The sequence below is a fragment of the Pelobates fuscus genome, chromosome 11, assembly GCF_036172605.1.
Source record: "Pelobates fuscus isolate aPelFus1 chromosome 11, aPelFus1.pri, whole genome shotgun sequence".
Taxonomy (NCBI): Eukaryota; Metazoa; Chordata; class Amphibia; order Anura; family Pelobatidae; genus Pelobates; species Pelobates fuscus.
This window is the reverse complement of record NC_086327.1, coordinates 16,551,020-16,623,108: the sequence shown is the minus strand read 5'-3', so window position 1 is coordinate 16,623,108 and position 72,089 is coordinate 16,551,020. Positions and strand designations below refer to the sequence as shown.

Here is a 72,089-nt window from a genome sequence, read left to right as displayed (position 1 = left end):
AACAAATCTTGACAAAAATACAAGTTTGAATTCCTTTTATTAACCAATGTACGTAGTATAACCCTCAGTATAGAGGATCTCTCAATGAAGAATGAAGAGACTCTAGTCTTTTAAACTTAACCAAATTAACTCATGAAGACCCTATAGCAAACTCTTCACAAGATATCTCTCAGCAATTACTAATTCACACAAAAATATATACCTTAAAATAAAAATATATTTTGAAGATAGTTCTGCTGCTCAGACAATTATAAAAGTAAGGGGTATTTCAGAATCAATTATTCTAAATCAACGTAACCAATATCTACGGACATTATTTTCTAAGTTTACACCGTTAAATTCTTTGGGTGAATATCCTTTTGAGAGATTACATAGATTATTTTGGCCAAAGAATTACTCTCCTGACCTTCCCAGAGATGTCATTGGATGTTTCTCAAACAACTATATTAAAAATTTATACGAATTAAGTAGGCAGAGTCTGACGTTCGAGCTGCTCAGAAGTGTGTGGCACGAGTTCCCATCAAAATCACCAATATTTGCAAAATTCTCTAGATCATTCAGCCACAATACCATCTCACATTCACTACCTGTTTATGAATAGATTCACAGATAATGGTTTGTATTTTCCCCGAACACATTTGTATAATGCTATCATATACCCTCTGAGGCGTTGTTTTTTTTAAATCCCTTTATAATCTAAAAGATAGTGGTGACAAAGTGTGAAATTTAATGTATAGTTTATTATTAAGATGCAGACACCCTGTTGAATTACCGTTCTTTCTTTCTGATAAACCTAGATATAAAGATATTCTCTAAGATATTGGCAACATGATTTAAAATAGTGATTCCAGAACTCACACACAGGGATCAGACAGGGTTTGTGTTAGTAAGATATATGGTTGATAACCCCCGTAAGATCTAAAATATGATAAACCATTTAAATGTGCAAAAAAAGTACAATCTGCTTTTATAACATTGGACGCAGATAAGGTATTCAACAGGGTGAACTAGGGATTCCTGGAATTGGTTTTGGAGAATTTTACCCTGGTGTTTTTTTTTTATTAAGAATGTGATATGGCACTATATTTGACACCGCATGCCAGAGTCATTGGTCCTGCTATGATATCTGATTTGTTTGTTATCAAGAATGGCACTAGACAGGGTTGCCCTTTGTCACCAATTGTGTATATTTTAACAATTGAACTATTGGCAACTGCAATCAGACAGAACACATCAATCTAATATTCTCATTGATGTTCATTACCCTAAATATTTTAAGAAAAAACTGGATATAAATGATCAGCAAATGCTTTAATTAAGATTTTACAAGATAAAATGGTGGATGCTAATATATATAAATGGTCTCAACATGGGATTGTTTGGATATCTGACCTTTTTGATACGAAACTATTTATGTTGTTTTAGTAACGGCAGATTAGGTATAATTTACCTTCAATGTAAGGTTTTTTTTATTATTATAATTATAATACATTCAAAGTTATTCCTTTTATTCATTTCTTAGATTCCTTTCTAAATAAGAGATATTTTAAAGGATTGCTCTGTAGATCTATTAGAGAAAAAATATCCTATAATTCATATATTTCCCATTCTAAAACCTTAATAAAATCTTTTTGCTTTCCTGCACTTGTGGTGTTTTACTTGAACTGCACTTGAAAATCTTCGATAGATGGTGTATGGTTCCCATCAGATTTCAGAAAATCTCGCCTGACAACTTTACCAGTTGTTGGAGATGTGGGCAGGGATTGGAACCATGTACCATATATTGTGGGAATGTTTGGAATTATGGGTATTAATTCATAAATCCTCGATTCCAAGAAATACTATCCATCTCTACTTACCTATTTTTATTAAATATTGTTTTTTTTTGCTCACTCATATATTTATTGCTGTTGAATAGCATGCTCATGAAAAAACAACTGTTTTATGGAAGGGAACAATAGAGCAAATTGACTAACAATATAGAATGGAACACAATTTCATCTCTCCTGAGGGTATCATAGTATCATATGCATCAATATAATTACCAATATGAATATCACACTCTGCTGGATCCCAGGGTGCTACCGGGCCTGAGGTTGGCCAATCCTCTTAATGTGAGTTGCAAAAAAGTAATGATGGTCCAGGCACTCAAGTCCCATCCAGTGGGCAGATTTATTGGAGCGAAGTAGAAACAACATTTTGGGCCACAACATGTATTTCATTCATTTTATAGTTTTACATAGTTGGTGCTAATTTGCAGCTATAAAATGGTCACAACGTAGGTTGTGGTTTCTCTGCCTTTCACAGTAGAATTTAGTTATTAGATTTATTAGAATAGAATTGACATTAAATTCACAAGTCACTGTTAAATGACATGGATTTTCAAAAGTTAAATTTTTTCATAGTTACCAAACAAATTGCAGTTACAAATGACTACATTCTGTTTCACTTAATTCATACTTATTGTCTTACTCAATATTCATGTTGAACCTTGTCTTATATCGTACACTTTATCTCTCTATATTGTATTTTTATTTTAAAGGAAAATCTGAAAAATCTGTGAACAATGATTCTGTAAGCGTGATGGAAGGAGATTCTGTGACCCTGGTGATTTCAATAGACAGTAACCCACCTGCTAACGTGACATTGACAAGGGGAGAAGAGAGTTTAGTTAGCACTGTAACTGGACAAGAGCTGATCCTGTACCTGCAGAACATAACACTCAGAGAGACCAGTACATACACCATCTCAGCATCAAACCAGCATGGTAGCAGCACCCACTATATGAATATTAGTGTACAGGGTAAATACTGTTTTTTTTTTTATAAAAACAAACAGAAAATGTGCATGGTCTTTTTAAGAAAAAAATAAATATTGATGCACCATTCCCCAACACCACCCTCATCCATTGCTAATAACAAATATTTGGATTTAACTCAAGCATTTAATTATGTGTTCTCTGTATTTTTGGATTCAGGTCATAGTTAAAATTTTTATATTTTTGTAGTTGCATTTTATATCCCTCAGTAAAAAACTATTCTAGCATCTTCCTTTTCTACCATCCCCTTACCTTTTGTGCCACTATACCCTAATCCCTCTTGAATGTAAGCTCATTTGAGCAGGGTCCCTCAACCTAATTTGTTCCTGTGTGTCCAACTTGTCTACAACTCGGTTTCAAAGCCCACCCATTGTACAGCGATGTGGAATTTTTGTGCACTTTATAAAAAATAATACCCAATGGTTACGAACACACATGTACATGTAAACATTCTACTTATATTTAAAACATCTTCCAAGAAGAGGACACTTTATCGATTGTTCTAAGTAAATATTTTATGTCACCCATACATTGTTGTAACTAATAAGTAATGGTTAATATTAATAAAAATGACTTTTCATTACAGAACACCAGAGAAGGCCTGAAGACGAAAGCTGTGAGTCTGTTAATAATATAATTTTATTTTCAATTTTATCATGTTTTCAAATACATTTCTTTGATATGCGTGCATTGGTTAAAAGGAGTAGTCTAAGCACTATAACAACTACAGTTAATTGCAGTTGTTATGGTGCTGTCAATCTACTGCCATCTCTTGATTTTCTGCCACTGTATTTTTTAAGAGTTTGAGAGAAACTAGGACTCCCCTCTGCTCCATGGCCCACTTTCTCTGCCCAGGGCTATATATGCATAGGGGTCGCTCATTTGCCTGCTTAGTAAATAGACTGTTTGGCTTATGTCTTATTATAACTTTTGTTTATTTATAAAGACCATCATCCACTGCTGTGTGATAAATAGAGTTTGGGCAAAATGCTAATTTGTTTTGCAGATTATATGAGTTGTTTCCTTATATCAAGATTCTAATTGTTCATATGTATCTTTATTTATTTTTAATATGTTTTAAATTGAATTATTTTGATGACTTTTTATTTTTTATACAAGGCAACCAATTTCTATTAATAATGGTCAGCTGCTTGTGTGGAATTATCCTAACATTGTGTGTAATTCTCATCGTACATTCCATTTTAAGGTAAGAAATAAAGTCTAATCTTGCAGAACCTTAAAGCGATATTATGAAAATAATGCCAATAATAATTTATAAAACTCAGGTGGCAAGTATGTGAATTAAGATACTCTTACCATATCATCTGGACGGCACATGCACACACATTACACTGCTGGTTACAATTCCAATGTGTGTACAATGCCCAAGCCAGAATGGAGACACTGGATTGCAGAAGTACAGCCAAAGTAAGAATGTTTTTAACTTACCTCTACTGCATCATTTACTCCTGAAAATGCTGAAATAGCATTTTCTAGGGTGAACAAAAGAGGAAATGACCATTCCTCGTTAACAGAAATTGTCACGGACATGACTGGTGTGGTCTTTCTTTTTTAACTATTTAGGTATAGTTGTATTAATGCGACTTTTTTTTTTTAGAAAAAGTTTACAAGTTATCTATAAATGTAATAGTTTAACTGAAGGCCAGAGGAAATAGTTTATAATATTTTTACTTTACTATATATATATATATATATATATTTATACTTTACTAAATGTTTTACTGTATATTGATAATGTGCTTATTTCTTAAATTAATTTACTTTCATTAGGAAAAGAGAAAATCCAAAGCCAGACACAATGCCATTAGCTGAAAATGATAATCTCAATGGGGTGAATGATCAGTCTCAGTAACAGGTAAACAAAAATGTCACTCGTCAACAGATGTAAAAAAATAAATTTAAAAAAAATAGGAAATTCAATAAAGTGGAAAAAGTTAGCTATGATTTATATTTGGCTACTGCAGCCTTAGATGTGAAAATCACTTTGAGTTCATATGGAATTCCCACTTTAGTAAATAAGCCTGTTAATGTTATAAATTGTTTAACTTTTTCTATACAGCAAATTATCCCAGATCTCTACACATCTCGCATCATGTACTATGTGAGGTTTTTAAATCAGATGTGGATTTAGATCCAAATTGCTAAACTTATTACATGTATATACAAAAAACACTGTTATTAATGATGTAAGTCACTTATAAAAGTGACCTAAGTAATTTAAAAAAAAACATATTTATTTAGTCTATTAGTTGTTTTAACATAAAACAAAATGATCACAAGCAGAAAGCTTCTAGCATTAGTTTCTACTTTGGTCCGTCATTGCTGGAACCCAAATTAAATACCGTATATACTCGAGTATAAGCCGACCCGAATATAAGCCGAGGCCCCTAATTTTACCCCCAAAAACTGGGAAAACTTATTGACTCGAGTATAAGACTAGGGTGGGAAATGCAGCAGCTGCTGGTAAATTTCTAAATAAAATTAGATCCTTAAAAAATTATATTAATTGAATATTTATTTACAGTGTGTGTATATAATGAATGCAGTGTGTGTATGAGAATGCAGTGTGTGTATGAGAATGCAGTGTGTGTTTATGAGAATGCAGTGTGTGTGTATGAGAATGCAGTGTGTGTATGAGTGCAGTGTGTATATGAATGCAGTGTGTGTATATGAATGCAGTGTGTGTGTATGAGAATGCTGTGTGTATGAGTGCAGTGTGTGTGTATGAGAATGCAGTGTGTGTGTATGAGAATGCAGTGTGTGTATGAGTGCAGTGTGTATATGAATGCAGTGTGTGTATATGAATGCAGTGTGTGTGTATGAGAATGCTGTGTGTATGAGTGCAGTGTGTGTGTATGAGAATGTTGTGTGTATGAGTGCAGGGTGTGTGTATGAGAATGCTGTGTGTATGAGTGCAGTGTGTGTGTATGAGAATGCTGTGTGTATGAGTGCAGTGTGTGTGTATGAGAATGCTGTGTATGAGTGCAGTGTGTGTATGAGTGCAGTGTGTGTATGAGTGCAGTGTGTGTGTATGAATGCAGTGTGTGTGTATGAATGCTGTGTGTGTGTATGAATGCTGTGTGTATGAGTGCAGTGTGTGTATGAGAATGCAGTGTGTGTATGAGTGCAGTGTGTATATGAGTGCAGTGTGTATATGAATGCAGTGTGTGTATATGAATGCAGTGTGTGTATGAGAATGCTGTGTGTATGAGTGCAGTGTGTGTGTATGAGAATGCTGTGTGTATGAGTGCAGTGTGTGTGTATGAGAATGCTGTGTGTATGAGTGCAGTGTGTGTGTATGAATGCAGTGTGTGTGTATGAATGCAGTGTGTGTGCATTAATGCAGTGTGTGTGCATTAATGCAGTGTGTGTGTATGAGTGCAGTGTGTGTGTGTATGCGTGCAGTGTGTGTGTGTATGAATGCAGTGTGTGTGTGTATGAATGCAGTGTGTGTGTATGAATGCAGTGTGTGTGCATTAATGCAGTGTGTGTGCATGAATGCAGTGTGTGTGTGTATGAGTGCAGTGTGTGTGTGTATGAGTGCAGTGTGTGTGTGTATGAATGCAGTGTGTGTATGTGTGTGTGTAATGCAGAGTGTGATGCAGAGCCTTGGTGGGGGGTGGGCATTTTTATTTTTTAATTATTATTTTAATATTTTTTTGTTTCATTACATTTTTGTATTATTATTATTTTTTTTATTTTATTATTATTTTTTATTTTATTATTATTTTTATTTTATTATTATTTTTTTATTATTATTATTAATATATATACACTGTGTAGGAGGGGGCTGTATATATTTTTTGTGCTGAAAAACCCCAACTCGGCTTATACTCGAGTCAATTGTCTGTATTATGGCAATTTGCATTGCCATAATACAGACTGGGGGCTGTGGGGGCTGCAGAGAGATGTTACTTACCTTTCCTGCAGCTCCTGTCAGCTCTCTCCTCCTCCGCCGGTCCGTTCAGCACCTCGGTCAGCTCCCAGTGTAAATCTTGCGAGAGCCGCGGCTCTCGCGAGATTTACACTGTGAGCTGACAGAAGAGCTGAACGGACCGGCGGAGGAGGAGAGAGCTGACAGGAGCTGCAGGAAAGGTAAGTAACATCTCTCTGCAGCCCCCACAGCCCCCAGTCTGTATTATGGCAATGCAAATTGCCATAATACAGACAATTGACTCGAGTATAAGCCGAGTTGGGGTTTTTCAGCACAAAAACTTTGCTGAAAAACTCGGCTTATACTCGAGTATATACGGTAGTTTGATAATGGAATATGTATACTTACTTCTGGCCACTCAATGTTTCTTAAATATTCCTGCCGTGTAAAAGTAGAGATGTCGTAATTTTTTTTAACTTTTTATAAAGTTTTACAAATTCCAACAGAAGAACTAGCGACTTGCCAGTAAATGATTTTGTAATAACTACTTTAGTGTAATACAATTGGACATTTTAAACATTACAGTTATTTTTGTTTAACTGCTACTGAATTGCACTTCCTGTTTTATATGATGAAACGTAGTTCCAGTGAATGTTCACCTAAATGTTAAAAATAACATGCCATGTCCAATTCAACTTAAGCTACAACAGTGGCTAAAGTTGATACATAATTTACCATAAACATAAAGTTATATATATATTATTTTCTTTAAGAGTTGTTATATACTTACATACCTCCTATTCAGCATACTCAGAGGTCCATTCGACTGATTTTTACACATTGTTTAATTTGAAAGTGCATGTTCTTCCAATAACGTTTGTCAGATTTCAGATAATTAATATGTAGGCCAGGGCTGTCCAACCTGCGGCCCCCCAGATGTTGCTGAACTACAACTCCCATGATTCTTTTAATGAAACAGATAGCCAGGGAATCATGGGAGTTTTAGTTCTGCAAAATCTGGGGGGCCGCAGCTTGGACAGCCCTGGTGTAGGCCAAATGTGATAAAGATATCCAACCACATTCTTTGAAACACGTCCTAAGTTTATCATCTCGCTGGAGATAAATGTTGATTTCACTTTATATTATTATTATAGCCTCGAGAGAAAAAAAGGGAGTCATTGTGTTCTGTACTTACCTTAATAATGTCACCTTTTATTTTTTTATGTTACAGTTTCCTCAGGTGAATTCTAACACAGTTGATGAAAATGCAAACAGAGGAACAAAGCCAACGAACCCACCTGAAGAACAATCTATACATTTATCCTCCATTAACTCCTCTGAAACCGTTTCAAACCCTAAAACAAATACATTAGATCCAGTGTACGCAGAGGTAAGATAGCAATATCAAGATATGACACAAATTACATTTGAAAGCTAAAGTTCTCTTATTTGGGCCGGAGTTATATTTTTATTTACTTGGTATTTGGCATAACTTGCGTGAGAAAACAAAAAGTCGTAATTGTGTTTAGTACTTACCTAAATAGACACCTTTCATTCGTTATTTTTCGGCTCCTCAGGTGAATCCTAACACCGCTGAGGAAAATGCAAATGAAGGAACAAATACAATGAACTCCCCTGATGAGCAAAACATAAATTATTCCTCCATCAACTTCTCTGAAATAGTCTCCATTCCCAAAGCAAATACATTAGAGCTCGTGTACGCGGAGGTAAATGAGTGATGTCAAGTTTTGACAAAGAATACATTTGAAAATGAAAGTTGTTTTATCCAGATTATCACTACCTCCGTGCATTGCAAAGGTTTTAAAATAAAGTAGAACAGTTTCCTTCGTACGTCTTTTCCAATCCTCATCGAAACAATGCTGCATTTTTTAGAATTTTTTTTTTTTCACCAGTACAATGAAGACTTTTGCAAACAAAAAACTGTTGCTGCAGGAACATTAATTACATGGTCTACAGGTCATGTTGACTCCATGCATTATAAACGGCTGGGAGAATTAAAAGAATTGAACCCTTGCTGGACCGGTGTTTAAGGAATGTAAGCAGACTCTATAGACTAGAATAAGTGGCTCCGGATTAATGATCTGCTTTCTGGCGAGGAAGGTGACTGCTAGCTAATTGCAATTGCTGTGCATGGGGTTAGAGCATTAGGCATTTTAAATGTAATTCATATTTGTATTTATTATTTATTTTTGCATTATTTCGGCACAGTGATGGAGTTGAAACCACAGATTTAAAAGATCACGGTGATGTCTGATGCATTCCTAGGGCAAGGACGTATAAACAATATGTTTAATAAACATATGAATGAAGAAATATAATAGAAAAAATTACTTTAATATGAAGATGTGGCTGCTGGTAATCATTTACCTCTTGTTTCAAAGAGATATGATGTAGATACTGCATTAATATAGCTGCATTTGGGAAGCCAATGATGCATAGGCCAAATGTCATTGAATTTTACACAATGTTTCTTTTTAAAGTATTTTTTTTATTTTTTTTATTTGTGTGGTAAACAGCCACTAGAGGTGGAGTTGACCCTGCAAGGTAATAATGGTACTTTATCAATAATTGCAAATATTACAATTGCAGGATTAAACTGATAGAAACACTGCACCCACTCCACTTCAATGAGCTGAATGGTCTGGGTGCCTAAAGTGTCCCCGTAACTTGGGAAACAATACATCCATTGTAACCACTACTTACCTATATACTATCATGTTTTTATTTTTTATTTTTTCCAGGTTCCCAAGGTGACTCCTACCACAGTGTGTGAAAACACAAATAGAGGAACAAATCCAGCTAACGTCTCCCAAACAACCCCCCATCCCAAAGGAAATAATTTCGAGCCTGTGTATGAAGAGATCAAAAAATGAAAATGATTGCTCTCTTATAGATGTTGTCAATTATTTAGTAAACACCGTCATTGAACATGGTCTTCTTTGAGTATATTTTCCAGAACACACACAGGGATTTTTAAGTCTTTTATCAACTAGAACAATTAAATATTTTGCAATAACGAGCATCAGGTTTACTGGCATCCCGATAACGTATTCCTCTGCACACATCGAGTCTGTTAACGTTATCAATTAAAGTGAGAATGCAAAGTGATTTCAAAATAAATTTCTAATTTCATGCCAAAATAGCTCGACTTAAATAATAACTTACTTGGAGAATTTTTTCAAGTTTGGCAATGTTCAACTTCATTATGAATTTCTGACATTTCTCACGTTAGTGAATAACCCTGCGTGTGTTATAAATGCCTTGGAGAATGAAAAAAAAAATTGATCAGGGGTCAGATTGTCAGATTGTTGGTAATACTCACATAGTTGCGTATGGATGCATTTTTCTAAGATTTCTGACAATACTAGGAGCAATGATATTGGGCAATAGTTAGAAACCAAAGTAGTGTCACCACTTTTATGGATAGGCACTACTCTCGCAGTCTAAAAAAAGATTGGGTATGTATCCAGACACCAAGGATGCGTTAATTAGGGTTGTGACAGGTTTAGCAATTGCCGGCGCACTGAGCTTCAACAGCATTGCTGGGATTTGATCAGGTCCAGACTCGTTTTTCATTTTTAAATTATTAAGGTGTTTCTTAATGACACTGATAGGTACAGGTCTAAAACTGAACTTGTCTATATTAGGTCTTTGCAAATTTAGTGGGGCCTGATCCACATTTGTAGTTTTAAGGATGAGTGTCATTTATTAGCTTGGCAATCAGGGTGGTGGAGCATCTTACAAAATAATTGTTAAAGGCATTTGCTGCATCTAAAGGAAGTTGCAGAGTTTGGTTGTCCACTTTGACAGTGGAGGACTGGGAGTGGATTCGGGGTGTTTGTAAGCTATTTATGACTTTCCAAAAGTTTCTTGGGTTTGAAATGTTATTGTTCGGATTTTCAAAATAATCTTTTAAGGAACGATGATGTAATAAATAGGATACTTCCTGAGAGACCCACCATTGCATATAGAGGGGTATCTAATTTAAGAAATAGCTTGGTACATAAAAACATTAAATTGAAAAAGCTTACAGTTTGTTAAAGAATCCAATGGCTTGTTTGGCTGCGGTGATTGTGGAGCCTGTAAGAATACCTGTAGCAAAAAAAAAATATTTTATTAGAAAAAAAAAATACTTTCTGTATTAAACAAGTAATTACCCGATATATTAAAAAGGTTATTTAAATAATAAAATGTTAAAGTGACTCCTGTATGTAGAATGTACCACATGCATGCTAAATGTGTGCATACAGGAACACATAAGAAATATCAGTAATGGCTACAAAAAACACAGTTTATCACTTCACTATATAATCAAACATAATAGGGATCTGTAACAGGGTGCCAAAAAGTGTCTGACAGGGTTGATAGAAACAACGATAATAACAGATTGAAATCAGCTCAGTCCTCAGAGTCACAGCCCCAGTACTGCACTGTGGAGCTTCATAACTTTTCAACTAGACACATCATAAGAGTCTCATGTCTCCCCTACATAGTGACTGAGCACTGGACCATGGGAATAATAAACAAATACAAATAAATGAGTTAGGAATAAAAACAATGGTGCTGCTATCACGTATGTGGGTCACTCCACCACACACATAAAATGCAAAACTGATATCGAAATAATAATGCGTGAGAGCACACAAATAATTCACAATATTTTCCATGTACTGAACAAGAATATAAACCTTCATCGCATATGCACATGGGGACAGGGCCGGACTGGGAACTAAAAGCAGCCCTGGAAAAAAGTCTATACCAGCCCAACAATGCGCCGCGCCAGCACAGGCGAAAATGCATCACCCCTAAACACACACAAACAAAATGCATCTTCTCTTGTGTTTATCTTAACCCCCTTTTGAATTTGTTGCTGTTTTCTTGTGTTTCTTATTCCCTCTTGATTTTTTTTAAACTCGTTTAGTGTATCTTGTCTCCAATTTTTCTCCTTTGTGTCTCTCACAACCCCCCTTATGTGTCTTTCAACTTGTGTATCTTTTACTTCATCCAAGCCCGTGTGTCTCTTTTTACCCTTCTCCAGCCCTCTCCAGCCCTCTGTATGTCTCTTCCCCCATCGCCTTGTGTGTGTGTCTATGTCCCCCCAGCAAACCTTCTGTGTGTCTCTTTGTCTCCCCCAGTACCTCTGTGTGCATCTTTTTCCCCCAGCCCAGCTTTCTCCCACACAAACCTTTTGTGTGTCACTTTGTCTCCCACAAACCTTTTGTATGTCTCTTTGTCCCCCAGCAAACCTTCTGTGTTTCTCTTTGCCTCCCCCAGTCCCTTTGTGTGCCTCTTTCTTCCCGCAGACCCTCTGTTTGTCTCTTTCTCCCCTCACTTCTTCTCTGTGTGTCTCTCTTCCCCCTCTGTCTCTTTCTCCCCCTCCACCTGTCTCTCTCTTCCTCCTCTGTCTCTTTCTCCCCCTCCACCTGTCTCTCTCTCTACTTCCTCTGTCTCTTTCTCCCCCTCCACCTGTCTCTCTCTCTTCCTCCTCTGTATTTTTCCCCCTATCCCCGTCTCTCTATCTTCCTCCTCTGTCCCTTTCTCTCCATTGCTCCTGTGTCTCTCTCTTCCCCCTCTTTCTCACCCACTACCCCTCTGTCTCACTCCCCCATGTCTCTTTCTCCCCCTCCCCCTGTGTCACTCTCTTACCCCTCTTTCTCCCCCACTACCCCTCTGTCTCACTCTCCCTCCTCTGTCTCTTTCTTCCCTCCTCTTTCTTTCTTTCTCCTCTCTCTTTCTCTCCCTTCCTTCTGTGTCTCTCTCTCTTCCCCTCCCCTGTGTCTCTCTCTTCCCCCTCTTTCTCTCTCTTCACCCTCTTTCTCCCCTACTAGCCCTCTGTCTCAATCTCCTCCCTGTGTCTCTCTTCTCCCTCTGTCTCTTTCTCCCCCTTACACAATTTCTCCCCCTCACCCACTGAGACTGACCTTGTCTGAAATTGGATCTGGAACGGCAGGGACAGCAATGTGCTGTTGTCTCTCTCTCTCTCTACCATGCTCCCATGCGGTTCCCACAATTCCCTGCATGGACACATCATAGAGTAATCACTACTCTATGATGTGGCTGTGCTTGGAATTGTGGGAACCACATGGGAGCATGGTAGTTAGCTCTGCCCCCATCCTCAGTCCTCCAATGCTTACTGACAACTGCACGGCTGTCAGTATCTGTGAGTGTGCCGCCAGACCGGCGCACTCACTACCCGGCCCGGCGGCACCATCATACACTAAAGGGCCGGCCGCAAGGTAACTATTGAATGCGGCCAGCCCCCTCAGAGTGTGCCACGGACGGGCACCCGGCAACACTTACATGCGGCCAGCGCCCGCTGCCGCTTTGATGCTCAAGCTGCCGTGGGTTTTTAACGATTTTTCAAGCGTGGGTTTTTAACGATTTTTTGAAGGAGTGGAGATTGGGTGAGCATCTAACAGAGGAGGGAAGGGAGTTTCACAGGAACGGTGCAGCACTCGAGAAATCTTGAAGGCGAGCATCAGAGGTGGGAGTACGGACAGAAGGTAGACATAAGTCTTCAGCAGAGCATAAGGGCCTAGACGGGACATACTTGTGTATTAGGGAGGATAGATAGGTAGATGCCTGCTCTGCATGACTCACTGATTACACTTCCTCTCTTATCCCCCTGTCAGGATGGCAAAAGGTGAAGAGATCTTCCAACTGCATATGTGTAACTCAGGCACTTTTCCAGCATTCCAAGGGATAGGACACTGATAGGTTAAATCAGTCTCCTCTGTGGAGTGGGTGTGGTAGCAGGTAAATATGAAAAATGCATGCAGAGTAACATAAGTAAAAAAGGAGAAATAGACGTTGCACAGAGTCTATAACAAAAACAGGCTGATGGCAAGTAATTTAAAGACTTGCATCTGATATAATTTTAAGTTCAGGAGCAATAAGACTGTTTGTCTTCCTCTTATATTCTGCTTTTACAGTATATAAAGGGGATGCATGTCACATTCAGCTATTCCCATCCCTACCATGTTGCGTTATATTATTTGTTGTTTATTATTTGTCTGCTTCCCTATATGGAACAGCACTGCAGAATAAGTTGGTACTATATAAATACCAAATAATAATAATAATAATAATAATAATAATAATAATTATTATTATTATCTAAGCTAATATTGTGTATAATTGACAAGAAATTTCAAACTGTAAAAAAAAAAAGACTTTGGTCTAAAACTGACAGTTCACTTGAAAATATTCACAATTCTTAATTTAGTGAAAAGCTATGTATTAAATGAATTAATTCTGTACTCCTGGTGGCTTTGTGAATTAAACAAAAGACACAACAGGTTTATTGGTCTTTCCGTTACTTTTTTCACCGGAAAATTGCCCTGTTTTACTTTTCTTTTTTCCTCCACACTAAATTTGGCGGTCTTTTCTGAAATTGATTTTTCTGCGAAAAATAGTGGAATTTAGGCATAGATAAGCTGACCCTTTCAGACTATTACAAAGTACAGGGTGCGCAATTAAAAACACCACCACCACACAATGTGATATACTTATATCAAGGAGGACCTTACAATTTGTCTCTGGTTATCTGTAAGATGTCAACTGTACATAGTGTAATACTGTATATATACAGATACACAGATATAGTGTATATATACAGATATTAAAGTACACAGAGGTAAGGGGTCACTCACTCTTTCCAGAGCCACGTATAGCAGGCTCTGGCTGTGATGGCTTATCAGCAGATAAAGTTGCTGGAATGAATACCGGAATGTTGTTACTCCTAAATATTCAGGAAACTCAAAGTTTTTTCTCCAATGGATTTACTTCAATAAAGTGCAGAAAACCGGATATAGCAGCAGACAAATAGTTAAAAATGTCCAAAGTAAAAGCACAACGCGTTTCAACCATATAGGTCTTCCTCAGGTGCATAGTTCCTCATTCTCCATGTTTGTTTAAATAGTAGTCTGGGGGTGTTGAATCTTGGCGCCATTTCAACACCCCCAGACTACTATTTAAACAAACATGGGGAATGCTATTCTAATGCTATTCTCTGTTTTCTGTGTGCTTTGGAGGCTCTTTTTTGCTTTGCCTCTTTCTACCTAATCTTATAGATCGGTTTATCGTCCTCACTCTGTTTTTTTTTTTTTATAATTACTAAGTGTTGACTTTTCGTTTTTTTTTACTATTTTGGCCACTTCTACGGAGTACCACAGTGGTTTCTTAATTTTTCTGCTCTTATTGACAAGAATAATAGAATTTTCTGTTGCCTTCAGCAGTCAAACTTTAAAATAACCACATTTCTCCTGAACTCCATTTAAATTGCTCCAGTCTCATTTACACATATCCTAATTTTAGAAAAGTGTGTTTTTCTGAAGTATAAAACTTTTGTTTTTGTATGAAGTCACGTTTCTTATATTAAACCACACTGACTGATGATCAGTAGATCCTAAACTGTCATAGCATTGAATGCCTATAAAATATATTTCTCTGCTCTGAGCGCTCATTCTGCGGTGAGCCCTCCATGAGATGTATTATTTTTTTCTTGCACTGTGTTTTTATTTTTTCTGGTATGTTTTTTTTGGAGGGATCTGACCTTTTTTTGTTTCAGCTAGTGACGTTGGATATCATGGATTTTTATTTCTCCTTTTTTGCACCTGAAGAGCTAAAAATTTAGAAGAAAGAAGACCTTACATGGTAAGTGTAATACTTTTTAAAAGGTTTTTTCCTTTTTTTGCCCCCCACCTCACTATTATTAGGATGGGGGGTATGAACTTATTTTAGAGGGATGGCCCGGATTTCTGGTGGCATTTTTTTCCAGCTGAAATCTAGACCAAATTTGTGCCGATTTGGGCCTGAATTAAACAATCTGGACAATGTCATATGGCCCCGTATGTAGTCGGATAGTTTGAGCATCATGTTAGAATTTGTTGTTTTTTTATTACTGGACTTTATATTGTTTAATTATTTGAATTTAAAGAAAGGCTTCAGGTATAAAAATGAGAAGGGAGCTTTTCAACTTACCGGTATGTAAAAAATATATATTTTTAAATAGTTTAATATTTTGATATTTCTTGATAGATTGATATTTTTTTATGTATGATATATTTGAATATTTTGCAAAAAGTATTTGAAAAACTTATTCAAAAATATTAAATTAAGTCCTTTTTTTTTTTAATAAAGTATTATTTTTATAAAGTATGTTCCTCAGCCGATTCATCAATAAAGTGCCCCATGCAGTTGAAAGGGCTGCCGTATTAAAATCAAATACTTTTCCAAAAATAAAAACAACTTATAGAGTGGCAAGCAAACAAGGGCACATTAGTAATAACATGAAATTTAACCTATTGGTTTGGATCCCCATCGGCTCATTTTGTATATATCAATGTATACTTTTCCAAGATCCTGTGATCTTGAAAAAGTATGTATTTACTTATAAAAAAAAATGCATATATGTTTTACAACTTTTAATATCTCCAGCAGTTGAGTGTATGTTTATGAATGGTGAACTTGCACCTTTTTTGAAGTATTTGCTGTGTTGATATCTGCAACAAAGCCTATTAGAAGATATAGTAGAATTGACTCCACAGCATCACTTGGTCCCGGCACAGCCCATCTGCATCAGAACAGAATATGTGTGCTCATATTGGATGCAATCTATGTTGCTGAATGAGTGAATGTGCATTTGTACATTAGATCATTTTTCCAGTTCAATTTTTCCAGACTAATTTAACTTAAATTTGAAATTCACTTTGAATTCACTTTAAATTCTCATTTTGGTGAATATGCATGTTAGTAATGTTAGTAGTTTCTAATGTATGGTAGAAAAGAAACTGACATCCATACAATGATACAAGAAAGATGATCAACATAACCAGAAAATAAACCTAAACATTTGTTTGAAAACATAAATAAAAAAAAAAAAACTATCGCAACTTATAAGTGACTATCATTTAGTATTATTTGTGCTGTAGTGGTTATCGTGCCTGGAGTGTCCCTTTAACAATAACATAGCAGTGTAGGATATAATATCCCATGATTGGGTATTGGGAAGTGGAGAATCTAATTGTATCTCTGCTGAATATGAGAAAACTGATATTTTACGCAATTTTTGTATGATTCACAGATTTCTTACTAGTTGAAGATTGCTTCAGTTTTGCCAGGTCGTGGGTGAGGACAAACTATGGTTCCAGACTTGCGATGATTGCAATCATGTTTTTGCTTTGCAAGGGTGAGTAACATTTACATGTTAAAAATGAAACAGTCATACTCATGAGCAGATACATAAAATTAAAGGACCACTATAGGCACCCAGACCACTTCAGCTTAATGAAGTGGTCTGGGTGCCAGGTCCAGCTAGGTTTAACCATTTTTGCTGTAAACATAGCAGTTTCAGAGAAACGGCTATGTTTATAATAGGGTTAATCCAGTTTCTAATGGCTGTCTCATTGACAGTTGCTAGAGGCGCTTTCGCGCTTCTCACTGTGATTTTTACAGTGAGAAGATGCCAGCGTCCATAGGAAAGCATTGAGAATACTTTCCTATGGAGTGGCTGAATGCGCGCGCGGCTCTTGCCGCGCATGCGCATTCAGCCGATGACAGGGAAAGCAGGGGTAGAGTTCCCCATGCCGAGGGAGCCCGGCGGGGGAAAAAGGTAAGGTATTAACCCCTTCCACCCCTAGAGCCCGGCGGGAGGGGGTCCCAGAGGGTGGGGGGGACCTACAGACCCTGTAGTGCCAGGAAAACGAGTATGTTTTCCTGGCACTATAGTGGTCCTTTAATATAAGCTTCTGAGACTCACTCATGCACTCCCAAACCATGGCCTTTGGTGTAGTACACCCTGGCACTACAAGACACGATTGGTGACAACTAGCTATGTTTAAGGTCATTTAAAATAATTAGCCACAAATGCAAATCTTCAGGTCCAGCTGACAATCCTTTTCTCCACTTTCATGCCAATTGTTAATGCCAGTAGAAAATTATTACAGTATAAGTCCCGCTTACCACAGATATGCTACAGATGTTTATGGGAAGCCCATTTTAGAAGGATATCCTGTCAAACTATTTTTAATGTACCGTACGTTGATTCTTGTATAGTCATTAGATTATATCTGTTAAACAGAAAACAGCCCAAAATATAGTCCACAGAATATGTGTTTTTAATGTTTCTGCTTTCTCATGTGGTGACTTTTCTCAGGGTTGGAGCTCTGTTACGATTGTGTGGCTTAGGGTTATAGGTTTCCCAGCATGCTGTTGAGGGTTGATAAAAAATCCTTTGAATGAGTGGGTTGGTGGTAAAAGACATTTTAACTCTACATATCAGAATGCTAGAATGTTGTACATCTCTTCACTATAGATGTACCTCTGAGTGTAGAAATGTTTTCTTAAAGTGAACTGGTACACATGGGCACAATCTGGTGGGTCTCTGAGAATGTGTCTGTGACACAAAACGTGTTAGCGTCCTCTGTCTGGTGTTTTTTTACACAACTCCTCTTCTCCTTGTGTGCACTTCTTATTTTTAACTTTGATTTGTGAAAATGTATTAATACATTTTGTATACTTCATATACTTCTGCTTCATTGGATTCCATACTTTGGAATCCAAAGTGAGTTGGTTGCCTTGGTTTTTATGGTGGGCATGGAGCTACTCTGGTAAGACGACTTGGCAAAAAATTGTGCCCACTTTGGTCATGGTAATGTTATATGCTTCCGGCGGGGTATTTTCTTCCCTTAACAGATTACACTGAACAGCTGCAATGGAACAGGCCCATTATCCAGCTCATTGGCCAGATTGATGGTTGCATTATGTCAGACAGATCTGGGGAATATATTGTTCTGTCACTTATTCTTGAAAGTTCAAAAGATTGTGTGAGTGAGGAGCTATCAAGTTTTGTAGCATGGTACCCTAGACACCACATAACATGTCTAGGGTACCATGAGCATATCGGTCATGACAAAAAAGCCTTAGGCTCTGAGGGACCTGGCCAAGACTGAGAAACTAAAAGCCAGTTGATGAGTTCAGAAAAGCACTAGGCATAATAAGATCATTGACTGAGATGAGGGGCATGTTTAGCGTCCCTTTAAGTTTAATGATACATGGCATAACTCTCAGCCAATGAACTGTCCCTACACTGTACACTGTAGAACTTAGCTCAGGAGAGCTAACAGAAGTTCAAGGCAAGAGCTTCTGACTCTCAGCAGTGGAAGGAGAGAGGCAGGAAGTGGAGCCCAGAGGACCTGAAGTAAGTAGTCAAACCATTACCAAATTCTTAAACTACTTTTACAATAATTTAGCAAATTACATAAATATCCCGTACAAACAATCCAAACTCAGGGAAATTAACTGGAGAGCAAGAAACATTGTCGCATTTCTCCTTTTCTCAGTATACTTTCTCTAGGCTGGATGCCAGCTGAAAAGGATGGCTTTTTGCAACACCAATTTACAGGATGCTAAAATGGATGTGTCCAGCTGCAAGATAAGGAGGTGTGAATTTCTATATTTTATTTTCACATCACACAAATTCACATTTGTTAAATATCAGTATAAGCAAACCCAATATTAAACATAACAGAAAACGACAATTTCCTTTTACAAGGTGAAACATTCTATAAATCTGGTTTTCCTTTAATAGGATCAGACTGTCTTCCCAACATATCTCGGCCTCAGCTGATTTTAAAACATATGAGACTTATATCGCACATTGTTTGTGGCAAAATTTACAACTTTGTTCATTTTTGCTCATGGACAGAAAAAAACCCCTTAGATACTGACTAGTTAAACTAACTACACCCTCTTTGAATTCTATGGTTTTACATATCAAGCTGCAAGATAAGGAGATGTAAATTTCCACATTTTATCTTCACCCCACACACATTCATATTGTTAAATATAAGTATAAGTAAACCCAATATTAAACGTAATATTAGAGGAATGTTGGCCACTCTTCTTTACAAAGTTGCTTCAGTTCATTGGGGTTTGCCGGCATTTGTTTATGCACAGCTCTCTTAAGGTCCCGCGATAGCATTTCAATCGGGTTGAGGTCTGACTTTTGACTGGGCCATTGCAACACTGTGATTCTTTTCTTCTTCAGCCATTCTGTTGTACATTTGCTGGTGTGCTTGGGATCATTGTCCAGTTGCATGGCCCAATTTCAGCCAAGCTTTAGTTGTGGGTACAGAGGATTTTGTTGTTAACTCAATTGCTGCAAAGCAAAGCCCTAATCATCACCCCTCCACCACCATGCTTGACAGTTGGTATGAGATGTTTCTGCTGATATGATGTGTTTGTCTTGCACCAAACGTGGCACAGTGCATTAAGGCCAAACATCTCCACTTTTGTCTCGTCTGTTCAAAGGACATTGTTCCAGAAGTCGTGTGCTTTGTTCAGATGCACGTTTGCAAACCTAAGCCGAGCTGACATGTTCTTTTTAGAGAGAAGATTCTTTCTCCTGGCAATCCTTCCAAGCAAATCATACGTGTTCAGTCTTTTTCCAATTGGACTGTCATGAACTTTAATATTTAACACGCTAACTGAGACCTGTAGAGTCTAAGATTTAACTCTTGTTTTTTTTTTTGCAATGTCTCTTAGCATTGCAAGGTCTAACAATGGGGGGGATTTGCTAGGATGTCAACTTCTGGGAAGATTGGCAACTGTCTTCAATGTATTTCACTTCTGAATAATAGTTCTCACTGTAGAATGATGGACTTTAAAATATATCTCAGTTGGATGGACAGAAACCATTGCTTCTCTAAGATCATTGCTGATGTTTTTCCTCCAAACTGCTTAAACCTAGGCTCCTATAGAGGTGGTCACACTTGCTGATGATCAATTAAGCAAGGACATTTGATTAGCAGCACTTGTCTGCTACTTAGCCTCTTAATTCGTTTGGAGGCAGTAATGGTGTACTTAGTTATTCACATATGGCGTCTCCATTTTGGCTTTAATTTTGTTAAATAAACCATGGCACATTGCAACATGTCATATGTTGTCCGGAATTCAAAAAGGGTGGACTTTCTTTTTTCCCATGACTGTTGGAAAAGTCCAGTCCAGTCCAAGGACTTGGACTGCCTAGAAGGTGGTTTCTTGTGGCAGTCGCTCGGTAATTGTGATTATTTTTCAGACAAAACCAGAACCAGTAACCTGATGAGTGAACGGAGGGCATGTCTACATTATATGTTTAGCTATTTATAAATAGAGAGATGAGAGCTATGAAGAATAAGAGAGAGAGGAGAAAGGAGAGAGAGAGAGAGAGAATGACAGATGAGACAGAGAGAACTACGTGAGTTAGCGAGAGGGGTTTTAACACAAAACACTAATGTGGTTTAACAAGTATGATGAAAAAGAAGAGGGAGAAGAAAAATATATAACATTAGGCAATCAGAAAAGCAATGCAGAACTATGAGAGCGATGTGTAAAAATATAGGAATGTTGTGAAATAAATGAAATAATAATAGACATCACATGATAAACAAAAAGGAGGAACTGTCAAAGGAAAGAGGAGTTTAAACCCAAAGTCAGAGTGATGACAAGACACTGAAACAGAGATACTGCCATCGGAAATGTAATGTAAGTACAGGTCTAGCAGTCAGTCTGTCTGCCTATTATATGAGTGCACTTCCATTTGTCTGTCTGTCTATCTTCATATACTTTTAAAGTATATAATAGTGAGGGGTATGGCAGCATATTCAGATATGATCAACCCTAACACTCTAAACTCGGAATTGTAGATTGCTCTCCCTTCTATCTATCTATCTGCAGGGCTGTATTTACCACAAGGCAAACAAGGCATTTGCCTAGGGCGGCACTTTCAGGGGGGCGCTAAAAAACGCCACCCCAAACGTCCAAATAAATGCCTTGTTTGCCTCGTGTCCTGGGGCTGTCCTTCTTAGGGCCCCCCCATGGTGTTAAACTACAAATATTCTAGCCAGGCAGCAAGGAAGCACTGTCCTCTGCTCTTCTTGCTCTCTCACGCTCTGTGAGTCTGTGGGTGAGTGTAGCTTTCAGTGCGTGTCTGTGAGTGAGTAAAAGTGTCTATCAGACTGTGTCAAATCAGTGAGGATGGGTATGTATTTGAGTGTGTGTCTGTCATTTTATGTGTATCTGAGAGTGTGTGTCTGTCAGTGAGTGGGTGTGTCAGTGTGTGCCTGTCGGTGAAAGTGTGTGTTGGTTAAACAGTGTGTGTGCCAATGACTGTATGTGTGTGCCAATGACTGTGTATCTGCAATTGAGTGCATGTCAGTGCATTTATCAATGAGGGCACGTGTCTGTCAGTCAAAAAAGTGGCCTTGACACAAATTGGGGCGGGGCAAATTTAGATTTGGGGGGTGCACAAATCCAAAATACACCACTGTCTATCTATCTATCTATCTAATCTCTGCCCTTCAATGTACAGATATTGTTTTTCAACAGAAGAGGATGGTTCATAGCATCTCTCTCAGTAACTGAATCTGTCTGAATCCAGTGCTCGTAGCATCTCCCCCAGTAACTGAATCTGTCTGAATCCAGTGCTCGTAGCATCTCCCCCAGTAACTGAATCTGTCTGAATCCAGTGCTCGTATCATCTATCCCAGTAACTGAATCTGTCTGAATCCAGTGCTCGTAGCAACTCTCTCAGTAACTGAATCTGTCTGAATCCAGTGCTCGTAGCATCTCTCTAAGTAACTGAATCTGTCTGAATCCAGTGCTCGTATCATCTACCCCAGAAACTGAACCGGTCTGAATCCAGTGCTCGTAGCATCTCTCTCAGTAACTGAATCCGTCTGAATCCAGTGCTCGTAGCATTGCTCTCCGTAACTGAATCCGTCTGAATCCAGTGCTCGTAGCATCTCTCTCCGTAACTGAATCTGTTTAAATCCAGTGCTCGTAGTATCTTTCTCAGTAACTAAATCTGTCTGAATCCAGTGCTCGTAGCATCTCTCTCAGTAACTGAATCTGTCTGAATCCAGCGCTCGTAGCATCTATCCCAGTAACTGAATCTGTCTGAATCCAGTGCTCGTAGCATCTCCCCCAGTAACTGAATCCGTCTGAATCCAGTGCTCGTAGCATCTCTCTCAGTAACTGAATCTGTCTGAATCCAGAGCTCGTAGCATCTCTCTCAGTAACTGAATCCGTCTGAATCCAGTGCTTCTAGCATTGCTCTCCGTAACTGAATCCGTCTGAATCCAGTGCTCGTAGCATCTTTCTCAGTAACTAAATCTGTCTGAATCCAGTGCTCGTAGCATCTCTGTCAGTAATTGAATCTGTCTGAATCCAGTGCTCGTTGAGTGTGCCCAAAAAGATCAGCAGCCTGAAACCTGCCATGAGTCCCCTGTTGCATGGTAGTCTAGGCTAAATTGGGACCACTGCTGCTGGCCTACTGATTTTCTCCAGCGTTTTTGTAGGTGATATGAAATAACGGTTTTAAGACTTCTGTCACTTGACAAATATGTCAAAAGGCTCTCTTTGATTATTCACCAAGGAGGTTTCAAATGTAACCCCGTAACTTTCAAAAACACCATGAAATCTGGACATGGGGGTATTGCTGTACTTGTGAGACACTGCTTATCACAAATATGAGTGTTGTAGAGCAGTAAAATGTATAATGCTGATCATATCATCGTGGAAGAGCCTTTTTTGTGTGAAATAGAAATGAGAACGCTAACTTTGGGCAGGGTTTGTCACTAAAAAAGTGACTAGAAACACCCAATTTTGAATACCCAGCATTGTCTACTTTTGCAAGTGGTATGCCATGATGAGGTTCATTTTTATTCCTGGGCTGCCCATATGGTCTCAAAGGCAACATAGGCTGGCAAACCAATCTGGCTAATTTCAATGTGTAAAAATTTGACCTTGTAACTTTTGAAAACACCATAAAATCTGTTCATGGGGGGGGGGGGGGGGGTACTGTTGTACTCATGAAACATCACTGAACACAAATATGTGTATTTTATTGCAGTGAAAGCTAACAGTATTATGATATTCACAGTTAAAATGCTACGCAGAACTAAAACTAGTAACTAAATAACTAAATTTCTTAATTTCTCACACTTCTTTAGATTTTATTTATATTAAATTATGTTTCATTTAGAAATAGTATATATGGAGTAAAAGCCATATTTCCCTTCAACAAAATGATATATAATAAGTGTGGGTGCAGTACATATGAAAGAGGTAAATCATGGTTGAACAGACATATAGTCAAATAAACACAGAAGTTGCACAATTGATTCCATCCTTAAGGGGTTAATCAAATATGTAATCACAGTTTTTGGAAATAAATTGATTTTTTTTCCCCATTAAAAAGTTCTGTGACTGCGCCACACTAAATATATATAAATATGTATGTGTGTGTGTGTATGTGTATGTGTGTGTGTGTCACAATTCCCAAAAATATTTTTTTATCTTCATATTTTTTCCTATATACATTATCTCCATATATGTAATCAGTGATTATATTCTGGGCCATGCATTCATCTTGACCAAGAATAGAGACACAGATAGAGACACAATGCACACATGTGATTTATAACATGTGAAAAGAGAGAAAAAGGAAGATATAGCATTAAGCAAACAAGAAATCAATGCAGAAATAGAATAGAACGCAAGAGTATTTCAACATTAAGAATTAAAGAAATAAGTATGTTCACCACATGACCAAAAGAGGAGGAACTGTCAAAGTAAAGAGGAGGTTAACACTAAGACAGAGCGACCACAAGACACTGAAACAGAGACACTGACACCTGACATGTAATGTAAGTACGGGACAATGCAATTCTCTCTTTCCCTCTCTCTCTTTCTTGCTCTCTCTCTCTCTCTCTCTCTCTCTCTCTCTTTCCCTCTCTCTCTCTCTCTCTCTCTCTCTCTCTTTCCCTCTCTCTCTTTCTCTCTCTCTCTCTTTCCCTCTCTCTCTTTCTCTCTCTCTCTTTCTCTCTCTCTCTCTCTCTCTCTCTCTCTCTCTCTCTTTCTCTCTTTCTCTCTTTCTCTCTTTCCTCACAGTGTGGTGAGCTAAAGCCTTGTTAGTTGTATCTGCAACAACATTTCTTTATTAGAATTTTATGAATTGCACATGTCAACACTTTTTTTCATATGATACCACGGCATAATGGAGGAAACTCAATGTTCATTATTCATTATTCCTGGGTGTTGATGTTGAAAGGTGCAATCTAAGAAAACAATGTATGATAGGTAGCATAGATAATTGTAGACCAGCTCATCAAATAAAAGCATTACAGGCTGTCCTTTGTTTATATAAGATCTATCTGTTTGTCTGTCTGTCTGTCTGTCTGTCTATCTATCTAACTACATAACTTGGCCATTCATAAATTCCGCTTAAGGAGATTTAGAACTTGTCCATTTACAGCAGGACCATAAAAGTCTACCCATTAATACCGGGTGGTTCCAGGCAATCTGCTGATTCAAAACAGGAGGAAATTGAGAATCTGCTCATTCTCCTCCAAACAAATGCAATCCCCTGATTTGATGCTGTGCTTGTACAGGCTGACTGATGTGGGGAAAGTTAATGCAAAATCTTTATTGAATACGTATCATGTGTATGTAATAAGTATTATTAGAGTCCATATTAAGCTATATCATATTGCATCTTATACATCTCCCTAATATCCATGTGATCTCTGTAGCCTTCTGACAGTTCCTAGTCTATAGCTTCCATCACCCTGACCAGTAAAATGCAAGAAGATAGAGATGAAACGTTGTTTATCCCCAGTTATATATTTTGTGGACAGATACATTTCCCCTGAGTGTCTGCAATAGTGTGGTTCTACACAGGAAGCTTTGTTAGTTCTATAACCCTTTGAAGGGTTGGAGTAATGGTAGAGAACTCACATTTATAAGAGCTTCATCTGAGCTATATATGTGAGTTCTCTACCATTACTCCAATTTTATTTCATCTGAGCTATACATATTGCACTATTGGTTGTTTTCCTTTTTTATCTTCTATATTATCCAAATTACATCGGAAGACCTTGTTCCCGTATTCAACACTCTAGAACGACAGTGAGAACATTTAGGTTGGACTTTTTTATATTTATTTCCACTATTGGAATTGGACATTGTTTATCTACTGTGGCGCAGCCCTTTTTTATATTTTATTTTTATCTTGTTTAAAAGGGTTTAGAGGGGTTCCTTTTCTCAGGGTTGCTGCCTGTTGGTTAATTAGCGCTGTCTCTCTCTCCTATTTATTGTAAGTTTGCCGAAGGACTGGCCTACTGGTTTTACTGGCTTACTGATTTTTTTCCGGTGTTTTATACGTGGTATGAAACACATTTTTTGAGACTTCAGTTACTTGACAAAACGTCTTGTCAATGTTATATGGCTTATTTCCTAAAAGACTCTGGACATTTGTGATAGTTTCATGAAATGAGCAATTTAATCAATCTCAGCAGCTTGTACTGTTTGGCCTCCTTTGATCGATGTCACTAGAGCATACACTTACCTGCAACATAATATTTTTAACAGGTTGTGTAGTTCATATGTATTTAATAATATCATTGAAGAGCTAAAGAGTGAAAATGTCACCAAACAAAAAAAGAGTGTTTGAAGAAAACCCAGGGAAGGGCGGAAGGATTACTTTTATTCCAGCACTGAGGCCAAGTTCCCTGGATGGGTATGGAGGTCAGGGGATTGGATGAGGGTTGGGCTGTCTGGCACCTACATGCTGTGTGATCTGGCGAGCCACCAAATTTGCACAGAATTAACATTAACTACTCTGAACTCTTCTGGCTAATTCCACCCCAGTTAGGTTACCGGAGGTGGAGTTGCACCAATGGGGTTTATCTCCATATATGCAGAATCTCATAATGAAAACCTGTAAATACAGACTCCAGGCACCATGACTACTTCATATCACTGGAGTGGTCATGGTGCACGGGGTAAACCTTTAAAACTTACAACGTAGTATAATTAGAGTTGTGCATGGAGAAAAAGTGTGGATAATCCGAAATAAAATACATGAATGTGGGTAGTCTTATAGTCCCCTATGTCGTGGTTCAGCAATGTATTGCAAAATATAAATAGTTACATAGTTAGACTTAAAAAAAGACTTGCATCCATCAAGTTCAGCCTTTAAATAGTATAAATAATAACAGCCAACATTTATATGAATTGCAATTTGCCTAAAAACGTATGCCCAGGTCTAGTAATAATCTTGTTTTAAATCAAATATTCAAATTAATTTTAATCAAAGAGTAGAGTAACGAGTAAAAGTCGTTGGTTAATTGTTTTCTAAAATGTTTGAATTTTAAATGTTGGTTTTCAATTGACCGTATTTGAAATGCATATTTCATACAACTAATGATGTAACGTCGATACGATTCACTCGATAGCGGCTTTATTTATAGATACCTACTTTTATTTCAACTCTGTGAATTTTATTAGTTTGGAGAAAATGTATATCTTACAATTCCAAACAAAGAGCAAATAGATATGCAGATAATTATTTCTCTTACTCGTGTTTTATTCATGTTTAGATTTTGCTATTTCAGTAGCTAAATTGTTTTTGGAGACTGAATTATTTTAGAAAAATCTTTTGATTAAAAATACAAAACGCTTTGAGGTAATATTTGTAATGAAGTGTTGGGGTAAATAGGTATATAAAGAGGACAGTTTAACACAGCTATTTCCTGAGCTGGTAAACACAGCAGGAAATAATATGCAGAACTTAGAACTCTGTACTAAGACTATCTGCCCTGGGAACTCGCATGCTTGGTGTTGCATCCTTTCTTCTATTGCTGTGTGGGTGGAGGTGCATTTGGCCTTCACCGGCCTGGCAATCTTGGTAATTTATAATGTATGCCAGACAGCGTAATAACAGCCTTGCATATTATATAGAACCCCAGGAAAAATACAGCACAATTCAAATACAAACTCAAATACAACTTTAAAACACAGCACAACTCAAATACAAACTCAAATACAACTTTAAAACACAACTCGAAACTGACATGCCATTAGCTGTATTTGTTAGTTATGTAGTAAAGTGCAAATAGATGAGAAGAGGTCTTTAAAAAGTATTTCTAAGTATAATTTAACTTGATAAATGTATTTATTTATGTATTTATGTATTTATTTATTTATTAATGTTATTTTCTACTGGGGGGCGGGTTAATGAGAGCAAAGCAAGGGATCCTCTAATCCAATCCAGTGTTTTCTGTAAACACTGTTCTATAGTTGGGGTAAACTTTTAAAGATAGGGGTTCAATTTAATTTTTCCCCCAATAATTACACAGTAAAGGTTATACAATCTAACGCCTGGGTGTTGGGACACAAAGTATCAAATTGTATTTCTGCTGATAATGAATCTGAAGGGGAAGCTAAAATCTTTTGCAATGTTTGTATGATTCACAGACTGCGTGGTAGTTGAAGGTTGCTTCAGTTGTGTCAGTATGTCGTTACGGAGAGACTACGGTTGCAGATTTGGGATTATTACAATCATGTTTCTGCTTTGGAAGGGTGAGTAACAATTATATGTTTCAAATGTAATGGTCATATAAACACACAGGGATATTTACTAATGTGAGATTTACAGTAAATTCAAAGTTAATTTCAAATTTAAGGTCAGAGTAACCAAACTGAAAGCTTAGCTGACTTGGAGAATTTTTTCAATTTAGCTATTTTGACTATAGGGCACTGAGAAACAATCATTCGCAGCTAAATTGTAAATTGTAAAAAATGTCTTTAGTGTAATGCACTAATCAATGATTAGTAACAACAAGCAAAACAATTACAAAATACAGATTAAAGAACAGTGCACAGACAAAAAAATCAAAATAATAGTTTTACATGGTTACTTAAAATCAGCTATCTTGGCAAACAATTATAGGGATTATAGGGATTCAGTTCCACCATATGACCATATTGTGTTAAATCCACCACTACGTCACAGTACTCCAATATCGGTGGGTCCTTCACTCATTTTAACATTTTAACATGGGAGATGAACATGCGAATTGCAATACTTACTGCTGAATGGTTTCCACAGACTCTCCTCAAATGTATGCATTCCTGGGGTCACCATCACAGGGGCACCCATAATGGATGGATTGTGTGCTCAATGTAAAATGCATCTGGTCTGGATTCCAAATAAACAGAAAAAAGAAAAAAAAAGGAATTGGAGGGAGGGACACACACACACGGAAAATATAAAGAATACTCATGGTTCTATTGGAGAAAATGGCAATGTACTTACTGCTTTAATATTGTATCGAAGGGGTCAGAATAGCCTGGTCAGCATGCAGCTGGGCAACTGGAATATATCAGTGAACAAAATTAGCTGACACACAACAGGAACCGTAAGAAGGCAGTATGGAGTTCACTATATGCTATAGAGTTAGGTTTATTAGTTATTTTATGATTCTTGGGAAACACTAGAGCCCAAAGTAGTGTTTATGGTGCCAGGAGTGCCCTGGTGTCCCCCACTGTAAGTAGAAAAAACATTAAAGAACGGTATGCCTCTACTGTACTCCTCGAGTGATAAACCCCTTCAGGGAGTTTCCGTTACCTCCACTGGGCTAAGTCCTGCAGCTGATGCTCTCAACCAATGAGTGCCTTCATGCATTGTTGGGGAAGCTGTAAAACCATTATGTTTGACTACATACAATGGGGGAAGTACTATGACACTACTGGCACCAAATGTGTGGTGTTCACCAACTCCCATAATTATTTGAATGCAGCAGATAGCCATCTGATTAGCACAGCACTGCATTTATTATGTGCACTAGCCTTCCAATGCTTTCAAATGGGAAGGCATTGGATTGGCTGAGACTTCGCTCTTGATGATCTCATCCAAGGAGGCCGGACAGCAGTGCAGGGACTAGCACTGCAAGAGAGAAAAGGGTAAGTAAAAGTCCCTTTTTACTCCCTACTGGTGGGGGCCAGAAACCTAAACATCTTTCAGGGAAATATAGTGTCAGAAATACACATTGATTATAGTGCGTTTAAATGTTTTTTATCCTGCTGAACATGAATACTGTGTACTACAAAGTAGCCTATTTAGAGCCAGGTCATCTATATGATGAAGGGATGCTTTTCCAGGAAAACACAATTTGTCTGGTGACTTTAAACAGCTTTGGGAATTTTGTTTCAGCAGAGGGAGAATTTCCTGCAAATTAAGAAATTATAACATGGTTTTAGGAAGAAATTGTAAGAGTTAAAGCTATATGGACAGTGCTCAGAGAGGCAGAAAACATAAATCTCTATAAATGACAACGTAACCTTTAGAAATTATCCCTTAAACACTTTTTCTTAACAAAAAAAAAAAACACTCACAAAGTGCTTGTACAAACATATTAACCCCCAGGTAAACAGTTTGACTACTTATTCTGGGAGGGCACCATGGCACATCTGGCGCCATAACCACTACAGAGGGCTGTAGTGATTATTGTGAAGGACACTGGAGAGTCAGCACTAATCAACCAGGATAAGAAACAAGGCAGCGACCCTATACAGAGGTTCCCCCTTAACCCTTGAAGAAATTTAAGGGAGAACAGTACAAAATCAGAGTAGGGCTGCATCACAGGAATACAATATAGCAATAAAAGGGTAGTAGTGGTTATTGTGCCTTTACTGTTCCTTTAAATAATCTACCAGCGCCCCTCCTGAGATTAGGTTCTGGATCTGCCCCTGGTATAGAGTTGGTATTTGTATATTATTTTAGCATTTTCATACTGGGGTGTGTTTGTATGTTATGCTTGCATATACGTGCAGTGGTGTGTTATGATGTAGTGTTGGATTTTAAATGCGCATGCACATTTGTGTGTAGTATTGGCGTTTGAGTGAAGGGTGTGTTTGAGTGTTAGTGTATCATTTTAGAGTTGGAGTTCAGGGGTGTCTTGTATGTCATGTTATTGTTTGCAGGGGTGTGATTGCATGTTGTGTTGGTGTTTCATTGCTGGGATGTCTGCACATACACACATATATACATACACATTAACAAACAGAAATACACATAGAAACACACTGACACATACACACCGTCATATATACACTAACACACAGATACCCACTTGCAGATACACAAATCGCCACAGAACACCAATTGGGGAACGCTGCTCTATAACATTCCTATTTGCTGACTGTCCAGTGCTACAAAAGAGATTCTTTATATCCTGGTGAGTGGAGGGTGGATTTATAGCATAATTAGGTCACACTCACTTAACCCCTTAAGGACCAAACTTCTGGAATAAAATGGAATCATGACATGTCACACATGTCTTGTGTCCTTAAGGGGTTAAAGGACCACTATAGTGCCAGGAAAACATACTTGTTTTCCTGGCTCTATAGGGTCCTTGGCAGGGCCGGTGCTAGGATTTTTGACTACACAGGCGAAGAGGCATTTTGATGCCCCACCCCACGCCTCCCCCCCCAAAAAAATAAACAATGCATCTTCACCTCTGTGTCTCGTAGCCCCCTTTTGAATTTCTTACCCCCATTAGTGTTGCATATTCAACCTCTTGAATGTCTTACCCCTTTGGCCCCTTTGTGCCCTTTAGTGTGTCTCCTTATGTATTTCTTACTTCCCCGCAAGCCCCTTTCTGTCTCTTTCTTCCCCCCAGCCCCTATCTATCTCTCTTTTTCTCCCACATAGACATGGATACAGGCAAAAATACATACATGCACAAATACACAAACATACAGACACACAACCATACAAGCACACAGACATAATTATTCAGGCACACAGTCACAAAAGGCACACAATCAAACAAACACAGTCATGCAATCTACACATACAGGTACATTGTCGTACAAACACAGACATACATTCATATAGACACAGGCACACACAGAAATACAGACACAGACGTAAAGAAACAGAGAGGCATATAGAGACATACAAACAAACTGACAGACAGACAGACCTATACACACACACACTGACAGACATATACACACACACACACACACACACACTGACTGACAGACAGACATATACACACACACACACACTGACAGACAGACATATGCACACAAACACTGATAGACATACACACACACTGACAGACAGACACATACACACACAAACACTGACAGACAGACACACACACACACACACACACACTGACAGACATATATACACACACACACACACACACACGCAGACACACAAACACACACACACACACACACACACACACACACACACACACACACACACTGGCAGACAGACACACACACACACACACACTGGCAGACAGACAGACACACACACACACACTGACAGACAGACATACACACACTGACAGACAGACATACACTGACAGACACACACACACACTGACAGACAGAGATACACACACACTGACAGACAGACATACACACACACATACACTGACAGACAGACATACACACACTGACAGACAGGTTCAGGAGGGTGGCTTACCTGGGATCCACAGTGCTGCCTGAGGTAGATGGGATTTGGAGCTGGTCCTGCCCAGCCCCCCTCCTCTCTGCCTCCTCTCTGCTCTCTTCTTGGGAGGACTTCCTCCCATGCTGACGTGAGGGGGCCGGCGGTAGCTCCGCCCCTGCTAGGCGCCAGCCGCGCTGTGTGCTACAGAGGGAGCAGGGATATGACGTGTTCATATCCCCACCCCCTCCACACAGTCCGCGGCACTGCAGATTGGCGCTCGACCACGCTACAAGAAGTGACCGGCAGGAGAGGGGCACTGTGCGTTTCCCTCCTGCCGGTCACCCGGACATTTGCGCCCCCGGGCTGGTGCACCCTAAGGCGGCCGCCTGAGCCACCTTATGGACACGCCTGCCCTGGTCCTTGGGTCCCCCTCACTCTCAGGACCCCCTCCCACTGGGCTCTAGGGTGAGGAAAGGGTTAATCCCTTACCTTTTTTCCAGTGCCGGGCTCGCGAGCCCGGCACCGGGGACTCTCCTCCTCCTTTCCCGTCATCGGCTGAATGCAGGAGCCGCTCGCACATTCAGCCAGTCTCATAGGAAAGAATTCTCAATGCTTTCCTATGGACGCTGGCGTCTTCTCACCGTGAAAATCAATGAGACAGCCACTAGAGGCAGGATTAACCTATTTGTAAACATGGCAGTTTCTCTGAAACTGCTATGTTTACAGATGGCAGGGTTAATCCTAGATGGACCTGGCACCCAGACCACTTCATTGAGCTGAAGTGGTCTGGGTGCCTATAGTGGTCCTTTAATGTTTATGGAATGCGAACTGCAATTTCTATAATTTATTTTCCATAGATATTGAATGTGATTCGTTAAATACAGAATACAAACTCAGTGTCCAAGAATGTCACTGCTATGATTCAAATTCAACTATGTTGGCTTTAAATTTGAGATTCACTTTTAATTCCCTTTAAGTTCCTGAGAATTCTCAGTTTAGTGAAGAACCCACTAAAAGAATATCTTTACAAAAATAAACCTTTGTGTATTGCTAAATATCTAGAAACCTTTAATTATGTGTGACTCGTTGTGTGATGTTGATATGTTATGTATTATTATCAACAACTGTAATTTGTCAACAACTATGAAAGAGATTCGATATCCTAGTGAGTGGGGGGGCGGGTGGGATTTATTACATGATTTGCTCTCACTCAATGTTTCTAGATGGTAAACTGTTATTTTCTTTCCATAGGTATCTGTGGTCAGTACGATGCAGATTACAAACTCAGCGTGCCAGAACATGTCACTGTACAGGAGGGTCTGTGTGTCACTGTCCCATGTTTCTTTACCATTAATAGGACAAAAACACTTTCACCACGTGCCACAGGATTCTGGACTAAATGTGCATACAGGGATTCACAATATTGTGACCGTCGATCAGAAAGCACTAATAACAAACTAACTGTCCAAACCACAGGAACCATCAGTGATGGAGATTGCTCTCTAATCATAAATAATGCAGCAAAACAATATGCCGGGAAATATGGGTTCAGGCTTGAAGATAATATTGGCCCAACATTAAAGTGGACCTTTATACAAAGACATCTAAACGTTAATATCACAGGTGAGTTTCTGGTTTTCTACTTATCTATGTAAAAGATGTTTATTATATATACACACAAATCTAACCTGGGTGCTGCACTCAAATTCTATGTTATGAATTAGCAACAGCTCCTGTGCTTCTCTTGCATATAACATTGAGATCAGAAAAATGAAAGCACGCAGAGGTCTTCAATAATAATGTATTAAATTAAATTTCATTAAATGTTCTGCCTCTGGGGCCTTTACAAGACAAATTACCATGATACAAAGTGAATATATATATATTACACACACATATATATATATATATGTATATATATATATATATATATATATATATATATATATATATATATATATATATATATATATATATATATATATATATATATATATATATAGGAAACATGGGGGGATATATAATGTAAAACACTTAATTGAAAAAGAATAAAAAAAAAAAACAACTACAGACAATTAGCCTAATGGAGATAAACACTCCTTATTTTGGGGGGTAACCCCTGTGAGCAGGTCTCTCATCCCCCACCCCATGACTCCTTTCCTGCAACTGTCAAAAATGACATACCAAGCACTCAATAAACCCTTCTCTAACAAACTATTTAATTCCCCTACTTTAACCCTTTGTGTCACTATACCCCACTCCCTCTAGCATCGAGCAGGGCTCTCAACCCCCTCTGTTCCTGTACGTCCAGTGGTCTGATCTCAATTATGTGTCTGTTAGTCCACCCATTGTACAGCGCTACGGAATTTGTTGGCGCTATATAAATAATAAAATAATAATAGTAATTATTAGAATATCCAGGAAACAATAGGAAGCAAGGAGTATTTGGAATTGGTAAGACAAGGGAAGTGATGTGGATAGTAAATTGTCCAATAAATGATCAAACCAGTGCTAAATAATAAAACATAATTTTTAATAATTATTAAACCATATAAATACTTACAATAAATACAGAAGACAAAAGTGTAAAAAACTAAACAGATTCTACTAAATAGTGCCTGAATCTATAGAGATGGGATGAATCATTTTGACATGGTATAAGGCTGGTATATAATCAATTGACTACTTGTGTCAATACGGTTAACTTAATAACCCCAAGCTGTGTATCTGCAGAATAATGGCAGCTGTAGTCACAAAGATTGTAAAAAACAATCTAATACTACTACTCAAGGACGTCATAAAAGGAATTCCCTTAGTATAATCAAACTCCACTTTATATAAAAGTCCAGATGCTCAAATAAGTTTCTGGATATATGAATTCTGTGGAAAGTTTTCAACTGGGTTATAACAAGATCTGGGGAGTATTCGCTAAATGGATTTGTAGTACCTTTTTAAGTCGAATAGAAGTAAATGTCACAACTTTCTAATATTGAAGTGTAATCGTGATAAGAGAGGAGAGTGGTCATGCAGGGAATAGTATACTGTGTCTCAAAACTGCCTCAGAGTACAGCAGAGACTGTTACCAGAAGCACTGGCAACAATGTGAGACACAGTTATAGTATCTGAATGTTTGGTAACTTGTGGGTGCAGATAGTAAAAAATAAAGATATACCAACTTTATGGTAAAATGCTCAATGTTCTATCCCTAACGTGCATTGAAGGGCACCCCTTAATGAAAAAATTCTCCCTGCCCTACCTTCTAAGGTGTTTATAAATTCCTCCTCCCCACGATACACCACCTGCAATGATAAACCGTTATAAGGGCAGGATGGCAAGTCTCCCCCGGAAGTCCAGTCTCTGATGGCAATCACTAGTTACAGTACATGTTTGGAGAAGTGACCATGCGGTGGGACGGTGGCAGCCAATATCACTGCTAGGATTTGGGAGGACCCTCTGATGAGCCTAAAGACGAAGCACGCATCAGGTGTCTGACAGATCTCAGTAAGCGGATGCTCTACCAGGACATACATGAGATCCAATTAGCAGCCTTGTGGGAACACTGATATTCTAGTTACAGTACATGTTTGGAGAAGTGACCATGCGGTGGCAGCCAATATCACTGCTAGGATTTGGGAGGATCCTCTGATGAGCCTAAAGACGAAGCACGCATCAGGTGTCTGACAGATCTCAGTAAGCGGATGCTCTACCAGGACATACAAGAATACGCTGAACAAGACTCTACAAGAAGCCAAGGATAAACACAACAACAGAGAACTTACTGAGTTAAAAGAGTCTCCTCCAAGAGTGGAATTCCCTATGGCTTACAATACAGCAAGCACTTTATTAACTAAAACTGTTAAAAAAAAATGGAAAATTCTTAGTTTTGATCCCACTCATCCAGACATTCTTCAGCAAAAAACAATGTTTTGCTATAAAAGGAAAAATACATCTAAAGGATCTCCTGGTTCAAACTGATCCAGAACATTGTTACCTACCAAGAGATTAGAATGTCAAGAATCTCCCTGCTGAAAGCTTTAATTAGTGCTGCTTCTCTAACGGGAAACATTTTGCATACAAGAACTCAATCCACTGTCTCCTAAGGCACCTAATGAAAAAATTCAATTACTCATTTTTTATAAGTTAACAGTAATTTTCAATTTTGTTTTTTACACTGTAGGGTCAGGAATGCATGCTTGTGTTCCTGACCCTATAGTGTTCCATTAAGTACATTCACAATGGTTACCGAGAATTTCTTGTCACATCACAAGTTCACTCCCAAGATTATTAAGATAAGTGATAATTAAGCCCATAAGGCGGTAATGAGAGGGGAATTAATTCGTATAGCCTCCTTGTCTAAACGGAAAAGGGAACACAGAATTACACAATTGACGCGGGAACTACAATTGCTTGAGACCAAACACCAAGACCACATATCCTCCATAGACACCTACAAAACTATCTTGGCAAAACGATCAGAACTTACGACTACATTACAACTGCATGCTCAACGTAAACTCTCGCTCACAAAACATCTATATTACACTAAAGGGGGCAAGGCAGACAAATTACTTGCACAATCCCTGAAACAAGATAAGCACACCACCTTTATCTCAGAAATCAATTTAGACTCAGGGATACTAGCTCAAAAAATGCCGGACATAACTAAGGAATTTCATAAATTTTACACCAATCTTTACAACATATCAAAGGTCCAACCGACCACTGAAGAGATACTTACATATCTACGTCCAAGAATTAAAACAACGATCCCACCTAACGATATGGCCTTCTTGGACGAACCTATTTCTTTGGAAGAATTCCTTAGCACAGTTCAATCTCTCCCCACGGGTAAAAGTCCAGGGCCAGATGGGTATACTGTGAAATATTATAAAACACTAGCTCCGATCCTAGCACACCCCTTCATCGAGGCATTTAATACACAAAAACTGTCACTCCTAATACCCAAGACCAGCCTAGAAGCCACTATCACTCTTATTCCAAAACCGGGTAAAGACCCAGCACTTTGCGGCAGTTACAGGCCGATTTCCCTCATTAACATCGACTTAAAGATTTTGACTAAAATTATGGCGAATAGACTTAAACCCTTCCTTTCAATTCTGATCCACCAGGACCAAGCTGGTTTTGTACCTGGAAGGGAAGCTAAACATAACACGATGAAAATAATCAACCTAATCCACTGGGCCCAGACACATAAAATCCACAGTACACTTTTAGCAATAGACGCCGAAAAGGCTTTTGATAGAGTCAATTGGTCTCTGCTCTCACTCACGATGGACTCCCTAGGTTTCGGGCCAAGATGGATGGAGTGTCTAGCTGCTATTTATTCGAGACCTACAGCACGCCTGCGTATAAATGGGCAGCTTACACAGCCTGTCACCATTACGAACGGCACGAGACAGGGCTGCCCCCTATCTCCCCTCTTGTTTATTCTGGTCCTGGAACCCTTTCTTCAGGGGATACGAGATAACCAACACATCAAGGGCCTCCAGGTAGGCTCACACGAATACAAAGTCATGGCATTTGCTGATGACCTACTATTCACCATATCCAATCCTACTTCCACCTTACCAGCTCTTATGGTGGAAATGGAGTTATACGGTAAAATATCAAACTTCCAGGCCAACCTCACAAAATGTGACCTAATGCCCATCTTCTCCACAACATACCTAAATACCCAATTGAGAACGAAATTCCACTTCACGTGGCAGCCCACTTCTCTCAAATATTTAGGAATCCACGTACCTAACAAACTTAAACTTCTTTTTGACCTGAACTTTCCCACATTGACGGCAGACATTCATAAAGACTTACAAAAATGGAATAAACCTTGCTTTGGATGGTTCAGCAGGATTAATATCATAAAAATGAATGCCTTGCCTCGTCTCCTTTATGTTCTTCAGGCCATCCCAATTCAAATTAACGTCAGTTTTTTCTCTAAAATTAAAACTCTATTCACCAATTTTATATGGTCGTTCACAAAGCCGAGAATAGCTCATGCAACCCTGACCACAAGTAGAGAAAACGGGGGACTTAACCTTCCCGATATAGAGACGTACCATAAAGCAATACACCTGAGCAGATTATACGAATGGACGCGTCCTACACCAGCTTACCACTGGGTCCATTTGGAAAATGAGTTCTCAAATGTATCCCTGAAGGATCGTCCTTGGTTACCCAAGAGGCTCACACATACCCTACAACACAAGGTCCCACACCCAACCATTACAGCAACATCTCAGATTTGGCACAAATTAGTGTCCTCTACTATTATCTCCCAATACCCGTCCCCTCTTTATCCGCTTACTAATAACCCGAAATTTCAAGGGGGACAATCTGGATTGAATTATAATACTTACCACAGTGGAACTACACTACTCCTACGAGATATGCTCACAAACCATAAGCTAAAGACATTACATCAAATTTTCCTCAATGATCATCCAACAGGGAACCAAATACTGCAATACACCCAGCTAAAACTATTTATTAAAACTCAAGATCTACTGCCTAAAGGTGACCGAATCCTGACGAAGTTTGAAAATCTATGCGTGACCCACCCGCACACAAAAAAGATCCTATCCATATTATATCAGACGATTAGAGAATCCCGACCCTCGGGACTACCGAAATGCACTAAACACTGGACACATGAATTACAATTTGAAATAACACAAAAACAATGGCACACGATATTTATATCTTCCCACAAGGCTTCCACTTCGCTTCTGGCCCAAGAGAATAATTACAAGCGCATTACCAGATGGCACTACACACCGGCAAAAATCAAACAAATTCACAATACTGACACAGGTACATGCTGGAGATGCCAGCAAACAGATGCACATCATGCCCACATTTGGTGGCAATGCCCTCACATAACCAAATTCTGGAGCAGAATACACTCTCTTATTCAAATGAAAAGATAAGTGATAATTGCTGGAAATTAAAGTGAATTTAAAATTTTAGACCAAAATTGACACACTGGAAAAATGATCAAAGTCAGCTATATTTTCAGTTTGAATATTTTGCCATAAAATATATAATTCACTGAATTCCCAGTCATTCACACTTTAATGAAAAATACATCATCAGTGAACACAGTCTGTGAATCTTATGGAATCTTCTCGATTGGTTGCACATTATTTTAAAGGCACCTTTAAACACTACTATATTTTATGTCTTTTTTTTATAAAATGTTGTGATGGCTTTGGAAAGATTGTTCCACATGTAGCTCCTCCCCATACCTTTCTCTCATGTTTTTCTTCTTGAAATGTCTACATACTTTCTTTTGTTCCAGTCAACACATCCTTGTGATGTTACTAGGATTGAACAGTTACAATTATGGGGAAGGGGAGTTTTAAATAAATAACAAGGATGAACATTCATGAAAACTGGGTAATCGTGCCTTAAAGGGACACTATAGGGTCAGGAACACAAACATGTATTCCTGACCCTTTAGTATTAAAAACACCATCTAGCCCCCTGTGCTGTCCTTCTTGCCCCCCAAAATATAGTAAAATCTTACCTTTATTCCAGACTGCTGACTCTGCCCCTGGTCTGCCTCCTTGGCTGACAAAATCAGAAGTGGAGATCTGAGCCAATAACAATGCTTTCCCATATGAAAGCTTTGGATTGGCTGAGCTTTTCAAGGAGGCAGATCAGGAGCAGAGCCAGCACAAGCCAAACATAGCTCTGGCCAATAAGCATCTCCTCATAGAGATGAATTGAATCTATGCATCTCTATGAGGAAAGTTCAGTGTCTGCATGCAGAGGGTGGAGACACTGATTGTCAGTCACACTGTGCAGCACTGACCCAGGAAGCACATCTAGCAGCCACCTGAGGAGTGGCCAGTGGAGTTATCCCTAGGCTGTAATGTAAACATTGCATTTTCTATAAAATGACAGCATTTACTGCAAAAGGCCTGAAAGGAATGATTCTACTCACCAGAACAAATACAGCAAGCTGTAGTTGTTATGGTGACTATAGTGTCCCTTTAATGTCTCTTAAGCATTTGGGGAGATGTCAATATGGACTAACTCAAAAAAATCATATTGTTATGTCACGTATCACATAATTCTGCACAGAGTTATAACACCCACAGACAATTAGCTTAGATTACAGACACTATAAATCAGTATTAGACTGCTTTACTGCTTACACATGCAAGTATCAGTTAAGATTCAAAGTTGGGAAATCCAAACAATCTAAATAACCAAATTCACAGATATTAGGCATGTTGCTGCTTAGCCCAAAGAGATGAGATTTAAGAATCCGCAGTTCTGTGAATGTGTTGATGTTCATGGCACACTGGCCTATAGCAGTTATATATAGTAAAAAAACATTACAGGTTGTCCTAATTTATATAAAATATTATCTGTCTGTCTGTTCGTCCATCCGTTTATCCATCTATCTATCATATACATAAAATAGGTGCAGCGATCAGTTTGCATATAGGAATACTCCAAGCACCATAAGCACTACAGGCTACTCTAATGGTTAGTGTGCTGAGAGTGCACAGGCATCCTGCCAGGGTAAGTAGTTGGACTGGTTTAAAACAGCTAGACTTCTTACTTGGGATCCACTGGGGCTGAGAGTGTGAAGCTCCAAAGCAGAGGAGATTCAGTTAACTATATTGAGCAAAGCCCAACCTTCAACTGACAACTCTTAACCAATGAGCGCTTCTCTGCCCTGGCGGACTAACCTCAGTGCAGAAGCTTCCTGGCTACATGGGATTAATCATTGGATGAGTGGACCCAAGTAGTCAAAAAATTTTAAAATAATTTTACTCCTTCCCCTGGAAATCTGCCAAAGCACTACTGGCATCATAACCATTTTGATTGTTCCTTTAACAGTTACTTGTGATTTATTGTTGCTACAGTTATATATAAGATACTCCATCATGTGTCACACATCTTGTACTCTGTTCTTTCAATGTCATCCTGTAGATCTCACAGAAAAGCCAGAAATTATTATTACTCCCCAAAAGAACCTGGTTGCAGGAAAGAGTGTGACCCTGACATGTAAACCTCCTGGAACTGGTAAATGCCCTGGGCCAGCTCCAGAAATCACATGGGGGAAACTTGAAAAGAACAATAAGGCTGTATCTGATCGAGATATTATATGTGGGGGAAAGAATATTAAAATATCTCAGTGTAAAGAGTCAGCAATCACCTTTACCCTGTCTCAGGATGATCACAGAACATCTATAACCTGCACAGTGACTTTTCCATCTGTGAAAAAAACTCCCCAGAGTTTAGTTACCCTAAACGTTCAGTGTAAGTATCTCTCACATTATATACTGTGTCTGTCTGTGTATGATTGATCCATTGGTGCTTTCCTAGGTGTCCCTATGGATGAGCCAAAACTTGTCACTTCTGCACAGTTGCCAGAAGACAATTAACGTGAACCACACTTTCAATAAACAGACAGCTTCAGTGATGCAAATCATTCAAACTACTGGTTTAGTTAAAAAAAAAAAAACGCTCAGTGAACCTCATACAGAATAATAGATTGAGAATTGAGTGAGCAAAAAAATATAAAAAAGTATGCACAAATTCAAAAAGAAAATGAAAATATTACAAACAAAACAAAGACCAACAAACCAAAATATCTGTATGAAAGGGGAAAACAAAATTAAAACATAGGTTAAAAAATGTTTTACTTAGGATTTTCTTTTGTTTATATATTTATTTTTTGTACTTTATGCATACTTTTTAAAACATTTTGCATACTCAATCTATAATTTTCGCACTTCTGCACAGTTCCTAGCTTAGTGAATAACTCTGATATACATTGCTTAGAATTTAAAGGGACACTAGAGGATGAAGTTGTCTGGGTGCCATGTCCCTGTTGCTTTAACCATGTCGCAGAAAACTTTGCTGTTCTGTAATCTAAACAGTGCAGGGTTTAAATGCCTCTAGATGCTGTTACTCTGATAGTCACTAAAGACTTTTCCATCCGCATCGCACACTAAAACTCTGCTACTCGATTTTTTTTGCTAAACCATCTAAGTGACATTGAGTGGCATTTTGCTGTGCATGCACATTAGCCTCCCAATGCTTTCCTAATGAAAAGAGGTCATCAATCTCAATTATTTCAGCCATGGAGGCAGCTGCGGAGAAAGCACAACAAAAGAGAAAAAGTAAGTGAAATGTCTTTTCATGCACTCGAAGGGGCGGCTTTCACCTAAACAGCCTTAGGAATGCACGTTTATATTCCTAAAGCTAACACTCTAAAGTTATGGCAGTGAATTAATGTATCTTAAACCAATACATTTTCTGCACTTAGATGAGAATGGCAAACATCATAATATTACTTAAATGGTGATATCATTATTTTTGTTTCTGTTTCAGATCCTCCATCCATTTCTTTTTCTTCTGAAATTCAAGGTATTAATATTTGTTTTCATTATTTAAGTAATTAAAGTATCATTCCTCCAGTGAGTCTTGGAACCTCGCTGATTCACATCCTGAGATGTATTCTACTTATTAAACTTGTTTTCTTGCTTTATTTTCCCCCACTAAGATTTACTACTTGCATTTACATACAGAGAAATATTTAATAAACATCAAAACTGTAGAGGTTTCAAAACTTAATTTCTAAATGTTAGCATAAATAGGCACGCTGTGACTAGAGCTGCAATTTTGAAATTAAGTATTTTTTGAACATTATAATTATAAAAGGTACTCAGGTGAATGGATTAAAGAGTAGAGGGGCTCATTCACTATTTTATGTGTTCTAGTGAATTTAAATTAAAATGGCAAAATATAGCAGATTCTGTTGAATTTCCATTTACTAGGGCTTTCTGAGCAAGACGACACATAGAATTCAAAGTTGAGTAGTGTTGAGTTGAATTCTATGTGTCGTCTTGCTCAGAAATGCTTTAGACTTGAGAAAGGGAGGTTCTCCTGAAAGCTTGTCATTAAAATATTATGTTAGTCCGATAAAAAAAAGGTATTACAAGATACTAATTTTATCTGATTTTTACATCTACATCACTGGTCTAATACGGTTACAATCTTTACTTGACTCTTTATTTGTTTTATTATTCATAAATATTACCTGCCAGAAACCTGTTTACATTAGCTGGTTAAATCAGGAAAATGTACTTTACTTCAACTTTATGTAAAGGTTGATGAGAATACCCCCCAGTGAGTGGCGTACGTACCACGGTTCCCCTGCGGACCACCGCAACCGGGTACCACCTTCCACGTTTTGCGGTCCCGGCCCGTGCGGCAAATCGCTGGGGCCACATGTTAAGCGGTCCATCGGGTGGCCCATGCTGTCAGGGCCACCCGATGGAGATGGATTATCAGGAGTCCGGTCAGCGCTGGGTGCTTTAACAGCGCGACCGGGCCCCCTGTGATTACATCACTGCTGGGAGGAAGTGACTCCCCGATCACTCCTCCTAGCTAACAGAGCCCATGCGGGAGAAAACAGGAAGGAGGAGGGAGTCAGAGTGGGAACTCTGACTCCCATCAGGCTGAGCCACCCCCCAGGGAAAGTCACACAAGGTAGGAAACATTTTGTGTATGTATGTGTGTGTGTGTATGTATGTGTGTGTGTGTGTGTCTCTGTATGTGTGTCTGTATCTCTGTATGTGTGTGTGTGTCTCTGTATGTATGTGTGTATGTATGTGTCTGTATGTATGTGTCTGTATCTCTGCATGTGTGTATGTATGTGTGTCTGTGTCTCTGTATGTGTGTCTGTGTGTGTATGTGTGTCTCTGTATGGGTGTGTGTGTGTGCGCCTCTGTTTGTGTCGCTGTGTCTCTGTCTGTTTGTGTCTCTGTATGTGTGTGTGTGTGTATGTATGTGTCTGTCTCTGCATGTGTGTATGTATGTGTGTGTCTGTGTCTCTGTATGTGTGTGCCTCTGTGTGTTTGTCTGTGTCTCTGTCTGTGTGTGTATGTATGTATCTGTGAGTGTGTATGTATTTGACTGTCGGGGGGTTGTGTCTGTGTGTGTGTATGCGTTTGTATGTGTGTGTCAGGGGGGGGGGCACAGTTAGTGGGGAGAGGGTCAGGGTGTGGGTGGGCCCACGGATCAGTTTCGCACCAGGGCCCCATGGATTGTGTGTACGCCACTGCCCCCAGTCAATGTACTTAGCTGAATCTGATGGTAAAAATGCCAGAGAAAACCTTGCACGTCTTTAACACACATTAAGTTTTAAGTATATAATTTCTCTCTTGTAATGGTTTGAAATAAATGTGATTTAAAACTTGTGATTATTATGTATCAAGTGATATCTAGTTAATTAATAAGTCACTTGCTATGCCAGTAAAAAGAAATGAGATATTATTCCAGTCTCACCCAATTTTAAATAGGGTGAGAAGACTATTTTGGATATAATTAGTAATTTGGCACGTTATTCGCCAAGTTGGAGATCATTTTCTAACAGGTTTATTACGCCATACAGTAGGCAAGTTATTTTTACAGAACTCCCTTCTTCATTAATAGTCCCCTTGAGTAAGTTATCTAAGAACTCAAAGGGTGTTACGGTAAGTGAAAGATATATAAAAAATGTGTGTCACAGTGCAGTGTCGTGTAAGATCATAGAGCAAAGGTTGGTTTCTCCGACTTTCCAATTGTTACATGAACACATACCCTTGGTAATCAAAACCCAGGAACACGCACAGTCGCAGACTTACAGAAGAACTGTCACTTAGCTTTTCTTAGCTAAGTGACAGTTCTTTTTAATAATAACTTATTAAAACCAATTTTGTGGAAGTGACAGTTCCTCTTTAATATTACACGTAAGAGAAGAGTCACCACCACTCACTGATACATAGTGCAAACTTTAACCCATTTCTTTAAAATTTTTCCCACAAAAATTAATTGCAAGTTCTAATAGGGTCTCTGATCTACAACTCTACGGCTTTAGAAAATAATATCTGTGTTTCTTTGTCAATAGAGATGTTTCACTGTTTGTTACATGGTACACGTAACGTTTTTCTCTAGATATTCTTCTTTTGTTTTGTAGGACAATCTGCTACTAATGACTCTGTAAGTGTGGACAATGGAGACTCTGTGCTTTTTCGATATTCAGTAGACAGTAACCCACCTGCTAATGTTACATTGATGAGAGGGGAGGAGAGGTTAGTTAGCACTGTAACTGGACAAGAGCTGATCCTGCACCTTCAGAACATAACGCTCAGAGAGGCCAGTACCTACACCATCTCAGCATCAAACCAGCACGGGAGAAAAAACAAGTCTGTGATTTTACACGTAATAAGTGAGTAGTGGGTTGCATGGGTTAAATAGAAAATATTTGAGTTTTTCTTTTTTAATTAACCTTTTAATATAATTGAATAATGAATTTGGTTTTCTTTCTTTAAATATTTAAACATTTATTGCAACCTAGAACTTCCAATGACACAAAGTCAGTGAATACAATATTCAGATTTCTTTTTATAATTATTAGATTTAGCGGTTTGTAATTCTCATTATTGCTTATGTTGACTAATGTAGAGTTATTCATGTATCGTGAATTGCTAGACATTTTGTGGGAAATTTCACGTGTTGTCAAAACAGCTGAATCTACTAAATTAAAGGGACTCTATAGTCACCATATAAAAGCAAGAAAGACAGGTCCCCCAGCCTTCCTTCTTGCTTTTATATGAACTTTCATTAATTAAAAAAAAAAAATCGGTGTTTTTATATTAAAAACTTACCTCCGTTCCAGCGCCGAGCTCCCCGCTAGGCCGCGCCCCCTTTTTCGTCAAAATGACGAAATCGCGGGGCCCAATGGGACGGCTTCGCGCTGGACCAATCGCGTTCTTCATAGAGCGGCATTGAATGCCGCCCTATGAAGAACCTGAGCGCTTTACCGCGCATGTGCGCGGAATGCGCGTTCGCGAGCTGAGCTGTCTGACTGACAGCTCAGCTCGCTTTCTAAAATTATCAATAAGGGGGGGACCTACTGTCCCCCCCCGGCCCCCACCCCTGAGCGGCGGGTGGGGGCCCTAAAATTATCAATAAGGGGGGGGACCTACTGTCCCCCCCCGGCCCCCACCCCTGAGCGGCGGGTGGGGGCCCTAAAATTATCAATAAGGGGGGGGACCTACTGTCCCCCCCCGGCCCCCACCCCTGAGCGGCGGGTGGGGGCCCTAAAATTATCAATGGGGGGGGGACCTACTGTCCCCCCCCGGCCCCCACCCCTGTGCGGCGGGTGGGGGCCCTAAAATGATCAATGAGGGGGGGGACCTACTGCCCCCCCCCGGCCCCCACCCCTGAGCGGCGGGTGGGGGCCCTAAAATTATCAAAAAGGGGGGGGACCTACTGTCCCCCCCCGGCCCCCACCCCTGTGCGGCGGGTGGGGGCCCTAAAATTATCAATGAGGGGGGGGACCTACTGTCCCCCCCCCGGCCCCCACCCCTGAGCGGCGGGTGGGGGCCCTAAAATTATCAATGAGGGGGGGGACCTACTGTCCCCCCCCCGGCCCCCACCCCTGAGCGGCGGGTGGGGGCCCTACAATTATCAATAAGGGGGGGACCTACTGTCCCCCCCGGCCCCCACCCCTGTGCGGCGGGTGGGGGCCCTAAAATTATCAATGAGGGGGGGGACCTACTGTCCCCCCCCCCGGCCCCCACCCCTGAGCGGCGGGTGGGGGCCCTACAATTATCAATAAGGGGGGGACGTACTGTCCCCCCCCGGCCCCCACCCCTGTGCGGCGGGTGGGGGCCCTAAAATTATCAATAAGGGGGGGACCTACTGTCCCCCCCCGGCCCCCACCCCTGTGCGGCGGGTGGGGGCCCTAAAATTATCAATAAGGGGGGGACCTATTGTCCCCCCCCGGCCCCCACCCCTGAGCGGTGGGTGGGGGCCCTAAAATGATCAATAAGGGGGGGACCTACTGTCCCCCCCGGCCCCCACCCCTGAGCGGTGGGTGGGGGCCCTAAATACAAAGGGGGGGGGACCCTAGTTAACCCTCCCCCCCCCCCCCAAAAAAAAATATCTCCCTACCTACCCCCCTCACCCTAAAAATAATGAGGGGGGACCATTAACTAAAAACCTGTAAAAAAGAAAAAATGAGATAAAATCAACTTACCATTCGATGTTTTCTTTCTTCTAAAATCTTCTTTCTTCAGCCCCAAAAAAGGCCAAATAAAAATCCATAATAACCGACGCAATTAAAAAAAAAAAAAAAAAACCGAGCGCAAAAAAAAATAATCCATCTTCACCCATGGAGGGCTCCGCGCAGACTGAGCTCCGCAGGGTGGGGAAGGCTTATAAAGCCTTGCCCCGCCCTGCAATTAGGCTAAGAACACTCTGATTGGTGGGTTTGAGCCAATCAGAGTGCTCTTTGTCATTTTACAAGCGTGGGAAAGTTTTTTGGAATTTTCCCACGCTTGTAAAATGACACAGAGCACTGTGATTGGATGGATTTCAAGCCATCCAATCACAGTGCTCTGTGTCATTTTACAAGCGTGGGAAAGTTCTTTGGAATTTTCCCACGCTTGTAAAATGACACAGAGCACTGTGATTGGATGGATTTCAAGCCATCCAATCACAGTGCTCTTTGTCATTTTACAAGCGTGGGAAAGTTCTTTGGAATTTCCCCACGCTTGTAAAATGACACAGAGCACTGTGATTGGATGGGTTTCAAGCCATCCAATCACAGTGCTCTGTGTCATTTTACAAGCGTGGGAAAATTCCAAAGAACTTTCCCACGCTTGTAAAATGACACAGAGCACTGTGATTGGATGGCTTGAAATCCATCCAATCACAGTGCTCTGTGTCATTTTACAAGCGTGGGAAAATTCCAAAGAACTTTCCCACGCTTGTAAAATGACAAAGAGCACTCTGATTGGTTTAAACCCACCAATCAGAGTGTTCTTAGCCTAATTGCAGGGCGGGGCAAGGCTTTATAAGCCTTGCCCACCCTGCGGAGCTCAGTCTGCGCGGAGCCCTCCATGGGTGAAGATGGATTATTTTTTTTGCGCTCGGTTTTTTTTTTTTTTTTTTTTTAATTGCGTCGGTTATTATGGATTTTTATTTGGCCTTTTTTGGGCTGAAGAAAGAAGATTTTAGAAGAAAGAAAACATCGAATGGTAAGTTTTTTTTATCTCTTTTTATTTTTTTACAGGTTTTTAGTTAATGTTCCCCCCCTCATTATTTTTAGGGTGAGGGGGGTAGGTAGGGAGATAATTTTTTTTTTGGGGGGGGGGGGGGGGAGGGTTAACTAGGGTCCCCCCCCCTTTGTATTTAGGGCCCCCACCCACCGCTCAGGGGTGGGGGCCGGGGGGGACAGTAGGTCCCCCCCTTATTGATAATTTTAGGGCCCCCACCCGCCGCACAGGGGTGGGGGCCGGGGGGGGACAGTAGGTCCCCCCCTTATTGATAATTTTAGGGCCCCCACCCGCCGCACAGGGGTGGGGGCCGGGGGGGGACAGTAGGTCCCCCCCTTATTGATAATTTTAGGGCCCCCACCCGCCGCACAGGGGTGGGGGCCGGGGGGGACAGTAGGCCCCCCCCTTATCGATAATTTTAGGGCCCCCACCCACCGCTCAGGGGTGGGGGCCGGGGGGGGACAATAGGTCCCCCCCTTATTGATAATTTTAATTTTAGGGCCCCCACCCGCCGCACAGGGGTGGGGGCCGGGAGGGGGGGGGACAGTAGGTCCCCCTTATTGATAATTTTAGGGCCCCCACCCGCCGCACAGGGGTGGGGGCCGGGGGGGGACAGTAGGTCCCCCCCTTATTGGACCTACTGTCCGGGGGGGGACAGTAGGTCCCCCCCTTATTGATAATTTTAGGGCCCCCACCCGCCGCACAGGGGTGGGGGCCGGGGGGGGGACAGTAGGTCCCCCCCCTTATTGATAATTTTAGGGCCCCCACCCGCCGCACAGCGGTGGGGGCCGGGGGGGGGGGGAAGGAGAGTAGGTCTCCCCCCCCCCCCCCCCCCTTCAACCACTATTGTGGACAGTCAGCTCCCTGTGGGTTCGGGCTTCAGCTGTCAGCTGAAGCTGAAGCTGTCAGCTGAAGCCACGCCCGCAGCAGTGCTGACAGGCTATCAGCACACAAAGCGCGTTCACAGTGCTTTGTGTGCTGATAGCCCGTCTGATGCATTCACCCAGAATGCATCGGACGAGAGGCCTTTTTAGGGCCTCTGAACTCGGAAGTCCCTCTGGTGGCCGTCTGATTGACTGCAACAAGAGGTGTTCCAAGCTTCCAATGTAAACACTGCATTTTCTCAGAAAATACAGTGCTTACAAGAAAAAGGCTCCGGGTAGCTGTAGCACTCACCTGAACAACCTCATTAAGCTGAAGTTGTTCAGGTGACTATAGTGTCCCTTTAAGCTCATGAGTTTTGGTCTAAAATGTTCCTTGTCAATGCCCAATAATTCACAGTTTAGTAAATAACTCTGAATGGTTTGGAATGAGAAATTCCAGCATGCTACCAAGAGACTGTCCATGATTCAATGAACTGATCTATTGTGCAAAATATAGTTTATTATATAGCATTGCATTACAGTGTGGGGAGGTTGGACACACAATTCATACACAACCACACACATCACACAGTCACTCACAGACACCCCAGACATTAAAAAATACACAGCTACCCCCAGATATTACACACAACCTCCCCACACACATCACACACAGTCACCCCAGACTCAGCCCCACACATCACACAAGCCACCGCAGACTCAGCCATACACATCACACGCAGGTCATTTTATTAATTACAATTTGCAGGACCTGCCTGACAACCTAGGCAGAAAGTCCAGGGAATTTCATTTGCTAGCACTATATTTAACCCTGTAACTTTCCAAGACACTATAAAACTTGTACATGGGGGTACTGTTTTACTTGTTTCAAAACAGTAAAATTTATAACAACGATGTTATCATCAGCGAAAGCGATATTTTTTGCATTTTTCACACATAGATGGCACTTTGACTGACAATACTACTGTTTTAAAACACTAATATTTGTGTTCAGCGAAGTCTCCTGAGTATAACAGTACCCCTCATGTACAGGTTTATTGGTGTTTTCAAAAGGTACAGAGTCAAATATAAGGCTTGCATTTCAGTTTTTTCACATTGAAATTCGCCAGATTTCAATGTGAAAAAACTGAAATGCAAGCCTTATATTTGACTCTGTACCTTTTGAAAACACCAAAAAACCTGTTACATTGCCTTTGAGACCATATGGTAGCCCAGGAATAAAAATTACCCTCATGATGGCATACCATTTGCTATAGTAGACAACCCAAGGTATTGCAAATGGGGTATGTACAGTCTTTTTTAGTAGCCACTTAGTCACAAACACTGGCCAAAATTGGCGTTTAAATTCGTTTTTTGCATTTTTCACACAAACAAATATTAACTCTAACTTTGGCCAGTGTTTGTGACTAAGTGGTTACTAAAAAAGACTGGACATACCCCATTTGCAATAACTTTGGTTGTCTACTATTGCAAATGGTATTCCATCATGGGGGTAATTTTCATTCCTGGGCTACCATACGGTCTCAAAGGCAACGTAACCAACCTGGTGAATTTCAATGAGAAAAAACTAGAAAATGTAACATGCTATATTTGACCCTTTTACTTCCCAAACACCATATAACCTGTACATAGGGGGTACTGTTTTACACGTGAGCCATGGCTGAATACAAATATGTGTATTTTATTGCAGTAAAACAAACAGTAGTATGACACTCACAGTTAAAATGTCATGCAGAACTAAAAAAATAACATGTCTTATTTTCTCCCATTTTGTTTATATTTTATTCATATTAAATTATGTTTTATAGCTAAATATTAGATGTTAAATGAAAGCCCTGTTTCCCCTGAATAAAATGATATATAATATGTGTGGGTTGCACGGAATATGAAAGAGGAAAAGTACGGTTGAACAGACATATAATCAAATTCGAGTTTTTGTTTACGTTTTGTTATGATCACAACGTGTACATTAGGCTCAGTCTTTAAGGAGTTAAGCGACGCCCTCCAGTCAATATACATAATCACTGTAGCAATTACAGCCCTATATAGCAAGATCTTTATAAGAGATAGCAGACAGAAAATCCCATACTGTTTGTAGCACAATAGACGCAGTTGTATTGCTCAGATATTCTGCTTTACCTTTTATGCCTACATGCTTTGACATTGTATATTAACCCAATGGTAACTATCTATTTGGTACTAACTACACAATCAAGCTTATTGTTATTTTTATTATACTTTATCTATGTTTTAAACTTGCACCGCTATTGATTTCTAAACAAAAAATGTGTGCAGTTCTGCCTATATGCCTACATTGTTAAGCTTAATGTTAACACTTGTCTAACTTTTGATGTTGTGGCATAGCAAGAATGCCTGTTAATCTCATGCACGTCAAAAACAAAGAATTATTATAATTTTTTTTTTTAAATATGTTGTTATCAAGTATTTATCTCTGCTTGTAACTAATGAATACATTCTGGTTTAAACTCTTTCAATTTTTTTTTCTTTACAGGTGCTAGTAAGAGGCATGAAGAGCAAAACTGTGTGGACGGTTTTAATGGTATGATTTTACTTGCTGGTTTATCAGTCTGGAGCAAAAATCTAACACATGATTGCTTTCTTTAAAGGATCCTCCTTCTGCCCTGCCCCCAATTAAGCTATTTGACTGACATCATCAGAATTGATGACGTGAGCCAATCCAATGCTTTCACATGGGCTTCATGTGTATTGCAGGTCATGAGTTTGGAAATTATCTAAAGTTGTTTTATTTTTTCTGAAATGGGTCTTCTGTTCTTGAGGAGTGCAGGGTTGTTGGGATTTGTGCTATCAATAAATACAGTTACAATTAATTATATACAATTGCTGTAAATTGGTAAAACACAATACAAAATCAATTCTGTTGAAACAGCTGTGACCAAAGTATACAACAATTTAATCGCTGCTAAATCTCGCTGCCATTACTCTATCTAATTCTCCTTGACATTTTAGCTGCATTTGACACTGTTGATCATCAACAGCTTCTTCTCGGTCTACGAGATACTGCTCTCTCCTGGTGCTCCTCCTACCTCTCCCATTGCTTTTAAATTGTGTCTTTCTCTGGCTCTGCCTCTTCTCCCCAACCCCTATCTGTTGGTGTCCCTCAAGGTTCAGTCCTTGGTCCCCTATACTGCCTCCCTTGGTAAACTCATCAGCTCCTTTGGCTTCCATTATCATTTATATGCAGATGACACACAAATCTACCTGTACTCTCCTGATCTCTCTCCGCCCATCTTGACTCATGTCTCTGACTGCCTCTCTGCAATTTTCAATTGGATGGCTGCTCACTTCCTTAAACTCAACCTGTCCAAAACAGAACTTCTGGTCTTTCCTCACTCAAGTGTTGCTACTCCCATGTCTGTCTTCCTCCAAGTCAACGGCACCACCATTACCTCTACCTCGCAGGCTCGCTGCCTAGGTGTTCTCTTTGACTCTGACCTCTCTCTCACCCCTCATGTCCAGTCGATCGCCAAATCCTGCCGCTTCCACCTCAAAAACGTAGCTCGCCTTCAATCCTATTTAACACCAGGTACAGCTAAGGTGCTGGTCCATTCCATTGTTCTTTCTCATATTGACTACTGCAATCCCCTTCTCAGTGCTCTTACGTGTTCCCAGATTGCACCACTGCAATCAATTATAAAAACAGCGGCAAGGCTCATTTTCCTATCTGCCCGCACCTCCCACGGTGCTGTATGTAACTTTATTTATATTTTAAATCTTCATATTGAAATATTTTCATACAATTTCATTTTCTATCTACAGACAAAACATTCACGAACCAAATCCGTGATATAATGATCGGGTGTGTATGTGGAATTACCCTCGCAATGTGTGTGATTCTCATAGTAAAATTAATTTCAAGGTATGAAATAAAGTGAAAAACAATGGAACTTTAAAGTTATATTAATAACATATTTTCATTAAAACAAGCATTTTAAATTAAATAAAATTATATTGTAGAATATAATTTATACAGATTCAATGCCATGGGATATGTTTTACTACTAGGTTTATTGGGGTTGAGGGCACTGAAACCTTTTTTTATTTAAAAAGACCCATCTTACCAACCAGGAGATAGATGCTGAATGGTGAGAAGCCAGAAGTCTCCAATCCCTTATGCAATCCACATTCCACTTTACACGGCCTATAGGTATCAGCATAGGCGTGCGCAGCCTATAGCATATGTGTGTGTGTGTGTGTGTGTGTGTGTGCTGTTAGTGTGCTGTGTGAGGGTGCTGTATATGTAAAGGTGCTTTTAGTGTAATGTGTGTGTGAGGGTGCTGGTAGCATGCTATGTGGGTGATGGTGTTTGTTTGTGTGTGTTTGTGAGGGTGCTGGTAGTGTGCTGTGTGTGTGTTTGTTAGGTTCTTGTTAGTGTGCTGCATGAGGGTGATGTGTGTGTGAGGGTGCTGTGTGTTTGTAAGGGTGCTGTGTGTGTGTTTGTGAGGGTACTGTGTGTGTGAGGGTATTGTTTTTATGTGTGGGTGCTGTGTTTGTGGGGGTGCTGGTTGTGTGTGTGTGCTGTATGTTTGGAGGGAATGTGGGGGTGGAGGTGGGGGCAGATTAGTAAATATCCCCCTCCCTTCTTACCTTATGTAGGGAGGGGTGATCCTTGCTGCCATGTGCCATCCCTGTTAGTCCAGTGGAGAGTGAAGTGAGCCTGCGGAGCTAGAGTTCACCGTAGCGAGATCTGAGCATTGCCACAGCAACACTTAGATCTTGTGAGAGGAACCCAGCGGGCCTGCTGGCTAGAGCTCCCCGGGTCCTTTCCTGCCTCCCTCCATGCTGCTGTGGGCCTATGAGGTAGAATTTTGATATCTCAATCAATAGGCGTGCCGGGGGGATTGGAGTGTGCCCAGGCACACCCGGCACACCCCGTGCGCACGCTTATGGGTATCAAGACGGTCATTCATCAGATCCCGGTGTTAATAATGGGTTCTCAGGGCTCTCTTTATTTATTTAATTACTCCAAGTTCATTTACTTAACTGAGGGCAATGCACAGAACTGAGTGTTTAGCTGCATGCTCACTAGAGCCCTTTTAAGATTGCCCAGGAGCCTAGGCAAGGTGCCAGATTGGGCCTCCTCTCATAGCCCTGGGCTCAGTTTCAGTGAGTGGTGCTTGTGAGTCTAGAAGTTGAGTACTGCATGTGTGTGAGGAGACTCAGTATTATTATTATGTGAGAGAGTGTGTAGAGGATGGTGAGAGTTAGATGTAAAGGGGTGGGGGAGTGTGCCTGTGTGTGCTGGTTGATAGTGTGGTGAGTGTGGAGGTTGAATTTTGTGTGTGCATGAGTTTAAATGCCGTAAGTGTGTATGTGTACATATGTGGAGGGGAGTCTGAGTGTGGCTGAGTGTTGTATATATGTAGTATCTTAGTGTGTGTATCTTTCCCCCTCCTGCTTACTTTTCCCTAGTGGTCCAGTGGAGAGTATTCCCAGGTGGTCAGATGAAGGATGAGCTGGATATCTGAAGGTCCGTTGAGGGAGTTTTGTGGTCTGCATCCATGTAGGGTGCACATCCCTTTAAGAGCTTCTTGGTGGTATGACACGCTGTCAGTGACTCAGAGCACTGCTTGTTGCACTCAAAAAGAAATGCCAGGGGGAATGAAAGGGAGCTCATGAAGTAATCTGCACCCCACAGAGACAGTGCCACGTGAAATCAACATTTTCTAAACTAAGTGATTTATGTGGTTTTTTTTTCTCATATTACATTTGTGTAAGCACTTTCTTGACAAATATAGTTTTATAAAATTATAGAAGAGGTTTACATGTCCATCATTAAAAAATGACCCTGAAAATAAAATCTAAAACGCTTTATTAAAAATGTATATTTTTTTTGCATATTTATATTTTATTTTTATATTTTATATTTTTATATTTTATTTTTTGATATTTTTTGATAGGAAAAGGGAAAAACAAAAATCAGATGCTGTGCCATCATCTGGAAATGATAACACCAATGAGATCAATGACATGTACATGAATGTGCATCCAGAATCAATGGTAAGAAAATATGTAACTGGTCAACAGAAATAAAATAAAGATATTATTTAAATATCAGCCGAACAACTTTCCAAAAAAAAAAAAAAAAAAAAAAAAAAAAAATGACGGAGCGACGGACAAACAAAAAATATAACACCCAAGGTGAAAACGTAACAATGAGAAAATAAAAATATATACAATAATATTTATCTTGCAAATAACAAAAGACAGCCTCCCAAGATCGTTACCCCAAAGACGACCTTTATAACAAATGGAAGAAACCAAAAGACAGCTATTCGGGATACGGCTGTATAAATCTATAGAGGGACATAAGATCAAATATAGTGTAATACAATAATAACAGCGAATGGTGCGCAAAATTGAATACACTCACTGGATGGAGATGAATAAAGGCGCTCTTAGAGTGCCTTTCCCAGAAGTAGTGGGGGGCCAGAAATCCCTCTTTACACCTCCAGGCGGTAGATCCGACACAGGACTTCAACGGGTGAGGTTTAAAAAAAAATCTGTAAATTTATTGGATAAAAATGAAGCAGTCACCATAAAGCATAGGATATGTTTTTTTTTACATGTTACGTACATGGTGAATTGTTTTAATATTTGCGGTCCCTGAGGAAGTTCGTTCAGAACGAAACGCGTAGGACCTTGTTGCTGTTCTTTGTGATCCTATGCTTTATGGTGACTGCTTACCGTATTTATTCGAGCATAACGCGCAAAATTTTGTACCGATTTTTAATCGAAAATTAGGGGTGCGCGTTATACTCGAATAAATACATAAATAAGTACAATAAGCGCAAAAACGTACCTCCATTCCAACTCTGAGTCAAAGAGGGAGGAAGGAAAGGCGGCAAGCGGCGGCGGGTAAGGGCAGCTGCAGAGAGTAGGCAGTCTGTAGTGGAGGTGGATCCCTGCATTAGCCCAGCAGAAGAGGGAGGGAGTGGGTGCTCCAATAATACCTCCCAGGACCGCCGGGCTCATTACAAGCCCGGCGGTCCTGGGGGGGCGGGCAGCCAGCGTTTACTCACCTCCCTGCAGCTCCTCCAGCTCCCCAGTGTAAATCTTGCGAGACCCGCGGCCAGCTCTGACGGCAAGATTTACACTGGGGAGCTGGAGGAGCTGCTGGGAGGTGAGTAAACGCTTGCTGCCCCCCCCTCACAGCTAAGCCAATGCCAATGGACCCCCCTTCCTGGCAAGGCAACAAACAGGGAGGGTGTACAACAAAAAATAAATATTTATAATTAAACATATAAAAAAATTATTAATTTAATATACTTTTTTTGTCAATTACAATGCTTGATGTGAAACAAAATTTTATACCGATTTTTAATCGAAAATTAGGGGTGCGCGTTATACACGTGTGCGCGTTATACTCGAAAAAATACGGTAATTTTTATCCAATAAATTTACTGATTTTTTTTTTTTTAGACCTCACCCGTTGAAGTCCTCTGTCGGATCTACCGCCTGAAGGTGTAAAAAGGGATTTCTGGCCCCCCACTAGTTTGAGGGAGGCACCCTAAGATCGCCTTTATTCATCTCCATCCAGTGAGTGTATTCAATTTTGCGCACCATTCTGTGTTGTTATTGTATTACACTATATTTGATCTTATGTCCCTCTATAGGCATATAGATAGACAGAGAGATAGCTAGATAGATAGATACAGGGCTCGAGTCCTGCATAAACGCATGGGAACGGCGTTCCTACACTTTTTCCAAAGTAGGACCTGCAGGACCTGCCCTGCTACCTGCACACGGAGGCCCAACACACTCTCCAACTCTGTCTCATATTCGCGAGACCTGCGGCTGTCAGAGCATTGCCACAGATTACCATGGCAATGCTCCGCATAGCACGCAGGCGAGTCTCGCGAGAGTGAGGAAGAGCTGGAGAGGGAACACACAGTGTGCTGGGTCCCCATGTGCAGCGGCTGGCTCCCTCCACCATACCACCGGACGACCAGGGAATGCGATCTCCCCCCTCCCTGACAAGGTAAGAAGCAGGGAGGGGGGAATAAAATAAAAAAAATTACACACACAAGTTGAAAAAAAAAATGATTCCCCCCTAACACACACACACACCATCCAACACACACACACACACACACAATCCAACACACACACACACTTCCACTTCATCCAGCACACACACTTCCACTTCATCCAACACACACACACACACACACACACACACCATCCAGCACGCACACACACACACACACTGCACTTACTACAAACACACTACATTCATTATACACACTCTGCACTCATTACAAACACACTAGATTCAGATTCAATATACACACACACTAGATTAACTATACACACTTTGCACTCACTACAAACACACTGCATTTATTATACACACTGCACTCACTACAAACACACTACATTCATTATACACACACACTGCACTCACTACAAACACACTACATTCATTATACACACTGCACTCACTACAAACACACTACATTCATTATACACACTGCACTCACTACACACACTGTATTCATTATACACACTCTGCAAATCACTACACACACTAAATTCATTATACACACTACATTCATTATACACACTACATTCATTATACACACTACATTCATTATACACACTACATTCATTATACACACTACATTCATTATACACACTCTGCACTCATTACAAACACTGCACTCACTACAAACACACTACATTCATTATACACACTACATTCATTATACACTCTGCACTCATTACAAACACACTACATTCATTATACACACTGCACTCACTACACACACTGTATTCATTATACACACTCTGCAAATCACTACACACACTGTATTCATTATACACACTACATTCATTATACACTCTGCACTCATTACAAACACTGCACTCACTACAAACACACTACATTCATTATATGCACTGCACTCACTACACACACTGTATTCATTATACACACTCTGCAAATCACTACACACACTACATTCATTATACACACTCTGCACTCATTACATACACACTGCATTCATTATACACATCCTGCACTGCACTATATGCATAGAAGTGTAATTTTTTTAATAGATTTTTTTAGGGGAGAGGGGAGGGAAGATCTATCTTCCAAAGAACTTTCCCACGCTGTGTAAAATGAGCACTCTGATTTCAAGCCAACCAATCAGAGTGCTGTGACAGGCAAATGTAGACTTGCCTGTCAGTCTCTTCATTTTCCTGTCAGAGCACTCGGATTGGATGGCTTAAACCCACCAGAGTGTTCTTAGCCTAATTGCAGGGCGGGGCAAGGCTTTATAAGCCTTCCCTCACCCTGCAGAGCTCAGTCTGCGCAGAGCCCTCCATGGGTGAAAATGTAATAATTTTTTTTTTTTTTTTTTTAAACTGCGTTGGTTATTATGGATTTTTATTTGCCCTTTTTTGGGGCTGAAGAAATAGTTTAGAAGAAAGAAGTCGTCAAATGGCAAGTCTATTTTTTTTTCAACAGGTATTTAGATAAGTGTTCCCCCTCATTATTTTTAGGATGAGGGGGGTAGGTAGTGGTTATTATTTTGGGGGAGGGGGGTGACTAGGGGTTTGGGGACCCCTAGTCACCTGGGGGGTTAAATTTTTATTTAGGGCCCCCACCCACCACGCAGGGATGGGGCGGGGGGGGAGGACAGTAGGTCCCCCCCAAATTCCTATTTATGGCCCCCACTCAGGGGTGGGGGCTGGGGGGTGGACAGTAGGTTCCCCCCTTATTGTTATTTATGTCCCCCACGCAGTGGTGGGGGTGTGGGGGGAGAGCAGTAGGTCCCCCCCTTATTTTTATTTAGGGCCCCCACCCGCCGCGCAGTGGTGGGGGCCGGGGGGGGGAGGACAGTAGGTCCCCCCTATTGTTATTTAGGGCTCCACCTGATGCGCATGGGTGGGTGCCAGGGGAGAGGACAATAGGTTCCCCCCTACTTATATTTAAGGCCCCCACCCACTCAGGGGTGAGGGCAATAGGTCCCCCTTTTAGTTTAAAAGCCCCCACTCGCGCGTCGCAGATGGGGGGATTTTTATTTTTTATTTTTCACAGTGATATGTCTGTGTTCGGGTCCGGGGTCCAAAAAACTTAATGTTCGGTACGCACCCGAACTTTGCAATCCAAGTTCGCTCAACTCTAATTATGTGTCCATTCATCTATTTGACTTAATTCTTTTGTCAAAATGTATCTTTTAACTAAATGCACTGCATGCAGAAACTGAATTTCCTCATAGAGATGCATTAATTCAATGCATCTCTATGAGGAGATGCAGATTGGCCAAGCCTGTGTTTGGCCCCGTCCTAGCTACTTGCTGATTTCAGCCAATCTTAAAGCTAAAAATCATAAATTATGATGATGTCAAGCAGGAGGAGGATCAGGGGTGGGGTCAGTGCCGGTGGTCTTGCCCATGCTGGAAATAAGGAAACTTTAATTACCTTTTGAGGGGGTGGGGTGGGCAAGCCATCTAAATGGTGGTTTTAACACTATAGAGTCAGATATATACATTTGTGTTCCTTACCCCATAGTGTTCCTTTAAGCTGCACCACATGAAAATCAATATGTGAATCTACGTATGGCTTGTTATACTGCATTAAGAACAAAAACAGTGTTTAAAAAAATATTGAAAAGTAAATCTGATAAACAAAAATATTTCCCTTTAGATAAAATGTGTAGCTATCTTAGATCTGTAGAACTCTCCTATAATATATTGCATGAGGAGTCTAAATCTATTGATATCTTTGGATCACAAGTGCATATAATTTATATACTAATCCATTATCATTCAAATACTTATACTTTATTCTAAAAGAAAGAGTAACATATTATTATATCATTTCATACTGAAAATGAGGTTACAAACTAAATCTACGCAGTCCCTGTACCATTTATGTTACTCCAGTAGCAGCAAAAGTGAATTAAAGAAAATGTATCACTTAATTATACTATGTAGACTCTACAGAGTTACAGTTTTGTATATATTCTATAGGTCTCATAGTGCCTTAACTTGTTCACAATGTTTAAGCGCATTTATATACTTTGGATGATTTCATTACAATAAATATGTAACCAAAATGTCACCCAGATATCCACTCAGATTCTAGACACAATGTAGTTCACAATCTAAGATACGTGATCTGATCTCACTTTAATATTATTATTTAACTTTTAGATAACACATATATATTATACATTTTGCTTTAACATTTTGTGCCTCTGGTCCTGCAGGTAAATCCAGACTTATCGAATAAAAACAGAAATAAAGGAATGGATGAACAAACTCCAAATTATTCCACCATTAACTTCTCCGATGCACCCTCAAACCCCAAACAAAATCATTTTGAGCCTGTATACGCAGTGGTAAACAAGAAACAATAGACATTTTTAGTTAAAAAATTTCTGTCCGTAGTAGATACACTTGACCTCTTGGGTTTCGGCTCCCAAAATATTTGAACAGTCTAAATATTTTACAAATAAAGACAATAATGTTATTTGCGTTTTTATGAGTAAAGATCCTGGGATATGTCATTTAGAGGCTAAACTTTGTAATACAGCGTTAGGTCCAGATGTCTAAAATGTACAAAATCTAGCCTCTAGATATCACTTTGCAATACTTAGACCCAATATATCCATGGCTGTTCTGTCAATCACTTTATGCCACACACAAAATAGTAGTTTATAGAAAATTAGATAAAACGCACATCAATATCTACAAAAATAAAAACACTAAAATAGCGTAATACAGTTAGGTGTAAATCCCAGGATAGAATTCCGTATTCCACTCACAAATATAAATTGATAGTAGGCCTTAAGCTCATCATATTCAGGACTCTTTTCTTTGTTCTCACATCCAAACCATATACATATAGAGAGAGGAAAAAGAAAAAACACTTTGTGTAGATCTTCACTCATTTAAAAAGAACTACATTTATTGGTCTCACTTACAAGATATAAAAACAATATGTGGATTTTATCATATCCACTGGATCTCCACACAGCAAGATTCCCAGGGGGTTAAAGCAACAAACAGTTAAAACACAAAATCCAAAAGCCCTACTCGTTTCGCCAACTTGAATGGACATCCTCAGTGGCAACAGTCAATAAATCATTATGCATTCATCACAATACAGATCTCTACAGTATCAACCACAGTTTAAAAAGCCTGGTACAATCCTCCCTCTGGGCGCCATTAACCAATCCCAGAGCGAGGTCCATTTCTGTACCACTGTTATTCATTATGCTGGCTAAGCTTCTATTTCGTTCTTATGTCCGTGTCGCTTGCGTCCCACAATTTTGTCCTTCCACTTCCGTAATCCGCCTTCTTTGACGTTTGCGTTCCACACATGCATTCCATTCATTATGTCTTTATTTCCTTCAGATCTTATGGGACAGAATGGTGCAAGTTCATACACATAAAAACAGACAATATTTATGTATCAATTAGAGATTAAAAAAAACAAAACAAACAACAGACCCTTATGTTATTTTTAAAAGGGGATAAAATTTATTAAAACTAATCATCAGAAAGAGTTGGGATGGTGAAAAAAAAAATGTTTTAGATCTCTTAGATGGTCTAAACATATCAAAATCAAAATAAATTAAAAAAAATATGATTAGAAACGAAATAGAAATAAAAATAGAACATAAATAATAAATAAAAAATAAAAATAAATAAATAAAAAAAATCACAAAAAAGAATATCATAATAACCAAAACAAAGACAAACATGTTAGTATTAATTCTTAAGCGGAGTTCCATGCAAATGGACGAAATGTGTGGGGGTATTTAGATTTTTATTGTTTTAACGGTTTGCTGCTTTAACCCCCTGGGAATCTTGCTGTGTGGAGATCCAGTGGATATGGTGATATGCACACATTGGTTTTATATCTTGTAAGTGAGACCTATAAATCTACTCTGTGGGGTTTTTCTTTTTCCTCTCTCTATATGTATATGGTTTGGATGTGAGGAAGAAAAAGAGTCCTGAATTTGAGGAGCTTAAGTCCTACTATCAAATTATGTTTGTGAGTGCAATACGGAGTTCTATCCTGGGATTTACACCTAAGTATATTACGCTATTTTAGTGTTTTCTTTTCGTAGATATTGATGTGTGCTTTATGTGTTCTGAAGATATGGAGGAATCTTTGATGTATCTACATTTTTGAGAGAAAAGGTGAATTGTTATCAATTTTATTAGCCCTCTTTTTGTGTTCTTTCACTGGTGACTGTTGGTTGGGCAAAAGTGTGATCAATACTGAAAATGATATTGTTATTTATTATGTAGGATGGAATCTCCCTCCCCTGTTTTTATCTCCCCCAAAAATGTATATTGTGTTACTTTGTATAATTGGATAAGTTTATTTTTAGTTATGTAAAAATGTTAAAAGTGTTTCAATAAAATGTTTTGAAGAGAGTAATTTTTTTAAAAAACTACAGTTACCAACAGACTCTGTCACCTAACAATATACACACTCATAGATTGCCTCTCTTTCACACACTAACCTTCCCAACTCAAGGGAACACACCCTTCACACTCTCGTGGGTACACTTCCCAATAGTAGTGCACAAAGAAAACACACCAATATGCTTATGTTTGCATGGGATAAGGATAAACTTTTCAGGAGGACAATGCAGTAGATGTTTGATTTCAGGTCTAAACCAATATAACTGCTGGTTTGCAGAGGTTGGAAAAGTTCATGTCCAATTCCCAAAGCCTGATGAAATTAAAAGACCGAGAGTGGGGGAGTTTAGTGTGTCAAGTTTAACAAGTCAGGTGGGCAGCCCTTCACCATCTTTGGAACTGAATCCACCATTAGTCGCCCTTGCACTGTCCCATATTCTTATGCTTTGTTTAAACAACAGATTTTTAGTACTACTTCAATGGTCCTTGCGGTGAAATCTCACCTGCTTTGTCAAGACAAACATCTTTCTCACAGTCTCTAAACTGATTTCCTCATGAAGACCTCTGAAACCACCTTCAACAAGGCTCTCAAAGTTTTACATACATCGGGACATACAGTGTAAATAGGGAGCACAAGTTAAAATTGGTCATTTGCTTTTACTAATTTTAACATATAGTTACTTCAAATAAATGAGTCTTTTAAAATATCCCTGGACATTGCTTGACTTTTCTTTGGGGTCTGAAAACCTGTTCCTTTGGTGAGAATATACCACCTGAGTCCTGTCTACTGAACAAAAACTCAATTTAGCTCCACACACTTTCCTCACGCTGATCCAATCCAATTCCGATAGTTTGATGAAATGGGAACACTGGGAAAACAATGGGAAAGCAACTATTTCAAAGGGCTTTCTGTAAGGTCAACATCTCAGGAACGTTCCAATTAGGAACTGAAATGTTGACATTTTTTGTGAAGATATTTAAATAAAGCTAGTTTGGATTTGCAAGACCGAGAATACTGGCTACCTACCATTTGTATGAATATATATATATATATATATATATATATATATATATATATATTGATATTGTCTGAAATGTTGCTTAATATTTCTATATGTCATTAAACAGTTATTCAAAATGTGGCACAATGCTACCACCTAGTGGTGAAAATATAATTAACAAATTAAAAAATAAAACAGAACTAAATGGAAAGTATTGGTTATTAGAATGTTAGTGATTTATATACGTACATTTAGTGAGTTGGTGGTATGACACCGAAAGCATCCAGACAATTGCTGCAGATTTGTACAGTGGATCGAATTACGACTGTATTTGGCTAATAGAGGGAATAAATCTATTACCTTTTCAGTAATTTAGGCAGAATCCGAATACATAATTTACTGAATTTCTTAATGATTGGAGGCCAGTGGGTCATTTGGTCAATGCAGTGAGCAGTCACTGGCTATCCATGTTTTAGAAGTCATGCCCCCACTCATAACATGGGGTATAAAATTAACTTTTTCTAAACAGCGTGCTTAGAAGTATTACAATACAAATGACATATCTTTAGATATTTAAGTACCAAAAATATTATAAAGGTAATGCATGTTACAAAACAATAAGTAATGTCATTTAGATAGTTGATCACATTTAAATAAGACATAGCATACACTATTTAACCAGGAGGTTGAACTATCTTTTGATATATAAGGGAAGAGCTTAAACATCTAGTAGATGTCATTCTACCAATTTTCTTTAGTATTGTGAAACATCTTTTGAATAGGATGTTCTGAACATATCCCTGTCATAATTGCTATTGAAAAATTTAGGACTTGTTCTAACCCCTTAAGGATGCTGGATGGAAATTTTCCGTCATTGCAGTCCTCCACTTCAGGACGCAGGACGGAAAATGTTGGTCCAATACTAAAATTAACCCCAGATTGCCACAATTGAGGCACACTACAGCAAGCAGTCTCACTGTCCCAGCCTATGTGATCGCTCTGACTGGGAGTCCGAGTGATCACCCAATCTGCCTCCCTACACCTCCGTGTAAGCTGTGAAATGCAGGGAGAAAGATCAGTGCTGATCTGCTGCTCTCTGTGGGAAAAAAAAAAGTTAGTTCTAAAATCCCACTTCCCCCCCCTCACCCTTTCAAATTAAAATGTAACCCCTTCCCTGACTGTTAATCACTGTCTGCAGTGATCAAAATACAGACCACAGTATTGCACTGTGATCTGATTTTTTTATTTTACCCCTGAGGGTTAACTTTCATTTATTTTATTTTTTTATTTATTTAGTTACTTAAATATTTGTAAAATATGTATTTATTTTGCGTGGGTGGGTAGGTAGAAGTTAGTGGTGACATTGGGGGATTTACTGTTATGATAGTTAGGGGTGTGGCAGAAATGCCTCTGCCACGTGTTCTTGGAGGGGCCTGCTTGCCAGCCTCCTGCTAAAAGACTATGGGCCCTTTAAAAACGAATGTGATTTATGTACTTTTGTACTCCAGAAAGAGAGACCGATCATTGGCCCAATTCCCTTGAACTGTTTTGGGAATAGGATCATGTGCACGGTCGGTCAACATTATGACTTCCATGTAAATCCAGAACCCCGGAACCGATCTATGTGATTTTATGATATGTTGGTCCCCCAGATCGGGTCTATCAGGAAATTTGACTTTTGTGGGGTTTCCATGTGTTTTAGGGGTACTGTTGGGGTGTTGTATTGCATGTTTCTTGTACTGATAGATAATTGAATTATATGTTTGTGTGCTCAAGTAATTATCTCCCAGGCACAGAGGAGGGATTACTCTATATTGTATGGTAGTGTCCTGGACCTGAGAGCCAATGTAATTGTTTGTATTTTTTTACTGTACTACTCTCAGGTCCAGTGGGGGAGTAGCCCCTTGCATGGGGACTTGCATAAAAGGCCAGTCGTGACTGCCAATAAAGGAGTTCCAATTTACCCTCAACACAGAGCCTTGTCTCATGCTTGTAGGGGTAAGCTATACCAGCTATAATCCCTGCTCTTGGGATTGTTCTTTGGATTGCTATAATCACTAGTTCTTGTAAGAGCTACACTGCTATAATCTCTTGGAGGAGAGGTCTTCTCACTGGGAGATGGATCCATGAGTTTGGAAAAGGGTGAGAAGGGACGGCGAGACCCCAACCAAGCTGTAGCGGCTAAGGGGCTTTGATGCTGATGGTGTCCAGTGCGGTGCTTATGGAACTCAGCGACAGTTAGGAAGCAGCAATTGGCGGAGGCACTCAGTCGGGGTGTCAGGCGGTCCGTCACAAGGGGTTAACAGTAAAGAAAAAAACTATTTTACAAAGTTTAAACAAAGTTTTAAAATAGTAAAAAAAAGTTGTTAAAAGTTCAAAAAAACTTTTAAAAAGTAAAAAAAAGTTTAAAAAAAGGGAAAAAATGTTTATTACCTCTACACTTGGTACAGGCTAGCAAAAAAAATATCCCATGCTAAGGTTCAAAATATGCCTTCTGAAACACCCTGGTGTGTCTTCTTTAAGAAATGGTATGCCTTTGTGTGGTAGTTGGAAAAAACAAGCAGTTATAAAAAAAATTCCAAAGTGAGGCACAGACCAAGCATAAAAATGTAAACTTAAATGGCTCAAATGTGCCTCTTCAACGTTGTCATATATCTGGCAAACGTACATAAGGGGATATTACTGTACTCAGACGACCTAGCTGAGCAACCCATTAAGTATTATACAGCCGGAGCACACGAGGTTTGCAAAATATACTGTCCAAACTCAATTTGTGTGTCAAAAAGGCAGAAAAAAAAATGCTTACTACCATTACACTTGGTATAAGCTAGCGGAAAAATTATCCCATGCCAAGTTTCAAAATATGCCTTTTGAAATACCCTGGGATGTTTTCTTTAAGAAATGGTATGCCTTTATGGTGTAGTTGGAATATGTAGCCTGCTCAAGTGCTCCAAGGTGGGACAGGGACTATAGTTGAGTGGACACCTGGATGTTCGGGTCCGGCGGGTTCGCCCGAACTTTGAAAAAAAATCCGGGTTCGGGCTGAAGTCAATGGGGACCCGAACCTTTGGCCACAAAAATGGCTCGAGGGCTGCAAAAGGAAGGAAAATGGGGATACGAGTAGGACAAGTGCCCTGCAAACAAATGTGGATAGGGAAATCACTTAATAACATAAAATAAGCAGCCGCTTAGTAGATAACTCTAATTCACACGGTATTAGGGAGATCTACCAAAAGGCTGAAAGACCTAAATTGGTCACACAAATTGGTCTTTCAGCCACATTTACTAATACTAAGTAAATATTACTTAGTATTAGTAAATTCAGCCCCTACTCGCTATACCACGAGTAGGGGCGTGTCTAGTAAACAGTGAGCTGCTCACAAAAAAAACCTCAAAAAACACGTATTGCCCCCACCCCTGTGTGAAGGGTGGGGACCCTAAATAAGAATGTGGAGGGGGGAGACCTACTGTCCTCCCCCCTGGCCCCCACCCCTGTGCGGTGGGTTAAGGGCCATAAATAAAAAATGGGGGACCTAATGTCCTCCCCCACGGTCCCTACCCCTGAGTGGTGGGGGCCCTAAATAAGAATGTTGAGTGGTGGGGGCCCTAAATAAGAATGTGGCTTAAACCCACCAGAGTGCTCTGAGCCTAAATGCAGGGTGGGGCAAGGCTTTATCATCTTCCCCCGCCCTGCAGAGCTCAGTCTGCGTGGAGCCCTCCATGGGTGAAGAAGGATTTTTTTTTTTTTTTTTTTTTTTAGTGCATCGGTTATTCTGGATTTTTATTTGGCCTTTTTTGGGGTCTGAAAAAAGATCTTAGAAGAAAAGACATCAAATGGTAAGATTTTTTTTTATTTATTTTTTTTATTTTTTTTACACACATATTTAGACAAGGGTCCCCCATCATTTTCAGGATGAGGTGGGTAGGTAGGGGTAATTTTTTTGTGGGTGGGGGCCGGGGGAGACAGTAGGTCCCCCCTTATTGTTATTTAGGGCCCCCACCCGCCGCGCAGCAGTGGGGGAGGACATTAGGTCTCCCCCCAATTTTTATTTATGGCCCCCACCCACCGCTCAGGGGTGGGGGCCAAGGATGGCTCTAAATGTCCCTAAATTGTTATTTAGGGACACCACCCACCGCTCAGGGGTGGGGGCCAGGGGAGACACAATAGGTCCCCCTTTAGTTTAAAAGCCCCCACTCGCGCGTCGCTGGTGGGGGGGATTTTTTATTTTATATATATATATATATATATATATATATATTTATTTATTAACAGTGAGCAGCCACAGGCTGCTCACTGTTTAATAGACACGCCCCTACTCACGGTATAGCGAGTAGGGGCATGATTTTCTAATACCAAGTGACCAGCTTTTATAGAGGCTGGGTCACTTGCTGCACTGGCCAATCACAGCCATGCCATTAGTAAGCATGGCTGTGATGGCTTCTAAGGGCACACGAGTCAAACGCTTGTTGATTGGCTGCCCTGCAGCCTTTCAAAACGCGTCATTAAATCGCCGAACTCCAACCTGAACATACAGTGATATGTCTGTGTTCGGGTCTGGGGTCCAAAAAACGTAATGTTCGGTAGGAACCCGAACTTTTCAGTTCGGGTTCGCTCAACTCTAACAGGGACGCATCAAAACCCTCCATGAAAATTCACAATTAAAAACCTGAACTTGTCATGTCTCTTTTACAGCACTGTAACTTCACAATATAGTGTCTAGGTCAAATATTGGGCATACTGGTTTACTTAGAAGATGTAACAGAGGATAATTTGGGTGGTTTTATGACAGTGGCACACTCAAGTGTAAGAAATACCCAGCAAAAATGCAGCATGTATGTAAAAAAAATCATTTCTTCCCCCCTTACCACATTGACAACGATAGGTAAAAAAACAAACAAAAAAAAAAAAACACAAGTTAAGGCACAATATATACCATATAAGCTACCCTGGAGTGTCTGCTTTCTCAAATTGAAGGCATTTGTGGGGTTATTTGAACAGTCAAATGACTATAATGCCCCAAAATCAGACATATGATTTCAACACTCCTAATGTTCTACCGCCTGCTCCAACAAGAAAAAGCCGTTAACGAATATTTGTATGACCGGGGTGCTAGGACAGCCTCTGCAGGGCTGGGATTTTTTTTGCCACGTTACTGGACGCTCATGCGCAATGCCTGTAGGCTCATGCGTCCTTTTGAGGAGGTGACAAACCTAGTCAGTCGCACCGAAGGCACCATCAGCGACATCATACCATTTGTTTTCTTCCTGGAGAGTGCTGGATCAGGCCGTAGATGAGCGTGAAGAGGAAGAGTTGTGGTCACCATCACCACCTGAAACAGCCTTATCAGCATTGCTTGCTGGACCTACGGCAATTCTGGAAGAGGATTGCTTTGAGGAGGAGGAGGAGGAAGACCAACCACAACAGGCATCCCAGGGTGCTCGTTGTCACCTATCTGGTACCCGTGGTGTTGTACGTGGCTAGGGGGAAGAACATACCTTCATTGAGATCACTGAGGAGGAGGAACGGTACATGAGTAGCTCAGCATCCAACCTTGTGCAAATAGGGTCTTTCATGCTATCGTGCCTCTTGAGGGACCCTCGTATAAAAAGGCTGAAGGAGAACGACCTGTACTGGGTGTCCACGCTACTAGACCCCCGGTATAAGCAGAAAGTGCCTGAAATGTTACCAAATTACAACTAGTCGGAAAGGATGCAGCAGTTCTAAAATAAAATTACAAAGTATGCTTTACACAGCGTATAAGGGTGATGTCACAGCACAACGGGAATCTAACAGCGGAAGAGGTGAAAGTAATCCTCCTCCTCCCATGACCACGCCGGCAAGGACAGGACGCTTTAAAGACGTGTTGTTGATGGAGGACATGCAGAGCTTTTTAAGTCCTACGCATTGCCACAGCCCCTCGGGATCCACCCTCAGAGAATGACTCGACCGACAGGTAGCAGACTACCTCGCCTTAACTGCAGATTTCGACACTCTGAGGAGCAATGAACCCCTTCACTACTGGGTGTGCAGGCATGACCTGTGGCCTGAGCTATCCCAATTTGCGATAGAACTTCTGGCCTGCCCTGCTTCAAGTGTCCTGTCAGAAAGGACCTTCAGTGCAGCAGGAGGTATTGTCACTGAGAAGAGAAGTCGCCTAGGTCAAAAAAGTCTAGATTACCTCACCTTTATTAAGATTAATGAGGGATGGATCCCGAAGGGACTGACACTGGGCGATACATTTGACCAAAAAAGGCCTGATGAGATGAGCTGCCTTGGGCTAAAAATGGTCCACACGCTGCTGTATTTTATCTGTGAATGCTGGTTGACTTGCGTGACTTATCCGCCACCAACTAGGGTTGAAGCCGCAATGTTTTAGGGCAATTTCTGCCTGGGAAACAAAAAGGGCCGGCCTTAGGGGTGTGCGGCTGCACAGGGCGCCATGGAGCAGGGGGCACCCTGCGGCCGCACAGCTCACACATGGCAGAAAAAAAAAAGGGGGGGTGGAGCTTAGCGTGCGGCGGAGGCGGGGCTTAGCGCGTGGCGGGGGCGGAGCTAAAATGCCGTCTAATTGCTGCAGGGGAAGCAACCAGAATTGAGGAGCTGCACTGCCTGTCTGCCTCCACAATGAACAGAGGTAACTATGTGATTGTCTGCTTGTGTGTGTCTGTGTGTGTGACTGTCTGCCTAAGGGCCTAAAGGCCGGCCCTGGAAACAAACATCAATTTTTATGGCCGCTGCTACAGCAGCGGCTGCAACAATACCTAATTTTTCAGGCATGTGTACATGCCTAATTTTTCGGGCCTCTGGTGCTGCACTGTGGCTTCAAAAACCAAAAAAAAAAAAGGCACATAACAGGGATTAAACGGATAGGAATAGTACTACTTAACACACCACTCCTATTTGGTGGCTCATTAGATTGCATGCGCAGTGCCCCAAATTTGAAGGAGGATGTAGCGGAGTAGTAGTATTATCCACGGTATCTCCGCTGGTACACAGGATGAAGCAGGTAAAATGCAGGTAGTGTAGTTACAATCCTTTTCTTCCAAGAAATAGACGACACATAGCTTAGAGGTTTAAACACACTGGCCTCTCACCAGGCTGACTCACACTCTTTATTATCACAGCTTCCTTTAAGCACACACCTCCGCAGGGGGGTCTGCATTCCACACCATACACTTCCCTTAGTCCCAGGCAGGAGGGTGTTGGGTTATAGATAGCCATCTCCCGCCTTAGGAGATACCAAGCAGTACACAGGAATACACTTTATATCATATTACATTCGGGGGGGGGGGGGGGGTTACACTTTAAGTGGCTGGTTTGGCCACAGATAGGAATAGCAATGCAGTAATAGCAAGATATATACAAGGACTTTCTGTAAGTAGCTAGGTTTGCCACAATGCTCACCCAGAACCAGGGCCGGCGCGTCCATAAGGCGGCACAGGCGGCCGCCTTAGGGCGCACCGGCTCCGGGGGCGCAAGATTTCAGTGACCGGCAGGAGGGAAGCTCTCACTCCTGCCGGCCACCATCTCCGCCCCCAGTGCGGCAGTGCTGCGATCAGGCGCGGCGAGGGAGCTCTAACCTCTCTGCTCTGCTCCCTCGCGCGCTGTCTAGTGATGCCGCGGGAGCCGTAATATGACGTCATATTCCGGCTCCCGCGGCATCAGCAGACAGCCCGCGAGGGAGCAGAGCAGAGAGGTTAGAGCTCCCTCGCAGCGCCTGATCGCAGCACTGCCGCACGCCGCCCAGCAGCCCCACGGAATGATCCACACCAGCTCTCCAGGTAGGGAGGCTGGGTGGATATTATTTATGTATTAAAATAATTTGTGAATGTGTGTGAGAGTGTCTGTCTGTGTGTGTGAGTGACTGTGTTAGAGTGTGTGTGTGAGTGACTGTGTTAGAGTGTGTGTGTGAGTGACTGTGTTAGAGTGTGTGTGTGAGTGTCTGTGTGAGTGTCTGTGTGTGTGTGAGTGTGTGTGAGAGTGTCTGTGTGTGAGAGTGTCTGTGTGTGAGTGAGTGTCTGTGTGTGAGTGAGTGTCTGTGTGTGAGTGAGTGTCTGTGTGTGAGTGAGTGTCTGTGTGTGAGTGAGTGTCTGTGTGTGAGTGAGTGTCTGTGTGTGTGTGAGTATGTGTCAGTGTGAGTATGTGTCAGTGTGAGTATGTGTCAGTGTGAGTATGTGTCAGTGTGAGTATGTGTCAGTGTGAGTATGTGTCAGTGTGAGTATTTGTCTGTGTGAGTATTTGTCTGTGAGTGTGTGTGTGTCTGTGTGTGTGTGAGTGTCTGTGTGTGTGAGTGTGTCTGTGTGTGAGTGTGTGTGAGTGAGTATGTGTCTCTGTGTGAGTGAGTGTGAGTGAGTGTCTGAGTGTGTATGTGTCTGTGTGAGTGAGTGTCTGTGTGTGAGTGAGTGTCTGTGTGTGAGTGAGTGTCTGTGTGTGAGTGAGTGTCTGTGTGTGAGTGTCTGTGAGTATGTGTCTCTGTGTGAGTGAGTGTGTGCGTGAGTGAGTGTATGTGTGACTGTGAGTGATTGTATGAGTGTTGCATGTGAGTGTGTCAGTGTATGTGTGTGTCTGTCAGTGTGTGTTTGTGAGTGTCTGTCAAATCAGTGAGAGTATCTTTGTCATTGAGTCTGTGTTACTATCAGTGTGTCTGTCAATGA

The 72,089-nt window shown here is 40.3% G+C and overlaps 1 protein-coding gene across 1 annotated transcript; it reads left to right on the top strand.

Moving 5' to 3' along the window:
* The first annotated feature begins 21,191 nt into the window (after positions 1 to 21,191).
* Positions 21,192 to 60,417, top strand: LOC134578078 (sialic acid-binding Ig-like lectin 9). Its single transcript, XM_063437053.1, has 11 exons — positions 21,192 to 21,257; positions 24,333 to 24,421; positions 28,032 to 28,136; positions 33,508 to 33,654; positions 40,999 to 41,328; positions 42,406 to 42,441; positions 45,035 to 45,286; positions 51,519 to 51,566; positions 52,805 to 52,904; positions 54,946 to 55,045; positions 60,264 to 60,417. Exons 3-11 carry the CDS (start codon positions 28,070 to 28,072, stop codon positions 60,411 to 60,413), a joined length of 1,230 nt encoding a protein of 409 aa, XP_063293123.1. The 5' UTR covers positions 21,192 to 21,257; positions 24,333 to 24,421; positions 28,032 to 28,069; the 3' UTR covers positions 60,414 to 60,417.
* Positions 60,418 to 72,089: the final 11,672 nt, after the last annotated feature.

Coding starts and splice junctions, on each gene's coding strand:
- LOC134578078 (XM_063437053.1), top strand. CDS start 28,070: ATGTCGTTACGGAGAGACTACGGTTGCAGATTTGGGATTATTACAATC. Junction 41,329..42,405: donor AGTTACCCTAAACGTTCAGT/GTAAGTATCTCT, acceptor TTTCTGTTTCAG/ATCCTCCATCCATTTCTTTT. Junction 51,567..52,804: donor CTGTGTGGACGGTTTTAATG/GTATGATTTTAC, acceptor TTCTATCTACAG/ACAAAACATTCACGAACCAA.